Here is a 72,089-nt window from a genome sequence, read left to right on the forward strand (position 1 = left end):
GTGTATGGCAGTTTCAATACGCCTCCTCCCATGCGGCATTAAATGCGAGATGACTGTTCAGATGGAATCTGACACCACCCGGAGATGCTTTGTTGCCATCTTGCTCTCCAGGAGCACACGAGACTTACATGCCTTCTCCGGGAGGCATGTCTAAGGTAATCCTTTGCTTTAAGAAGACTTAGCTGTTTTATTTAAATGCTAACCCCTTTCCATCCACGTGTCATCATCCAATTGGTCCACGTATTTTGGGCAAAATCAGGGGCAACACTTCATTAATATTTATAATATTTTTGTTAAATCTATTACGAAAAAGACTCATTATTAGTTAACGAAAATCAGCGTTAACAAATATTTTATTTAAAAAATAAAAAAAAATGAGAGAATATATATTTTTAGGTATATTAAGGGAAGAATAGATAGATGTATTTTGGAGTGATTTTTTTTTTGTTAATACTTTATATATAAAAAAAAAATGAGAGAATTAAGAACAGAACAAATAATATTAATTAGAGAGATCTTAAAGTGTTATGCAGGGCCGGTCCTAGGCATAGGCATGCTAGGCCCGTGCTTAGGGCCCACCCATTTTAGGGGCCCAAATAAAAAAATACATTTTAAAAAATATAGATATTTTTTTTTAATAATTTTTAAAAATACCATTTATCTTTATAGTAAGGGTCCAAAAGATTTCTTTTTGCCTATAACCCATTTCAACTCAGGGTCGGTCCTTGTGTTATGTCACCGTCTCATATCTCTCTTTAGATATATAGATAGATATATAAAAATATTTTGTTTGTCATCATACTTATTAATTTAAAATGTATATAAATATTTTTATACGTAAATTCTAAAGTTTTTTTTTACTTATTATTGTTAGGTATATTTTATCTAATTCTAAGTTTTTTTTTCTACTTATATTATTGTTAGATATATTTTATAATTTATTTCTCTTACTTTTTATATATATATATTTTTTTTTTTTGTAAATGAATTTATAGATAATTATAAGTCAAAATAATAAACGAATGATTGAATGGACAGTTGTATAAATGATTTGATATAATATATTTACAAACAATTGAAGAAGTATCTAAAAAATATTTTGCTAATATAATATTTTGTGAAATATTCAAAATTAATTTATGTCAAATAAAAAAAAAAAAAGAAACAATATATAATGAAGAAAAGAAGTGTAATGCCAAAATAATATGTTAGGAGAAATAAATATATATTTTTATTTAATTTTGATCTATTAGTCAAAAAAAAATATTTTTCTCATCCTCATCGGTATGCAATACTAATTTTGCTCCTACACTTTATTGGCGCTATATTTTAAAATTTGATTTTTTTTTTCAAAGTTTTAAATTCTAAAAAAAAATACAACAACTAAGAAAAAAAATTCTATTGTAATAGAGAAAAAAAAATATTGAATTCAACTATATAGGAAAATTCTTAGGTGAGAGCACCACTTTTGCTCTCACTCATGAGAATATTTTTTTTTTTTTTAATTTTGTTTGGTTGGATAATTAAGATGTATAAGATTATAATGAGTTGTTGGGATATGTTATTAATTTTTTTAATATTATTTTATTTTAATTTTTTATAACTTTAATAAAAAAAGTTAATTAATGGGATTTTATTTTTCTAGGTCAAAAATATAAAATGATTTTCTCAATCGTTTTTTTTTTCTCTTTTCTAGAGAACTCTGAATATGATTAAATCTAAATTTAATGAATACCATACAACATTTACGCTAGCATCTTTTAATCTTGTTGTTTCAATTTCTCCATCTAATGCTCTTAACCAGTATTTTTCTACATTCAGAAAAAAAAAAAAAAAATTAACATTGAAATATCCCTTGCATTTTCTCTCTGGTATATTCTTGTATTTCAGTCTAAATTTTCTAGCCTTTGAAATTATTTCATTTTTTTTCTCCCATAAAACATTTAAGTATTCATATAATTAAAAAATTTCACTATCAGAATCAAAACATAATATGCATATGGTGAGGAAGTTTTCTACAACAGCATTGTACATAACAATTTAAAATTAAAAGACATGATGAATAATGCTTGTGGCTAATAGAAACAGGAGGAAGATGAAAAATAAAATACTTATGGAATTGATGAAGAAGATTCTTTTCTATTATCATGAGAGGTGAGAGGGTGAAATTGAAAAAGAAAATAACTATATTCTCAAATGATTAATTAATGGGTAGATACGTGGATTTAAAAATTAAATCTAATAATTTTTTTTAAATAATTTATTAATCGTATATGTGATACTCTATCGTAAGGAAAAATGTTCTTACCGTGAGATTAAAAATCAAAGGTTGTGAAAATGCCCTCACTTATGAGAGTAAAAGTAGTGCTCTCACCTAAGAAGTACCCCAAATATATAAAGAGTAAATACCATTTTGGACCCTGTGTTTTGCAAAAGTTACAGATTGGACCCTGTGTTTTGTTAAATGACAAAATGGACCCTGTATTTTCTAAAATAGTAAAAATAGGATCCTGAGCTTAATTTTTGACAACTTTTTTTTTAATACAACCAACTTGAAGACAACGCTTAATACGAATAGATACAAAAAAATGTAAACAGTTTTGTCATAGCACTTTTAGATCGGTTTATAATTAAACTTTATTTTGACAAAAAAATCAATTCAGGGTCCTATTTGTACTATTTTAGAAAATACAGGGTCCATTTTGTCATTTAACAAAACACAGGGTCTAATTGGTAACTTTTACAAAACAGAGGGTCCAAAATGGTATTTACCCATATATAAACCTATTTACTAATCTATTTATCTAAGCTCAACCCATAAATGAAAAAATGATAGATTTTTTTAATTAAATAGAAAAATTAAGCATAAAAACTCAATATTACCCATTCATGGGTAATACCCATTAAGAGTGCACCCATATATATATAGAACACTTTTTAATGGGTAATACCAATTGATGGGTAAAAAATAAATTTAACTATAAATATTAATTTTAACAATATTAAGCCATTAGATTGTGATCCGATGACGAATAATAAAAGAGAAATTTGAATTTCTACGCTTAAATTAGCTTCTTAATTAAAAAAAAATATCAAAAAATACATCTTTTTATACTATATCAAAAATAAGTTTATATGAAAAATATTTAAGTGAAATTCAATATTTTTTCATCATTTTTTTTTCAACCGATGAAACAAGCTCAACCCATATAATGAAAAAATGAGAGATTTTTCTAATTAAATAGAAAAATTAAGCATAAAAACTCAATATTACTCATTCATGGGTAATATCCATTAAGAGTGCACCCATATATATATATATCTATTCTATATAAAGTGTGCGTATATAACTAAATTCTTAGTTTATGAGAAATTCATAGGTGTGACTTTTTATTTATATTTAATAAAATAATAAAATATTATTTATATATAATAAAATAATAAAATAAAAATAAAACAAATCCCATTTAAATTGATATTTGATATTTGAACTGATATTATTTATATATATATATACAATATTATATATTGTTCTCATGTGATACTATTTAAACCATAAATTTATTATCTTATTTTGAATTTAATTAAAACCAACAATATATATATACCTAATCTTGTACGTTCCCATTTTTTCTAATTTTTTTTTATTAAAGTTCATTATTTTAAATAAATAATAATTCATAATAAAAATCTAATTTCTAAATTTTCTCTATTACTATACTATTTTGAATTTAATTAACAACAATAAAATATATGTACCTATATTTTTCATTTTTTTAATATAAATTTTCTATATACATATATATTTATACAAAAAAAAAAATAGAGATAAAAAATAGTAGTGAAGAGATCCAAAAAAATTCACATAAGCTTCAAACACACTCTAAAAAAAGTATCATTTATAATTCTATGTGTAACTAATTTATTTGTTTATTTAGATGATTTTAGTCTATATATCTCAAATTATACTTTTTAATTTTTATAATTCGGTTATAGCAAGTAAGAATATTTAGGTTGATGTAATCATAACAGTATATATATAGCTTTAGTTGAGCATGAATTGTCCATTTGATTTTATTTTAAGTTTAGATTTTACAATTGTACTTGAATACTTAGCTATATATATGTGGATCTTGAGTTTATCGGGTTAATTTGTTGAAAATATATGTTTACTGATTTGCTCAAAACAAATATACATAAACACATATATTTTGTTGAATCCAAATATACATAAACACATATATTTTGTTGAATCTATCATGGAGTGCTATGAGATTGATGAGAGGCTTCAAGAGAAGAATGATATTAAGATAAATTTGGAGAGCATTGCTTTGTTATAATATTATTTGGAAGCTATCATATTTCTTGTTTTTTATATTCTTTCTTTCATATGTCCAGTTATATGCCTGCTACCCTTATTCTTTATAATTTTATTATTACCGGCTCGAGTTAAGTGTCCATAGTAAGTGTGTAGCATTATTATTTTTTAAATATATTTCAAGCTAATCTCCATTCTCCTCTTCTCTTTCTGCAAATTTTAAATTTGACTTTTCACTATTGATTTTCAAATAACCCCACACACTAATTAAAATTAGTTTTTAAATCATTTTAAATTATATGATTATTTATTGAATCTTTCTCAATTAAATTATAGAATACTTAACATAAAACTAAATATACGTGCCTTGCACGTAACTTTCTTCTAGTATATATATAGATATATACATAAATGAGAAGTATAAGATAGTGATGTGACGTTCTAAAATGGCTTAAAACCTATTTATCTATTTTCTCATTTTTTCTAATTAATTAAAATCTATTTATCTATTTTCTAATTAATTTCTAATTATTTAAAACCTATTTATTTATTTTTTTAATTATCTAAAATGGCTTAAAACCTATTTATTTATTTTCTCATTTTTTCTAATTAATTAAAATCTATTTATCTATTTTCTAATTAATTTCTAATTATTTAAAACCTATTTATTTATTTTTTAATTTTTTTTTTGTATTTTTATACTTTTTTATATAAAAAACACTCAACATAGTCTTATCTAATTTTCTCAATTAAAATTAATAAAAAAATATTTAAGGTACCAAATATTTTGTTAGTTGATTAATTAATTAATTAATATTTATTAATTTAATAAAAAATTGAAAAATGAGATAAGATGGGCTTTTATTGGACCACATTCAATGTTTTTAGGTCTATTTAGATCCGATCAAATTATATATTGTATGTTAGATTTTACTATTCGATCTAATTAATTTTAGTCATCCAATCGATCTAATATCCAATGTTGAATTGGATTGGTTCTATCCATTGGATATATTTCATATATATTTATTAGTTTAATTTGGGTTTACCTAATATTTTAGACCTAGTATTTAGGTCCAGTATGTATTAGATTGAACTGAATCCATACAATCTAAGAAAAATAGTAAAATTTTAATATTAGTTTTTATATATACATATAGATTTTACGTATAATTAGTTTGATTAGAAGTTGGATGAATTGAATTTTTGGACACCCCATTCACCATTCGATCTGATCCGATCCAATTGGATATTTAAAAATAACATCTAATCGAATCTGATCAAAATTAAATATTTAATGTTTGGCGGTCAATCGTAATTAAATCGGTCGATTCTTATTAAATTAGATCGATTTATGCATACTCCAAAAAAGAAAAGATAGAAGTGATTAGAGAAATTTTAGAGTATGTCACCGCCTATTTTTTTATATAGATAAAGTAGAACCTCTATCCAAAAATACACATGGGACCAAGAAAATAATATTTTAATTGAGTTACACTTGAAAAAAAAAATCAAAATATCAAAAAATATCCATGCAACAAAAATACCAATAAACAATTCTTAATACTATATTATATTAAAATTATTTTCGAATACATATAATATTTATACATGTACTATAATTTGAAATAACATTATTAATTCTACATAAGTAAATTTATAAAATATATGTTTTTTTTTTAAGATGTAATTATTCTTATGTAGATGTATATTTTATTAATACGGAACTTAAAAAATGTATAACTAATTACAACATAGAGGTTATTCTTATTTATAATTGGTCCAAATTGAGACTTTATTTTTTTATAATAAATTAGAGGTTATTTTTAAATAGAGTATTCTTAAGGTTCTAGTGTAATTATCTTTTTTACCCCCTGTACTTATGATACTATACTATTATGCCCCTTAATCTATTCAGCTTGTTATAAATAGTCCTTGTATAATTTTATATGCATACATTTAGTCCTTCTGTTTATTTTGTTTAAAAATACTGTTTGTATTGATGATGTGGTATTATAACAAAGGATAGAGTAGTAATTTCATCTCTTTTTAGAGGGAAAATTGACTATGAGGTGGCATAATAACGGACAATGAAAGATGATTAAAAAATGATTTCATAACCTTTTAAAAAAATTTAATAAAAATAATTTTATTAAAATAATTCCAATCGTTTTTTAGCAGTTCAAATTAGAAAAAGGTGTAAAATTAGGATTCTACAATATTTGAAGAGATGGATATCACTAGAAAGAACATGGGATTTTTGGAAAATTAAGGTAATGATATTCTATTTTTTGGGATGTTATTTTTCATTTTTTTTTTCTTGTGTATGTAATTTTTATGACTTGTAATTTATTTTCCTAATGGTATATAATTTTTCAACTACTATCTATGTATAATGCCACATTATTAATTTAACAGTCAACTTTAGTCAATTTTAACAAAATTAGATAGAAGGATTATACTATTCCAACTGATATATTTTAGGGGTATTTTTAACTACACTTATAAATTAAGGGGCATCATAGTATAGTGTCATAAGTACAGGGACTAAAAAAACTAATTATTCTATCTAGATATGTAGATTGTATTGTACATAATATGTAAATTATATACTTATTTAACTATTAGATTTATATATTAATTATTAATTAAATGCCCATAAGGTGAAAATGGACAAGACTTTACTTAAGTCTGTTCAAAAAATTCATGAGGCCAATACAAACAGATATTGGAGATGTAATTACAATAAATTTTATTGTTTTGGCATTGGAATCTCTTTTTTTGTCAACAGTTGGGAATTCTATCATATTGAGGACTAACTGTGCTAAGTAATTGACATTGAATCAAAGGCTAGATTTTATTGTTGATAGTGTAAAAAATAGTGTAGAGTTTTTTGTAATATGTGAAATATGTAAGTATTAGAGTTTTTTTTTTTTCTTTTGTAATAAAATAGATGATTTCTATGCTTTTTATTTCAGAAAAAATTAAATGCCCATCACGCCTGACCCATGTGGTTCTAAATTGTATCCTTAATCTTCCTCACTATTAAATTAAAACGTAGAAAAAAGAACTCGCGAGGCAGCCATTTTATACCAGACTTTCAATCTCAACCCTCAAAATTCAACTTGCTAAAACTGGATTCGAAGTAATCTCAACCGTTGGATCGCACCCACAATTAAATTAAACTAAATGCAAGATAGCGACTTATTATTATCTATTTCTATACCAAAATTTCACATTATTATTAATATTATAATTTTTATAAATAAAAATAAAAAAAATTGGAGCATAAATCACCGCCAATGAAAAACAATCAGAACCATCCAATTTAGTCCGTACAGTAAATCCCTCTCCTGTAAACTTGTTCGATCTTTATTCCAGAACTGTATATAAAGAGTACTGAAAGTGCGCCTCTTCCCATTTTCGGCTTCAATTCTTTTCCAATACTTGTTCTTCATCCACACCATTTTTTTGGAAATTATTTATTTTTATATATATATATATATATAAACAGAAATAAGTACTGGTATACTGTGCTTTGTGATAATCTATCTCACCTAAAACTTTCAACCAAAGGTTTGAGAGCCTTTTTGGAATGTATTGGCTCTGAAACTCTCTCAGCTGATTGGGTGAGTTGTTTTTCTTATACTTTTCTGATTTGTATATTGCTGAATTATTATTCTGGGTGATGAAAACTATGTTGAATTATTTGCTGGGTTTGTCCTATTTTCCCCATATTTAATCAAGATTTTAATGGGTTGGTAAGGATTTTTATTGGTTGATAGCAGTCCACTTATTACTCGTAGAATTGGGATTTTCTTCCTTGAGATCGATCGACTGAGTATATATGAGTATTCATAATCAATTATATCGGCATAGAGAATGGATTAAGTTTTCTTAGCTTCTGCAGTGTTTTTCTTGTTCTAGTGGTATGTATTGCTTTTTCTTCAATATATATATATATATATATATATATATATATATATATATAAATAATTTGATAAAAGTAAAACTGGACTAGTTTGGACCTGTTTTATTGAGGACATGTTAGTTTTAAAGTTGGGGAGGAACACCCTATCATTTGATGTTAATATTGAATTTTAATTTGCCGTATCCTTAGGCGCCTTTTAGGCAGAGTATATAAATATATTTGTTTATTTATTTTGTAAAGTTTCTTAATGATGGAAACCGATTTAAAGGAGCTTAATAATTTTGATTTTGTTTATGAAAAGGATCTTTATCAGGAATTAGGTATTCTTTATTTGTATTTCTGGTCAAGCTTTTCAAGCTTTCATCAGCTATAGTAGACCTTTATTTATTTGTAATGCAAATAAATTATTTTTCTATTGCAATTGTTGAACACAGAAAAGTTTTAATGCATATAAGTAGAAAAACAGGTTTTGAGTTCAACCTTAGAATTTTTGTGTATATTAAATTTCTAAATTGAATTGGTTTGGAACAATTTACGTTCACTGCATGCTTTAAAAAATTATAAATGTTTTGTTAATAAAATTTCGGTCGAAATCTCCACTTCGTAATTCATGGTACAAAGTACTCTTCTTTAAGTCAAACTGCTTATTAAATATTCTTAAGGTCCCATTTAATATTTGTTAATTTGTTAGCTCAATAACAAACATTTACAGTCTGTTCTTTTACTGCTTACTATGACATAAGTCTTCAAGTTTCTTTTGATTTATGACATTTGAGAACTTTTTGAAACAGCTGGTGTTTTTGAAAATAATATCGAACAAAAGATGGCCATCCACGAGCAATCGGATTTTTTACAGTCTTGTTATCGGCTATTTAGTTATGATGAAGATCTAGCAAAAAATTATGCCTACTACCATGACGGCATGGTACAAAATCATTCTGATCACATCTACAACAGACATTATTTTGATACAGAGTCTAACAATATAGAAAATGACGAAATCATTGCACATACACTTCAAGAAGAATTTTCACGGCTAGATATGGAAGAATCTTCTGTATACTCACATGTAGGAGAAGATCAGCAGCTAGCCCCCGTGCAGACTTGGCAAAGTCCACCAAGGAATTATTCTTCAGGTATTAGTATTACAAATGTTTCAATGCATTCTGTAATGCAATTGTTGTTATCAGCTTGTCTATGGTTGTAAACTTGATAATATCTATTTCATTTTGCAGACATTGATTGTGGGCAGGAACAAGCCAATAGTTTGGTGCCTTCTACTTCTTCTAGCCCAAATGGTCAGGAAGAGTATGTGCACTCTTCTGAGCTAGATGAATATTCACTTGATGATGGGGTCAGCTGGAATTTGGATCAGATCATTGTTCCTGTAAGTGTAATTCGTGTAAAGCTTTCTGCATTTCATAGGTCTTGATCTTTACAGCCACTAAAAGAGTAGATTTTAAGGTTCATTGATGTCCTATCTTTGAGGTATTTTCTTCCATTTTGGGAAGGTTTAAATGATTTCATTTTGATTGTATTTTTTATTTTATCGAATCGACTGTTTCGGACTCTGGGCATGACCTTGTTTTTTTTTTTCTTCGAATAAGCGTAGGAATGTTATGGGTGATTCCTATGAAATGCATTGTCAAATCAATTTTACTGTTACGAATTTTACTGTCAATTGCAATATATCTGTTACCTTGGTTGTGTGAATTTTATGCACGCTAAATTTAAAGGTTCTTCTTCATCTAGTTTGCACAGCATGTTCCTAGGATTAATGGTGAAATTCCATCAATTGATGAAGCAACTTCAGACCATCAAAGACTCCTGGACAGGTAGTATCCATTTTTTCATCTCCCGAGTGCAAGTTCAAGTTATATGTGTATGTGATAGTAAGATTTATATTTCCTATGAATAATCAAATTGATATTCTGAACCATGTATATTGTAAATATGTAATATGAAAACACAATTGCTGTATTTTCTGTCTTCATTACTGTTTCATATGGATTTTAACTAGGAGATTCTTAATTATGTTTCTAGATTTAGTTTGATGTGTAACTAAAATTGTGAAGTAATTGTTTTACATGTTTATAGATTGCAATCATTTGGATTTATTGAGCATAAAGTTCAAGGAGATGGCAACTGTCAGGTTAGCCTTCTCTCTTTTGCATCTATGATTTTCAATATAATATCCATTTGCATTGACTTAACATTTTCCAATTCACAATTCAATTTACATTATTTCCTTCCAGTTTCGTGCTCTGTCAGATCAGTTATATGACACGCCTGATAATCACAAGAATGTGAGACGTCAAGTTGTAAATCAGGTTCAAACCTAAGAAGTAACTTTTTATTTTACCCAAATCAATGCATCTCTTTATTGTTTTTTTCGGTTCTCATCCAAATGTTATTTTATGTTTGTTTCTAATCAGCTCAAGTCCCATTCAGAGATTTATGAGGGATATGTTCCTATGGCATACGACGACTATTTGGAGAAGATGTCCAAGTATCAACTGACCTTCATTTCTCTTGGTTATTTTATTTATTATTAATAATAATGTTAGCTGTCTACGGTCTCTCTCTTTCTCTCTTTTTTCTACTAACTAGCTGTCATTCTGTATGAAACCAGGAGTGGTGAGTGGGGTGATCATGTCACATTGCAAGCGGCTGCTGATGCGGTATGAATGCTGTCATCTTCTTGCTTAAAGAGTTAGTAATTTGTGTTTCATTAATGACTAATTCATGTCAATACACTCTTGCAGTATGGCGTGAAAATTATTGTCATGGCATCTTTCAAAGATACTAAATTCATAGAGATTCTTCCCAAATTTCAGACTCCAAAACGTGGTATACATTCTTAAATTTTGACTTTTTGTTCAAGTGGAGTGTGTAATTAGACTGAAATACTATTTATGCTTCTGGTCAATGAGTGTTTCGCAAAGCTGATTATCAGCAATATAATATTTTTTTTCTTGGATATAATTGAGTATCAAATTTTGGGATCAAAGCATGATTACCCATGATCAAATAGATTATATGTAAAGCAATGTGTCTCACATTTGCAGTGATATATTTGAGCTTTTGGGCGGAGGTACATTACAACTCAATTTATCCTCAACAAGGTAATTGGTTGGTTTTATCTTTTACATGAATGTTTCTATCTATATAAATATATTTGTATGGATATACTTTACTTGAATATTGAGTTGTTTGTTTGCGAATTTCTGTGCTTTGATTGTCTCCAGATACTCCCTCAGACGAGTTTAAAAAGAAAAGAAAGTGGTGGAAAAATTGGCAATAAAAATGAGTAGAATTGGCTGAGGGAGCTTCCCTGAATGGAATACTTACTACCATTTGCTATATTTCTCATGTTTGTCAATAGTTGTTATCTTCTTCCCGTTGTAAAATTAAAGAACACATTAGCATTAAGTAGTTTTATGTTTCGCCCTTGTCTTCCTCTTCTTGAATTTTTCTGTTTTGCTATTGAACAGACGATTATAATATCATGTTTCAGTACTCATTTTGGAAAATGAAAAGGAATAGTTTTCAAATATTGAGTTTATTTGGCATTGATATTTAATAATTGTTTTGTCTCATATTGTTGCTGGATTTATAGGATTTTGGTGAATGGATGTACGTTTTATGTGATTGAAATCTATAAAAAAAAAAAAGTAATTCTCAAAATTAAAAAAAAAAAATAAGAATTTTCACAATAGGTATTTTACACTTTTTTTTTAAAAAAAAATAATTAAAAAAAACTATATACAATGGTTTATTGAGAAAATTATAATGGATTATTACATTATAAAAAAATCTTTGAAATTAAAAATGCTCTCATTCTCATATTAATGTTCTACATTTATAAATACTATCTATTTGTCATTACTGTACATATTACGTAACCCATGACATTACACTTTTAATAACCTTATTATAATAACAAGTTGTAGAAGGTATATTTAAAAGTTTTCTATTTTAAGAATCAAAATCAAAATCAAGTAAAACAAAATCAAAATGAAAATATACTATTTTTTAAATAATGAACTTATCATTCAAATTATAGTTAGACTTTGAAGATAATGGAAAAAAATACATCAAATCAAGCTTTTTATAATCCGTAATATGTTATAGAATAGGATACTTTAGAAAAATTGGTAAATAAACTTGTAAAATCATACAATAATCGTACATCGGTGTAAAGCATACAGAAAGTAAAATTCAATGTCAAATTACAATCAATCTTAAAGTGAAACTATAAACCAAATAGAAGTAGCTACTCTAAACTCGCATCTATAAAATCTGCTTGAATGATTGTAAGAGTCCTTACAAAACTATTATAGTACAAATAAGAGTCCAACAAACTAAAATATACACTATAAATTAACAAGTAAAAATTGATTTTATAAAGAGGAATAGAAAAACGTATCTCATCAACAGGATCTCTAAATCTTCATTAGAATTTTTCGGATAAGCAACAAATTTTTAACATTATCACAACATCAATTTTTTTTTTATAACTAACAAAATTTAATTTTAACAAAACGCAACCGAAGAATAACAATATATATATAATTACTTTTAATCATACAAATATAGAATAATATATGAATGATTATGATACATTTAATAAAAAAAATATTTATGTAAAAATATAGAAAAATTACCCCATATATTATTTTTTAACTTTTTTTTTTTCAAATTTACGGCTTGAATTTCTCCGGTAGTATTTATGTGGGTTGTTATACAGATTTTGGTTGCGATTTAGGTTGCTCCGTTAGTTGCTATAGAAAATTTTATGTGAAATTCCGTAAAAATATATATAAAAAAAATTATTTTAAAGTGTAAAAATAAAAAAGTTCCAAAAATATATTATTAATCAAATGAATTAATAAAATGTTATAAGACAATATAATTAATAGTAAATAAAATTATAAATGAGATTAAAAATAATCAATACAATTAATATGATTCTATAAAATGGTAATAAATACGATTTTTAAAATGTAATTTATATGACTTTAGATTTAAATTAAAAAATAATATAAATAATTAATAAATAAAAATAATTTAGTATAAAATATCCGGCAATAATTTAAATAATAAAATAATACGATATTAATTATAAAATAAATAACAATTAAAAAAATTGTATATATGGTAAAAAGTTATTTAATATTAATATTTGTAATAAACTAAAAAATATATGTTAAGCCGAGATTTCCTCTAAATCTAAGGCTAAAAATATGCGTTAAAAATTACTCACCATTTGGCAACCGCTAATGCATGTCGATAAGGCAACAACTACCGCAAGCCATAATTGTCGATAAAATGTTTAAACGCATAATAACAACACCATTATTTATTATTTTTTTAGGGTAGAAAGGCAACTCTACAAGAACGAAAACACTGAAGAAATAGAGCAGGCCTCGTCACATCTAGCAGGTTTCTTCTTCTAGCCAAAGTGCCTTCTTAGCCAGATCATGGGTAGTTGTATTTCCTGACCGACTAATGTGACGAAATTTTACATTTGGAAGGAGTGAAAGAAGTGTCCTCTGCTGGAAAATAAGATCTCCAAACACACGGCAACACTCATTTGTGTTACTCAAAGCATCAGTAATTGCTTTGCAATCTGTTTCAATAAAATAGATAGGGAAGTCTTCGTTGCAAAACCATTAAAGGTGATGATTGCACATTTGTACACTCATTCCTAGTCAATTATTAATTAAATTAGTATTTATTTCTTATGTTTTGTATAAATTTGATGTGCTTTCTATAGTGTGCAATATTATGCATAAAGTGATGAAATTATGATAAATTAGAAGTAAACTATACATATTTGAGCAAAGTGCCGAAATCAAGGAGCAACCAAGTCGAGAAACAAGATGAATCAGGAAAAATTGGTGCCATGCGTCCAGGGCGTAGGCGCTATAGCGCAGGTCTAGAGAAAAATATTGCAAGGAAAAAAAAAATAATTTCAGCACGTGGTTATTTCAGGATTTTTTCTCTCAGGCGCTATAGCGCATGGTGTAGGCGTTATAGCACAACACCTACCTTTTTTTAAAAAAATAAATCCTAATTCTAAGGAGATTTATCTATCTTTACTGGCCTATATAAAGAAAGATGTATATCGAATCGAAGGACGACTGGAGAGAGAGAGAGAAACAAGCAACTTTGAAATTAAAAAACACATTGAAGAGCAAAAGAGAAGAGATTTGAAGCAATCATCATCAACTTTTCATCATTAGAGTTCTTTTCTTCTTAATCTTCTTCTTCTTCTTTATTCTTTTGTTTAGTTATTTAATTATGAACGTGATTATTGTGGTTATTATGTTTGTGATTATGAACTAAACACTCATTCTAGATTGTTGGTGGAACTATTTTAGATTATGAATTTAAGTTTTTAGATTATTCCCATATTTATTCTTGTTATTTGTTTATACAATTTTGTGCTAATTATCATCTTCTTAATGCTTGATCACCATTAATTAGTATAGAGATTTTAGGTTCTACACTTGAGAGAGGTATCTAAAATCGAACTTAGAATTGCATGACACAGGAAAAGTGTGAGATTGAGAGATTTCACTAATTCTATGAGTTTCATTTAAAGAGAATCATATTGCTTTATGAGTGCTTAATTGATTAACATTACATAGAGATATCTTGTTAGTTAATTTAAGTTAAATCTATCATCACTCGAGAGAGGTTAATAGATTACATTAGGATTCTTGAAAGTTGAAACTACAAATTATAGGATAAATTGGGATAATCGGTAAATTGAGATTCATAGTTTGAAATAGGGAAATCAATGCTCTAGGTTTTTTACTTTCTAATTAAAAATCGTTGTTTTATTTTATTATTTGATTCTTAATTATAATTTACTTTGTGTTATCTAATTTAAGTATAAAATTAAAAAGTATAATAATTAGTAAAATTTAATAATCAATCCCTATGGTTCGACAACCTTTTTAGTATTAAAACTTTGCTATAACAACGTTGTACTCTTGTAGTAAAAAATTGTGTATCAAGTTTTTGGCACCGTTGTCAAGGACGAAAAAGTCTTAAATTATTGCTAATATTATTACTAAAAGTTTTTGCTTTAAATTAGATTTTATTTTGATCCTTATTTTGTTTGTTGCTTTGTAGTTCAGTTTATGCGAAGAAATCAAAGTGCCACACCACTCACACCGCTGAATCCTGAGATTGAAAGAACTTTAAAGCAGTTGAAAGCTAAAAAAAAAGTTAGACTTCACCATGTAGCCATTAGCAATAATAACAACAATGGCCTTAATAACAATCAACCAACACCTGCTGCAACTGATGTACAACTACGGGTTGTTCGTGATTATTGCTTATCTCTGGTGAATGAAAATCTGACTGGTATTGCTAATTCAATCATTGCTGCTAATAATTTTGAATTGAAGCCTGCTTTAATCAATATGGTGCAACATAATCAGTTTGGTGGGTTGGCTACTGAAGATCCTAATATCCACCTAGTCATATTTATTGAGGTATGTGCTACTGTGAAGATGAATGGTGTTACTGATGACGCCATAAGACTACGACTCTTTCCTTTCTCTTTAAGGCATAGAGCAAGAAGTTGGTTGCAATCTCTGCAGTTAGGTTCTATAACTACATGGGATGAAATTGCTAGAAAGTTCATGGTGAAATTCTTCCCTCCATCGAAGTCTGCATAGTTGAGGAGAGAGATTGTGCAATTCAGACAGTTTGATTCGTAGCAACTTTATGAAGCATGGGAGCGATTCAAAGACTTATTACATCGCTGCCCACAACATGGCTATGAGAGCTGGATGAAAGTTTCAATTTTCTACAATGGCTTGAATGGTCCAACTGTTGGGTTTTGTGCCTTAAGAAAACTCATTTCAATATAATCAGATTTACTTATTAATAAAGATCAGAAATAACATTTTATGTTGCATGGTTCACATGATTTATTTCATGATTATATATATATATATAATGTATGAATTCTATTTAAGTCCAGAACATATGAATTTGTTAATGATTATAGTGTTGTCAGCACAGTGGAATATAATCTTAATTATATGTTCGAAAGTTTATTCCCTAATTTGTCAGTTCACTGGATTTAGACTGACATGATGATCAGCGATGGTATTCTTACACCTTGGATAAGTGTTATGTCCTTTCCAGGACATTGGCAAAGTTTACCAGTATCGGATGTATGGAGTATACATCGGAAGGGATCGATATTGAACTTTGATTAGATATATTAAAATTTACCGTAATATCTATTCAATTCAATATCACCCGTTGATCCTAGATCAAATGATCTTAATCCCGATATGATTAGGTTCAATCTCAAGAGTACTATACATGTTCTTTGATTTGTTAGTTAAGCCTACTTTTGGGTCAGGGTGATACGTACATTTTGGGAACATGATAGTATAATTGAGTGGGAGCGCTAACATAAATATGGAATCTATAACTTCTATAGGAATTTCGAAGTGAAACGATGATATCCTTCGAGCTTGGCTAAACAGAGATAAATGGTGGAGATCTCATTTCACTTCGCTGAAATATCATTTATACGGAGCTAAGTGTTTTAAGGATAAAATACATTGAAGGTGTAACGGTAACTTAGTGCCTATTCAATGTAGATCATCTATTAGAGGGTCATTGATCACATTAGGATTAGAACAATGGATAACTAATGACGTATCTATATCGTGGAACATATAGAGCGTTCTATATGACTGAGAGTGCAATTCCAAGTTCTAAGTGTGGATTCAATAAGGAATAAATAAGTTAGGGAATTTACTTGGTACATTCGGTTCGACTTATTGGAAACTCGGTTAATATAGGCCCATGGTCCCCATACTAGTTGAGACCATACTGCTTGTAAGACTCAGTTAATTGATTTTAATCAATCAATTATAATTCTAAAGTTAGACTATGTCTACTTTATGAATTTTCACTAAGCAATGACGAAATTGTAAAGAAAAGAGATTCTAGGTTTATTTATTAATTAAGATATTTTATATGTCTAAATTAATAAATATATTAAATGACAATATTATTTAATGATTGATTTTTAGTTATTAAATAATTAGAATTGGCATTTAAATGGTTAAATTGGAAAATTGGCATTTTTGAGAAAATAGGAATGAAAAATAACAAAATGAGAAAGTTGCAAAGTGAGGCCCAATTTCCTTAAATGGCCGCCCACTATGCAAAACCTTTTACCATTTTATTTTTCCATTATTTTAATGTCATACAATTCTAACCTAAACTTAGAAGGCATTCTATAAATAGAATGTATTGGCTTCAGGAAACTCATGACTTGCACATTGTTTCTTTCAGAGAAAGCCATAGCCACTTTCCTCTCTCTTTTCTTCTCTTCAAATTTCGAAATCCTTGAGTGATAGAGTAGTGCCCACACACATCAAGTGGTATCTCAATCATAGTGTGTAAGACTGTAGGAGAATCCAAACAATAAGAAGGAGAATCAGCATCAAAGGAAGGAGAGAAAGAGACCCAGATTCAAATCTTGATTATGCTCTGCTACAGAAAGGAATCAAGGGCTAGAGATCTGAATGGAAGGAGTCATTATATTCCGCTGTACCCAATGTAAGGTTTCTTGAACTTTATATGTGTTTATTTCATTGTTTTGGAATTCATATTAGGATGTTAATGAAACATACTTGGTAGTAAATCTAGATCCTGGTAAAATATTTCCAACACCAACTAGGACTTTTATTGATGCTGCTGCCGGATGAGCGTTATTGTCTAAACATATAGCTGAAGCTATTAATTTACTGGAGGAGATGGCCACTAATAGCTATATCTGGCCTAATGAAAGAAATACTCCAAGAAAGGTGGTTGGGTTACATGAAGTGGATCCTATGACAAATTTAGCAGCTTAAATTTATGCTTTATCTAATCAAGTAGCTACCTTAGCTGATCAGAAGAATACATTAACTATAAAAAATATTGTTGTTACATCTACATCACAAAGTGTTTGAGATGAGTATAGAACAAGCACATTATATGGCCAATAAACCTTATAATAACAACTATCTGGAAAATCCAACGCCTAACTATTACCATCTGGGGTTGAGAAACCATGAGAATCTTTCTTATGGTAACACTAAAAATGTGTTACAACCACCTCCTGGGTTTAATGCACAACAACAAGAAGAGAAGAAGTCCTTAGAAGAAATTCTAGGTACTTTCATGATAGAGACCAACAAGAGATTTAACAAGAACGAAACAAGGTTGGATAACATGGAGACTCACTTGTCTAATATTACTGCTTCCATGAAGAACATAGAGGTGCAAGTGGGACAACTGGCCAATGTTGTGAGTGCTTTGCAGAAAAATAGTAGTTTCCCTGGTGATAAAATTGTCAATTTGATAGAATAATGTAATGCCACCTCACTGAGGAGTGGTAAAGTACTTGATGGGGGTCTAGAAGACAAGTCAAATGGTCCTGAGGTTGAAGATACAATAGAAGCCAAAGAAGAGACTCCTGAAGAGAAGCCTACTGACAAGTTTATGAAGAAAGAAGATCTTCCATTGTATAAATTGTCAATTCCTTATTCTCAAAAATTTATGAAGAAGAAATTTGATGAGGACTTTGCTAAGTTCTTGGAAATTTTCAGAAATATCAACATCAACATTTATTTTATTGATGCATTAGAGCAGATGCCTAATTATGTTAAGTTTATGAAGGAGGTATTGGCAAAGAAAAAGAAATTTGGAGATTATGAAACTGTGAGCTTAGCTGAGGAATGTAGTGCCATAATTCAGAAGAAGCTGCTTCAAAAGCTTAAAGATCCAGGTAGTTTTTTAATTCCTTGTGAGATTGGTGGGTTGAGATTTGAAAAGTCTTTATGTGATCTTGGGGCTAGTATAAATTTAATGTCACTTTCGGTATTCAAAAAGTTGGGTATTTGTGAATTTAAGCCGACAAAAATTTCATTACAATTGGCGGATCGATCATTCACTTATCCAAGGAGAATAATAGAAGATGTGCTAATTAAAGTGGGTAAGTTAGTATTTCCAACTGAATTGGTAGTACTAGACATGGAAGAAGACAAGGACATACCATTGATCCTTAAGCGCCCTTTCTTAGCAACTGGTGGTGTGTTTATAGATGTTCAAAGAGGTCACCTAACCTTGAGTGCTAATGATGAAGAAATCAAGTTTGACATTTATAAGTCTTTTAATCAATCCAATACCGAGAATACATGCAATATGATTGAGTCTTGTAACTCCAATGAAGTTAATCGAGAGACTAAAGAAGCCTCGAGATAAAAAGAAATCAAATGAGGAGTTTTCAATAGGGAAACGAGTGTTGGTCATTCATTCAAAATTCAAATCCTTGAAAAATAACGTTATTTCGAGGTGGAAAAATTCTTTTAAAGTCAAAGAGTTACTTCCTTGTGGCCTTGTAATTTATTTTTGCTTGTCAAAGGAAAATTATCATTGGGGTGATGTTGTAAAAATGTAAAGAGTGGGAAAGATATTTGTTGCGTTTGAAATGTAATTACTAGTATAAGCATGGTAATCTTGACACCTCATTATTAAGTCATCAACAACAAGATTGAAGCACAGACCACACATACAAGTCTCTACCGTATAGCCATACTGGTATAAACTTGAGGGCAAATATTTACCTAAATTTTGATAATGGTGATGTGGCAAGGATGATGACACGTGATCTGAGGATATCAAAATTGAGTTAATGAAGAACATGTAGTCACAACCGTGAGTCACAACTATGAGTCACAACCGTTAGGAGGGAAGTTTAACGGTCACCTCTCCCTTAGCATAAGCAAGGTGGCTACTCCCGGGGGAGGGTGGATGAGTACTCTCACAATGGGCTAAACAATCACCACACCCTAATGGAGTCAAATTAGTCTAGGGGGTATACACTACTACTCCTACCCAGAAGGTAACTTATCTACCCAAGATGATGGAAAAATCTAGGGGTATACCTCTTACCCCCTACACTCCTATGGGCCAAGTATCACACTCTACCTACATATGACATGGTTGATATAATACTTCACATTATCAAGGCTACATACTGCTAAGTATTATGTTAACTCAAACTTTTAGATCTCCTTGTTTTGATGATTAACAAATATTTGATTATTATTTGTTACTAATGATTTGTTGATTTTGTAGCAACATTAAAAGAAAAAATAAATCTTTCATGATAAATTGGTATTTTTACCAAACTTTTGAAAGCAACCCAAAATGGATTAGCATATCAAGAGTAAAAGATTCATCAGGGGATCAACAACTCAAGACCCTATTCAAAAGAGGTCTTCAAAAGCCCAAAGTCAAAAGTCAACCCGAAAGTCAAAGTCAAAGTCAACTCTTGGGAAAAGTCAACATGGGATCAAAAACATGCAAATCAAGTTAGGAGGCTCATCTACATCAAGACTACTCAAAATCAAATGGTATAAATTTACTTTAGTCTTGTTAAAGTGATTTGCATAGCACACTAAGTTTTATAAATTTAAATTTTGGCCCATTCACGAACTTGTGCAACAAGTTTTCTCACACGATAGTTCAATTTTTTTTATTGAATTTCTAAATCACATTTTGTTTAACTAAGAGAACAAAGTTGGAATTTCTAAAATCGGATAATCGAGTAAGGAGTTATGCACGTTTTAGTCCCGAAAAATGGCATTTCTGCCTCTGTTAGCCATTCGGAATTCCGGTTGTCATCAATCCGAAATTCCGATTCCCATTCGGAATTCCGGTTCACGACTGACTTCGTCTCGGGAAACGCGCTAACGACTATAAATAACTATTTTTATCTTAAACACTATATAAACTCGATTTTTCTTTCAAAAAGCAAGTTGGTTGAGCATTTATTTCAAATATCTAACCTATCTAAGTGAGATTAATGAGCTTCCAAGTTTGAAATCCAACAAACACTTTTCACACACCTTGAGCCAAAATTTGTGTTTATTCATCTTGAGTGTGCTTGCTTTTCACTCTAGGTTTCCATTGTATCATCATATTTCTAGAGTGATTACGCTTGTAATATCAAACACATTTTCATATTGTGATTGAGGTGAGGTTGGCACCGGTATTGTAAACAACTCGGTTATAGTGAGATTGGCACTTCAACAATCCGAGAAAGACGTTAATAGTCCTCGGGGTGTGAAACTATTGTAAGAGGTTTGGAAATACCTTGGTGAAAATTTCCCAGTTTTAAGGGTTAGTCAAGCTCGTTAACTTGGCTCGATATTGGAACTCAAAGCTAGGTCCATAGCTTTAAAGACCAAGGACGTAGGTGGCATAGCTCTAACGAACCTTGTAAAAATTGAGAGTTTGCATTTTCTAATCCTTAAACTCTTTACTTTACAAGTTTGATTATTTGTCATAATATATTGCTTGCCATATTACTTGCTTTTATTTGATTAAGTGACTAATTGCTTAATTTTGTGTTAAAAGTTTTAATTTCCAATTCACCCCCCCCCCCTATTGGAAACATATCTTGGGCTAACATATTAAACACAACATGAGAAGCAAAGGATAAGGGTCTCGTGGATACCACCCAGAGGTGAGTGCTACCTCCCTTAGAGGGTTAAACGGTTGTGTCATATCCCAAGAGGTACCCTCACCGTAATCACCTCATTCAACATTTAAATCTAGCAATAAGCTCAATGGTTGTTACAAACTCACGAAAATAGCGGGATATTACTACAAGAATCAGACTTCAACCACCTCCGAATATCAAGGAGACAATTGAGATATTTCTGCAGCGGTCGCGTCTCCTGAAGAAAGAAGCACTGACCCTTTTTTTATATAAGGGGCCATACATGACCTGGGAAGGGATCCAAAAATCAACACTTAGAGAGCAAAAACTCTGCCATTTTTATTCCTCATTCAAGAGCTTGTTCTTGACTTTGCAACTCCAATTAATAAAATACAAAGGGGTAGGCTATTACTGACATCTGGGGCCAAAGCTCTTTAAATTTTGGTGTCCTTTATTATCATTTATTACGATTTTGGTTAATCTCTCAATCGTTACGACTTTGTGTCAGTTTTTAAAAGTCAAATAAACATCATTATATTTCGTTACCATTAATGTAAGTGATCCTAAACTTTAAGGGCGCGTTTGGAACGTCGTATTAGGTCGTATTGTATTGTATTGTATTGTATTGTATTATATTAAATTGGATTATATATCATATTTTTATATAATACTATGTTAAACTTTAATTTATACTAAAATATTATATATTTAAGTGTCCATAAAAGTTAATACCACATATAGTTTTACATAAAAATATTGCATAAAATACAATTCAATATAATACAATACAATACAATACGACCTAATACGACGTTCTAAACGAGCCCTAAGGTGTTTATTTATGGTGTTAAGTATTTTATATTTTAGGATGTTAGATTATATATTGTATAATCAAACATACATGTTAGTAAATTAAGATCTTGATAAAATAAGTTCTAACAATTTTCATTGCTATTGATTATCCTTTATGTTCCTTGGGACTTGAATCATTACTTCATGATATTTGGGGGTGCAACAACCTTACTTTGGTTCGTGACACTATTGCCAATCACTTACAAGTTCCTATTTTTCCTTGTGGCGATATTTATGAATTCTTTTGTTTTTTTTTTAGATAATATGTCAATTTTTTATTTGAAAAGCTCATTGTTTGTCTTTGGAGTAGGGGTATTCGCGGTGCGGGTGGTGTAGTTTTTGACCATTTTTTCAAACTAATCCACTCATGCGATTTTTCCAATTTCCCAAGCCACACCCGCATCGCGAAACTAAAAAACCACAGAAACTGCACCGCAAAAAATGGTGCAGTGCAGTGTGGTTTTTGCGGTTCGGACTATCACCGAATAATTAAACTATCACAAATACAAGAAAGCTTGAGCAACACTTGTCAAAAATACCATAAGGCTTAAAAATAAATATAAAAAACTTTTACGTTTCAACAACACAATAATTAGTGGGCTTTGAGCTGGACATTCACATATTAGAACTAAATAAATATAAAAATGAGATAATTACATAAGACACAATTTTTTGTAAAAAAATTATATTTTTACGTTTAAAGATTTTTTTTTACATCTTTACGGTTTTTTAGAAAAACAACAAGAAAATAACAAGAAAACTACATAAAAATAACATCTAAATAATATCAAAACAACAACAAAAAATAACATACAGATAACAACAAATTAACATGAGTACAATATAAAAAGACCGTATTTTTTGTAAATAAAATAAAAAATATCGTAAAAATATTTAAAATTTTGTGAAACTGTATTTTTGTAATTATTTTTTGTTGTTTTTGTGTATTTGTGAAATAATCCCTATAAAAATTGATATTTTTATAATATGCAGTGCAGTTTGAATCGCATATCAACAATTCAAAACTGCAAACCGCACCGCATTACGCGATTTAAGAAAAATTCAAACTGCGACTGCATCGCAAAGAACTTCAAACTATATTTTCTTTTGCAATGTGGTGCGGTACGGGCGGTTTGAATGGTTTGATGATCACTCCTATTTTAGAGACTCCGGTATAGATGAAACAAATGGATGAATGACAAAGTATGTTTTAGATAATAGCCACCTACTGGAGCATGGATTATTTAGAGCGTTTCCATTCGACTAATTGTCACTCTATTACTCCTGATAAAAACATTGGAGACAAGCTAGCTTTTAGATGGTCTAAATCATCTTCTAAGGTGGTTAAAATCAATTATCACGTGGGTTTATGTAATAATTTGGCTAAATTGGTGTTGGGGTGATTATTCGTGATGCCCCGGGTCCGGTTCTTTCTTCTTGTACTTGGACATGAATTAGTTGTTTATCTCTATTGTTGCTGAAACATTGAGAGCTTGTTTGGTTGTGTTTTCAGTTTTTAAAATTGTATTTTTAAAAGTGAAAATAGAAAACAGTTTTTGTCATTTTAAAAATTTGATGGTGTTTGGCATAAATTTTTAAAATTATTTTTAATTTTTTTCTTACTAAAAAAATCAATATTTTAACACCATATAATAATATGAACCCATTTGGCTCCGAGTCTAGAATCCGAGTATGTGAGTAAAAATATAAAATATAATATCTTAGACAAAAAAAATATTTTTGAAAATTGAGAACTAACATTTTCTTAGAATTAGTTGGGATTATGTTAGTTAAACTTTGGATTAAGTTAGTTAAGGGTTGTTTTGTCTTTTACAAAGATTGTATCACAGTTGTACAATTATGTTACAGCTGTTCTTGTTTTTGTCATGAGCTATATAAAGCTCTCTCCCTCTTTGTAAAAATTAGATCGAAGAATAATAAAATCAAAGGCTTATTCTCTCTGCCTATTCCCTATTCTTTCTCATATGGTATCAGAAGAACAAAGGCCCTCAGCTTCCATGGCTCGGCCAACCACGCGATCCCAAGATGGCTCTGCACCATTAACGATCGACAACAACACAGCAGAAGTCAATTCTGACTCCATGCCTGTTCCTCCTTCCTCAGCAATCCCTCGTCGAGTCCCTACTGTTCGAGCCCCATCTCAGAATGCAGAACAAGGGTTTCTTGACAACTCCACCATTGCTGCAGATAACTCCAATCAGAATCTTCAATCTCGATCGGTAGCTGATGATCATTCCAGCCCGTTCTACCTTAGCACCGACGACCACCCTGACTTGGTTCTTGTGACCACCGTCCTCAACGGATCCAACTATCAACCATGGAAACGAGGCATCACAATGGCATTGATGGCCAAGAACAAGATCGCGTTCATCAACGGATCTATCCCTCGTCCCGAACCTGGTAACTCCAATCTAAACTCTTGGTTAAGGTGCAATAATATGGTTATGTCTTGGTTAGTTAATTCCGTTTCCCCTGAAATTGCACAAAGTATAATGTACTTTGATTTAGCCACTGAAATGTGGAGTGATCTTGCTGAGCGATTCAACGAAGGCAATGGCCCTCGAATTTTTCAATTACAAACACAGCTCACTCGGCTTCAGCAGGGTGATAGCTCTATTTCTACCTATTTTACAAAACTGAAATCTCTTTGGGATGAGTTGAAAGAATTTCAACCCATCACCACTTGCACTTGTGGTGCAATGAAAGTTTTCTTGGATTCTTACAACCAAAATCAAGTGCTTCAATTCTTGACTGGTTTAAATGAATCCTATGCTTCGGTTCGGGCTCAAATCTTGCTTAACGACCCTATACCAAATTTGTCAAGAGTTTTTGCAATGGTTGTTCAAGAAGAACGCCAAAGAACACTTGGAAACTCTGATTCAATTTCTTTGGCTGCTGCATCTAGTTCTACAAATCCTCCAAGAACCAAGAAGCCTAGACCATCTTGCTCAAATTGTGGGAAACCCGATCATCTTTTTGACAAGTGTTATTTCCTACATGGATTTCCTCCTTGTTATGGGGACAAAAGAAAGCAAGATAAAGGCAAGGCTAAGGCCAATATTGCTACTGCAAACACACAAAAAACTGACCCTGAAACCAACTCTGGCCACGTTGATATCTCCTCTCAATGCCAGCAACTAATCTCCCTATTGAGCCAACAACTCACCAACACGACAAGTGCAGAACCGACTGCAACTACCCCTGCTGCATCAAACATGGCAGGTACAACACTAAACTCAATTTCTTGGATTATGGACAGTGGTGCAACCCACCACATGTGCTGCAACATCAAGTGTTTTTCATCCTTTTCTAATATACCATTCCCTAAATTCGTGTCTTTACCTAATGGACTATCTCTAACTGTGCACAACATTGGTACTGTCCAAATTAACTCAAAAATTACACTGCAGAATGTACTCTTTGTACCACAATTTCAGCTTAATCTATTTTCTATAACAGATTACATGCTCACTACTCATAACTCAGTGTTATTTTGTAACAATTGTTGTGTTATTCAGGATCGTTCTCTGAATTTGGTGATTGGGACAGCTGAAAAATGTGGCAAATTGTTCTTGCTTCATCAAGAAATACAACAAACAACAACTTCTTCTATCACTGCTGCTACTACAGCAGCTACTACTGCTACTATTTTTTCATCTCCATTGAATAAAAACAATGTAAATCAATGGCATAATCGCCTTGGACATCCATCGATGTGTATTTCAAGTTTTTTCAATAAAGAACATAATATTTCACATCCTAATTCCTCTTTACATTGTCACATTTGTCATTTAGCAAAGCAAAAACGATTGCCATTTATTTCCAATAATAATTTTTCTAAAAATATATTTGACTTGGTTCACATGGACATTTGGGGTCCCTTTCACATAACAACTATAGAAGGTTATAAATATTTCCTCACTATAGTTGATGACAAGTCAAGGTTCACTTGGACCTATATGCTTAAGAACAAATCGGATGTTCAACATATAATTCCCAATTTTTTCACTATGATTTGTGCTCAATTCTCATTGTCTATTAAAGCATTTCGCTCAGACAATGCAAAAGAATTGAACTTACAATCTTTTTTTGCCTCAAAGGGCATTATTCATTACCACTCTTGTGTGGAAAGACCACAACAAAATTCAGTTGTGGAACGGAAACATCAACACATACTCAACATAGCCCGAGCACTAGGATTCCAATCCAACTTACCCTTGGTTTATTGGTCTTACCTAGTCCAAACGGCTACATACCTCATGAATAGAACACCCTCCGAATTATTTAAAGGGTTAACATCATACCAAGTTCTTAACAACAAACCTCCTAACTATGATCACTTAAGAAGCTTTGGGTGCTTAGCCTATGGCTCCACTCTCCCTTCCAAAAGACACAAATTCACACCTAGGAGTAAGGCCTCTATTTTTATTGGTTACCCTCATGGCATGAAAGCCTATGTTCTATTGGATATTGAAACCAAACAAATTTATATTTCACGGGATGTTGTCTTCTATGAAACCATTTTTCCTTTGGTTTCACCAACATCCACATCTGAAATAAACCATTTATTTGCTGATGTTGTCCTTCCCACCTCTCAACCAATTCACCAAGAGGTCAATCCAACTAAAGCATATCATTTTTCTGGTTTCACACCAGCAAATGAATTTTCCCATCCATCTGGTGTCACACCAGAACTTACTGCTGTCAATATACAGCCTACACCTCCAAAACATGGCATTGATCATCCGGTTCTCACACCAGAAAATCACCCAGCCATCACCTCACCTGCTGGTAACATTCAACCACCTAAATGTGGTTCTAACCCCCTGGTTTCACAACCAGATCCATCACAACAGCAATTGTCGATCCTGGCAGCAATCATGCACCAGTTTCTACCATAAATACCATGCCAATTGGCAGTATACCAGTCCCAATAACTCGAACTTCCACATTTGAAGCTATTACAACTGGTTCTAATCAACAAGCTGTCCCAACAGCTGCTCAAACACCCCTAAAAACCACCAAAACTGGTAGAATTGTGCACAAACCTCAGCACCTCAAAGACTTTGTTTGTCATGCTTCCTCTACCTCACATCCGATTGAACCTTTTCTATCTTACATCAAGTTAAATCCTCAATTTCGAGCAGCTATACTTGCAGCATACTCTGAAATTGAGCCCAAAAACTATGCTGAAGCAGCTCAATTTCGACATTGGCTACTTGCCATGGACAAAGAAACAACTGCCCTTGAAAACAACAATACTTGGGTCATTACCAAGCTACCACCCGGACATAAAGCTGTTGGTTGCAAATGGGTATATAAAGTTAAATATAACGAAAGTGGGGCTGTTGAAAGGTTTAAAGCCCGTCTAGTAGCCAAAGGCTACACTCAAAGGCACGGCATTGACTATTCCCAAACCTATGCCCCCGTCGCTAAATTTAACACCCTTAAAATTTGTTTGGCACTAGCAGCCATACACAATTGGAATGTCCATCAACTAGACATCAATAATGCATTCCTTCATGGAGATCTCCATGAAGAAGTTTACATGAAAATCCCTCCGGGATACAAAGCACCTCCCAACACTGTGTGCAAACTTAACAAAAGCATTTATGGCCTCAAACAAGCCTCGCGACAATGGTTTAGCAAACTCAGTCAAACTATGATTTCAGATGGCTTCATTCAGTCTCTTTCAGACAATTCTTTGTTCATTAAAAGAACAAACAATATTTTTTTGGCCATTCTCATCTATGTAGATGACATAGTTGTTGCTAGCAACAACGACAATGCCATCTCACACTTCAAAACTTATCTCCATGATAAGTTTAAACTTAAAGACCTTGGCACCATTTGTTTTTTTCTTGGTCTTGAGGTTGGTCGCACAAAGAAAGGCATTTCCGTCTCTCAAAGGCCTTTCATCAATTACTACAAGACACAGGCTATATGGGCTCCAAACCTGTGTCTACTCTCATGGAAACAAATCTAAAATTAAGTAAAGATCAAGGAAAGTCTCTTCCCGACCCTACAGTCTATAGGAGTCTCATAGGCAAACTCATATACTTGACTATTACAAGGCCCGACATCTCCTATGCCGTAAACCATTTAAGTCAATTTTTAACTTGCCCACGGGTTCCACATCTCCATGCTGCACATAGAATCTTGCAGTATTTGAAATCAACCCCAGGCGAAGGACTCTTCTTCCCATCAAACACTACAGCCACCATTTCAACATATGCCGAAACAAGTCTTTCTCCATCCAATGTTCAAGTATCCTTTTTTTCGGATGCTGATTGGGGGGCTTGTCAAGACACAAGACGATCCATTTCTGGTTATTGTCTCTTCCTTGGCAACTCACTAGTGTCATGGAAATCAAAAAAACAACAAACCGTTTCTCGCTCTTCTGCTGAAGCAGAATATAGAGCAATGGCTAATGCCACATCTGAACTCACATGGATCGTTGCTCTCCTCAAAGATTTTGGCGTCAACCCTACCACTCCCGCACTGCTCTATATTGACAACACTGCCGCCATTCACATTAGTGAAAATCCTGTCTACCATGAGCGCACAAAGCATGTGGAGATTGACTGCCACTTCATTCGAGAAAAGGTCCAACAAGGCTTGATCAAGCTACTACATATCTCTTCCCAAAACAACCTCGCTGACATCTTCACCAAAGCACTATTACCAACTCACTTCTCCAACATTGTATCCAAGATGGGCTTAATCAACATCTACAATCCATCTTGAGGGGGGCTCTTAGAATTAGTTGGGATTATGTTAGTTAAACTTTGGATTAAGTTAGTTAAGGGTTGTTTTGTCTTTTACAAAGATTGTATCACAGCTGTACAATTCTGTTACAGCTGTTCTTGTTTTTGTCATGAGCTATATAAAGCTCTCTCCCTCTTTGTAAAAATCAGATCGAAAAATAATAAAATCAAAGGCTTATTCTCTCTGCCTTTTCCTTATTCTTTCTCATACATTTTGATGTTTCTGTTTTTTAATTTTTTAAAACTCAAGTTTTAAAAAACTGTTTTTAAAAAATTTTGCCAAACAACCCCTATTAGTTTTTAAAAATTGTTTCTATTTTTAAAAATTAAAAACAATTTGTAAGTTATGAAGCCAAACAGTCCCTAAGTCCTTCTTTTTGGATTCCTGGTTGCCACTCGGCTTGGTTATATGAAGGTTGAGTTGGAATTTTATTGTCTATGTAATTCTTATTAATGCACTTAATAATAGGGTATTGTTATTAGACACCAGTAGTGCTTAACATTTTCTCGATATATCGCGTTACGATTGACTAATAATTATATGGAACCCGATACTAGTTAGATCAATAACGATACTGACACATAAAAGGGTCCTCACTTAGCATTTTTCTAAGATTGATCAGTCCTAATTATGTTGTTGTAGTGTTAGAGATATTCTTGCTTATTTCTTTTCAATACTGCCATAAGACTGTTGGTAGTGTTGCACATTTTTTAGCAAAATTAACTCTCACCTCGACTGATTTGATTTGGCCTGGTCACCCTGATGTATCACTGATATTCTACCAGCAGACTCTTTGTTTGACATTTTTTTTTTAGATTTTTCTGTTTACTCTTAAATTTTTCAATGAGAATTTTTTCTAAAAACAAAAGTAAAAAAAAAAAAAAACCTATTAAGTAATTAATTAAGTATAATTAAAAATATAAAGTCGAACCCATAGAAAGAGGGAAAAAGAAAATTGTGGCGACTCGTCGGAGCGGGGACCATCGTAGGCTTTGGGTTTTGGCGATAGAGAAACGAAGCCAATCCAGAGCCTCACAACTATGGTGGTTTGACCCCATTCCCAATTCCCAATTTCCACCCATAATATCTCACCCACCTTCCACCCTTGCACGGCACTACCCTCCTCCATCTCTAACCCTATCTCGGACCGATTCGATTCAAATCGACGACGAAGACGAAAACCGAGAATTGAGTTAATTGCTCTCTACTTCTCGTCCAAATCCTTCTGGCCATGCGACGCTGGTTGGCTGCTTGGATCTTCCTCTCCAAAGAGGGTTTCTTTGAGTTCTTCGCCCAAAACTCGGACTGTTCTTTGCGTATTCGTTCACAATTCGACCATGGCTGCAGACGCTCATACTCTTACTCCTAAGAGTGTTCTGTGCAATGCCGGGGCTGGTGCCGCTGCTGGTACGTTGTTTTGTTTTCGTTAATTTATTGTTTGAATGGCGAGAAAATCGAGGATTGGAAGAAAATTAGCAACTTTGTTTAGTATTGATTTACCCTGTATTTAGTGCTATATCGAACTTATTAATTCAATTTAATTGTTTGATATTTGACGAAGTTAATTTTGAATTTTGTGTTGTATGACTGTCGATTAAAAGCATACAATTGATTGGATTTGGCAATTGGGTGCAGGGGTTATTGCCGCAACGTTTGTGTGCCCCTTAGATGTTATCAAGACTAGGCTTCAAGTTCATGGGTTGCAGACCATCGGTAACGGAAATGGAAATATTAAAGGTATGCCCTTTTGCTTTTTCACTTTGTATTTTTTAGTTGGTAAACTGTCATGAAGCTGCGAGTTTATTTTTTTTCTTTTCAAATATTGAAAGACTGTTGTCGTTGAAGATCTCATAAAAGACCCAATCTTGATTCAAGCTCTTGATCTTTGTGGAATTGCAATTTGAAGCTAGAGTTAGTAATCGAATTAAGTCGTGGCATATCTCTACTGTAGCTCCTACCTCTTGAGTATTTATCTACTTTTTCTTTTAAATTCGTGATGGGAAAATAATTTAATCGATTATAATGTTTTCCTATTACATATAAGTTTTCATTCAATTATTAGAAGGAAACTTTACTATTTATTACTAAAAAAATGTTCTTTTCTTACAAAATAAAAAGAAAATCGTTATAATTTGAAATATATATATATTTATGTAAGAGATACATAGTCCTGCAACAGAGGAATCAATGTGTGTAATTTTTGGGTGCATATTTTAGGTACAAATTTCATTACACTTAACATATTGTCCACTCCATTCATTATTGTTTTTTTTTTTTTTATATATGAATAGGTGGTCTTATAGTTGGAAGTTTGGAGCAAATTTTTCAAAAGGAGGGGTTACGTGGCATGTATCGTGGTCTTTCTCCAACTGTGCTGGCATTACTTCCTAACTGGGCTGTGAGTTTTGTTACTTCTTTGCTGTAGCATAGTTTACCATGATTGTTTGTTATCAAAGTGGTGGTGGTTTCTAAATTCATTCGCTTGTAAAAGAACTAAGGTAGCGTTTGGTTAGAAGGAATAAAACATAAGAATGAGAATGAGAATAAGAATAGGAATAGAATAGAATCAAATTTAAAATATATAAAAATGTTGATAAAAATTTTGTTAAATTTTTTCTTTTCTTGTATTGGAATGACTTTTTTTTTTCATTTCAAAATGGAATGGTCATTCCATTGGAAGGACATTTCAATACTTTAAAATGCAATCAAACAAAAGAATGAAATGAAATTTGATTTCATTCCATTCCATGCTGTAGCATAGTATACCATAAAGGTTTATAACCTTGAGAAAGATCGTACTTTAAGAAGTTGGCACTGCTTCATGAATGCTAATGACAAATGCTGTTCTTTTCACTCCCATGTTTCAGGTATATTTTACAATATATGAGCAGTTTAAAAGCGTACTCTGCTCTCAGGGTGAGTTCCTAAGTATTACTGTCAATGATGGAGAAGTCTATATATTAGTCCCGCTAATACCTGTTTTCTGAAATAGTTGAGTTCCAGTTTTATTTACCTCTTCATATCTTTTCTTGTGTGTAATATTTGTCTGGACCATGCTGTATAGACGGTCATCATCAACTTTCTGTTGGTGCTAATGTATTAGCTGCTTCTGGTGCTGGAGCTGCAACAACTATTTTTACAAATCCTCTCTGGGTTGTGAAGACAAGACTTCAGGTGTGTATTTGAACTTTTGCATTTTTTTTTGGGCGGATCTGTGTGTGCATGTATTATGACCCCAGTATAAATGATCTTTAATAGCAAGAACTATATGCTTATGTAAGGACTAAAGATTGAAGTCACTGTTTAGGAGTTTTTTTAACCTAAAACCATTATCTTACATTATTTCTATGGGATTTATCCTCTTAGAAGCTCATTTAGATTCGATTTTGTTTAGCATGGCTGTGTCCTTTTTGATGTTATCATATTCATATATGATAGAATATAGATAGGTTGTTTAGAAGCTTTGGGCATTCATTTTCTCTTTTCTTCTGTAGACTCAAGGAATGAGACCGGGTGTGGTACCATACCGGAGCACCTTTTCTGCTCTGAGGAGAATAGCTCACGAGGAAGGCATCCGTGGGTTGTACAGGTTTTTATCCTATCTTTGGACCATATTAGTATTCTTTGTTTGTTCGTATTGCAATTTTGGTTTCATTGTGGCCTTAATTTTTTGTGATCACCAGTGGTTTAGTTCCTGCTTTGGCTGGTATTAGTCATGTTGCCATCCAATTTCCAGCATATGAAAGAATAAAACTCTATTTGGCTGAACGAGGTAATTGTCTTGCTGTTGTGTAGCTTCTATAGAACTCCTCGGAAAAGTTTCTAATTTGTGTGATGTGGTTTTAACAGAGAACACTACCATGGACAAACTTGGTGCACGTGATGTTGCCATAGCCTCGTCCATTTCCAAAATATTTGCTTCCACTTTGACATATCCACATGAGGTAAGCATTAATACCTGGAACACAATTACTTTGATTTGTTAAAATAGTTTGTTCTGAAAATTCACACTTTTAAAAAATATACTTTGATCTCAATTATTTATTTGTCATGCTCAGGTAGTGCGCTCAAGGCTTCAAGAACAAGGTCATCACTCTGAGAAGCGATATTCTGGTGTAATCGATTGCGTGAAAAAAGTATTTCATCAAGATGGCATCCCTGGATTTTACAGAGGATGCGCAACCAATCTTGTGAGAACTACTCCAGCTGCTGTAATTACATTCACTAGCTTTGAAATGATTCATCGATTCCTTGTCACATTATTCCCTCCAGAACCTCACACATTGTGAGAATGGAAGAAGAACATGCTGACATGATGAGATACTAGCTTGTAAAGCAACTAGGAACTGCATTCGAGTCAGTTGGGCCAGCCAAGAATCGCCCAGTTGATTCTTGTTACATGGTAGCTTTTACAAAAAAAATTAGGTTATGTTAGACTTATATATTGGATAGCCTCACCTCAAGAGTGTTTCAGAGGAAAAATCATGACCGTATACTACTACATAGCGATGATGACGATCAAGAGGGTTAAGAATTAAGATACAATGAATTATAGGGGAAAGACAATTTTCAGGATTGTTTGAACAATTTATATTTGTGAATTGTGGCAATCTCTGTAAACATTCTTTATTACGCCTTCATATTTTTAACATGGTCCAGTCCCACAATTGTGTTAATTGAATGTTGCACCTTTTTATTGTATTATTGCAGTCTTTTGTTTCATTCCCATCGTCCTTTTCATTCCCTGCTGATTATACTTGTGGTGTCCCTAACATGGATTCGGCCCATGTTGGCCCATATAAGACTTTGTTGCCTGTACAAACGTGGTTCAGGCTCCATCTAAAATACGATAAGCCCCTCTTGGCCCACTTTTAACTGGCCCATCTGTAACATATCATACGAAAGTGAAGTGGGCCTTTCCTGATAGTGTGGATGATCACGATTTTTAAGTTTTTGCCTGTTCAGTTGTTATAATGCAAATCCATTTAAGGGTAAACTATGAGTCTAATCACTTGAAAATCATTATGTCTATATTAACATTGAGAGCAAAATTATGAAATTGAAAAATCATAATTCCCTTAAATAATAGCATATACCCTACACTTAGGTTTGGTTTAAAGCTTTAAGACTATAAGCATTGGACTTGCTTATGGATATTAATAAAAGCACTCTCTCTCTCTCTCTCTCTCTCTCTCTCTCTCTCTCTCTCTCTCTCTCTCTCTCCAACCTCAACCCATAATCTAAATATGTTTGTAAAGGTGGTAGTGATGATAAACAAATCGACAACTCATATGTTATGAAAAAAGGTTTCTTTGAACTTTATCTTCACATTGGAAGATTAGCTTAACTCAACAAGCCAGCCACAAAATCAAATAAATAGTATTCACTTTTTCGGTTGGACAACTAGATATGATGGTCTCTCTTGTGTGTATCAAAACCATTGCTTTAGATTCTTTATTTAGTTGTGATCCAAGGTTCATTACATCGTTCGGACAAAAGGGATTGAATTGAATTAAGAAAAAGAATATAGTTTAGGTATTAGATATATTCTGATTATATTATGGTAATCATATTTAAGTTTCTTTTTCATCTTACTTTCTTTTGTTTCACCACCCAACAATTGTGTCTTATTTAACTCACATTGTTAACTTTCTAGAAATGAAGTACATATGTGAAAGTGAAAGAAACTATGGGAATAGCCTTTAGACCTCGTGAACTTTAATCAAAACATACAATTTTGTTTTTCTTTATTTTAACAAACTAGATAAAAATTGTATGGTTCTTTTTTTTATTTATGAAAAAAATTAAATAATAATTCGTTACAAAGTCAATCTTATAGTACAACGCAATACCCTCTCATATCGAACACCCTATAAGAAAAGATTGCACAAGAGTCGTGAAAAGAAAAATCTATCTTATTTAATTAAACTTTTTTTTTTCTCTGTCTTGTTCAAAATCTAAATATGTTAGATTCTAATAAACATTACAACTCAATAACAAAAGAGAGAGAGAGAGAGAGAAAAGAAAACGTTGATCGATTATAATTTTCTAAAATTAGTGTATTGAGTGTGTAATAGGCTAGTGGGGATAGAAACATCAATACAAAAATGATGTATGTAGTACATGAAGAATAATTAGGGGAAATGGGTGAGAGAAGGAAGGGAATAAGATAGCAAAAGAAAGGCCCCTCTTTTTCACTCCCCTCATCATGGTCTGGTCGGTTCAAAAGTGTAAAACCTCCAAAAGATACACAGGAGTGCACTAATTTCATGATTTTATTGGAAAATGCTTGTTTGTCCCCACCAACAATAAAATTATCAAAACATACCCACCTTCTTTTTTTATTTTTTTTTATTTTTCCCCTTCTATTCATTACTTGCTTTTTTTTATTACCCTTTTTCTAAATTTGAAGTTATTTGTGGATTATCAAATTAAACTATCTAACCAAAGCCATTTGCAAACCTATGTACCAACTAGCTAATAAGTTTGGTATCTTAACAAACTAAACTTATGGTTTCTTGGAAGACAAGGCTTGAAGGTTGAGCTGAGTACTTTATTGGAATTTATTTGTGTTGTGTACAGCCTATTAAAGATTTCATTTTTGGTATTTTATTTAGGAATGTATTTGTTTAAAAACAGATTAGCTTTTGTGGTGGACTATATATGATGAACATTTTCCAGCCAAAAAATTATACCAATAATCATTATGGCAGGCTGCTTTATTTAACTTTCTCAATTCAACTACATGTCCCTAAATATTCTTCTAACTATGCTACCATCTTTTGTAATTTGAATGCCTAAAGTTACCCTTTAATTAAAAACACACATATATAATATATTATATATAAATAAGTACTCTCTAAAAATGGGGGATGGGGGTCATACTGTTCTTATTAGTTCCACTATTCTTGTAACTGGCATTGTCTTTTTCTTAGATGAAATTGAAGACATATATCACTTAATTCTCTAGCATTCTTGACTGCAAGTTTATTCTTCATAGATTAAATTAATAAAATACAAAAAAGAGCAAGAAAAGAGAAAGGCAAAAGGTATAAATGAATGAACAATTGCTTTATATATATTTATATATATGTGGACAGAGCTTTCTAGTTTATATACATCAGTAGTAATATGATTGCTTAGACGACACTGATCCTAAGAAATAAATAAAATACTTTTACTCGATTTTGTCCTTTAGTGGTAAATTGAGAAAATACTTTTATTGTTCGTTAGATTTTTGGTAACTTTTAAATATTGTATTAAAAAAATTAATTATGAGTTGAGAAGAATATTTCTACGTCATTCAAATGTTAATTAATCGTAGTAGTCACCTACAGTATTATTCCTTGGGAATCGTGTTGAACACTTAGGCAGTTCTCGGACGCTATATGATCCGGAAGGCTTGTGTCTTCCTGAAGGACAAAGTTTGACTTTGACTTCAATGTTCTTTTGGGAACTAGTCGTGCACTCTCGGACGCCCCTCACGTCTTGAGAAGAATTCTAAAAATTTATTATGTTAATATTGACCAGCTACATGCTTACGTGGATCATGTAGACATGTGGCCTATTCTCCACTTGCCATGTATATTGGTAAGAAATATGGATAACATTTGCCTCCAAGTCCCAACTCACAATTTTGTGAGTTTGGACTTGCGATGATTCCGACTCTTTCATTACCTCTAGAGGGTTTGTAATGTGATGTCATGCCTGTGCAGAGCACGCCTATTTGTATGGACATGCGACACGCCCTATAGTGAACGACTTGCACGTCAGCTTGCTTTTTGCTCCTGTTTTGATGATGCCGATTCACTTTCTTAAAATTAAATTCCCAGATAAGCCATAAATATAGGGTGTCAGTCGGATACTCGAGTATTCCAAACGTCCCCTCATGAATGTGTTTATTTACACTTTCCCATAACCGTGAGATTATTGTGTGTTTCTTGGAATTTGAAGGGAACCGTAGGTTCATCAAAAAGCCATGATTGTGAGTTAATGGCTCTAAATATTGCTTGCTTTATCATCTCTCACACTTTACTTTTTATCCCTTCTCTTCAAAGCCCCAAATTGGAAAATTTCTTAAGGAAACCAGACTTCCTCATACTTTTCCTTTGACGTTGTCAAGCACAATACTACCGTCGCTGCCTGACAGTGGCATCCACCTCACTTCGACCTCGAATTCGTAAGTATTCACATTCTTCTGTGATTGTCTGTTGGTTGTTTAATATTTCTTTTGTGAAATTTTTTGGCTCTGTGAATGAATTTGAAGGCGAAAGGATTTCCCTTCATATTCCAGGCTTTGAGCATCTTTTCCTCTTTTTTTAGACATTCCATTATTTTGTTCCGAATGCGGTGCATTTGGCGCCCGATAGTCGGCCCATAAATTTTCCAATGATTGGTATACGGAGAGGGCCTCTTATCAGCAGATAAGGGACCCCCATTCCTACTCGAGGATCTAATTCATCTTCTTCACACAGTTGGTCCTCATTTCCATCTCTATTGACCACTAAGACTGGGTGCTTGATAGAGACATTATAAAATTTCTTGGCCTCTTTTTGATCTCCTCAGATGATTCCCACCCTCGTGAAGTGAATAGAGAATTCGAGGCATAGGTGCTGAATCGAAGTTATGGCCCCAAAATTCATCAATGTTGGTCGTCCTAACATAGAATTATAAGTTGTGGGGTAGTCTACAACAACAAAGGCATAGTACTTGAAAGTACTTTGGGGAGTGTTTCCCATGGGAATGAGAGAATCCCCATTGAATCCAATGAGTTGTGAGCCACTAGGGGCTAAATCCTTGTCTGTGAGGCCAATTGTAAGGAATACATTTTTGAACAAAGTGTTCACCGAGCTCCCGTTATCAACTAGGTTACAGGCCACCACCTTGTTAGCTATGAGTATCTCAATGACCAAGGGATTATGGTGGGGGAAATGCACTATTTTAGTATGTTTTTTTAGAAGATATTATGGGTTGATCTATGAGCCTGGGCCTATAACCAGGAAACTGACTTACTTCCCTTATTTCATCATCATGATCTAACGCTTGAGTGTAACATTTTAGCTCATTGCTAGTTGTTCCTCCTATGTGCCCCCCTAAAAAAATAATGGCTACTCTCCCGTTGGCTTTAGGAGGATGTTTGGAAGGTCTGTCTAGCTACACAAGATTTTGCACCATAGGAGGTACTTAAGCTCTGGGTGCTTGTGCTACCCCTTCGGATGGCACTTGAACTCTAATTCGACAACCAGTTCCTAACCCATTCATAGAGATGACCCAATTGTACCGAATTTACAAACTCATCCCTTAAGGATTTACATACATTGGTTTTATGCTCGATATCATTGGGGTACTCACACTTCTTGTTAGGATCCTTTTTAGATCGGTCACAAAATATAGGTGGAGGTTACGATAATGAACATTCTGGTGGGTTGCCAGATACACCTATTCTTGAGTGTCCACCAGCTCAGTATACTGGGTATACTACTTCTCATAACTGAATGCTTTCTTCCTTTTTTTTTTTGTTTTCAGTCTTGGTACTTCCTTTAGCTGACCTTTTACTTTACATTATCTGATGAGTTCGTGTTGCGCTTGCAGCGGGGCATGTTGTGGGAGCAGAGTGTTGGACAAAGGTACCAGGAGCTTTGCTGCCAATCATTGGTACTCTGTATTTCAAGTAGGCCAGAGCCACAACGAGATCTTGCAAGTAAACTGGAGGTATTTGAAACTGTATGCTAGGAGCGGGAACTCCTCATGCTTGTTACGATGGCAGCGGGAGTGCTTCTGCCATAAACTGTACTCTACAAGTGTAGTTTGGACCTCCGGCTGGGTAGTATCCTCTAAATGCAGTGATTTGGGCCTCTTCAAGGTTGATGTATTTTTGGGCTTGCTTCTAGAAGTCTTTCAAAATTTATGCACCTTCTTGCTAAAGCTCATTCCAAAAGTGGGTACCCGTCTGAGTCCCTACTTGTAATATAGCCAACTACTGCCCATCATCTACCTTTATCATTTTGGAGGCCTCTTCCCTAAACCTTTTGATGAACGTTTTTAAAGTTTTTATGGGAATTTTTTTGATGTTATATAGGGCGTTAACTTCAAGATTTATCATTCTCACTATGACAAACTGTCTATGAAAGTTGGTTTGTAGCTTGTTCTAACGGCTCACAGAGTTTGGCTCTAGCTTTTTAACCCACGCTTCAGTGAATCCCCCTAAGGTTAGTGGGAAGCACAAGCATTTAGCGTCATTGCTAACTCTTAATACTGTCATGACCTTGTTAAATCATGATACATGGTCACTTGGGTCAGTATCTCCAGTGAACTGGATCATTTTTGGCATCTTAAATTTTTTTAGAAGTTCGGCTTCTAAGACATTCTTTGCACATGGCTCCCAAACCTCATGGTCGGATTCATATTCGTCACCCTTTTATCTTTGAGATACCTTTAATATGTCTTTTTAGGGGATAGCAAGTTCAGCTAAATATCTTTTCTCAAAATATCTTTGGGGTACGGGATCATCTTTTCGAGAGTTAATGTGAGTCCTGACATCCCCTTGCTTTGCATTGATTTTCTCCCTTAAGTCCACTGGGGAGTCCTCCTAGTTGAGCCACGTCGTTCCTCCCATCCTTGGTGTAGTGATACACTTTGGCATTCCCCACTATCCTGGGGTTTGTGTTTCCTTCGAGAAAATTTATCCCCTTACGGGTGTTTCCCTTATGGGAGATCAAAACGCACCTTTTGAGGGTTGCGATTTTTTCTGATCCCCATAGGTATTACTGTACAGTTATCCTTTGAGAGAGGAGGATCTTTCAAAGGGTACCTGATAGGACTAGGTACTTTTTCTTTCTGCCTTTGGTTTTCTTGAGGGCGTGAGGGACCTTCTCTTGCATCGCTAAATGTGGGTGGCACAACTACGGGATCTACATTGAGGCCTGTCATGGCCATGTCTTGCTTCATGGAAGCTAAGGCTTCTTGCATCCACCTATTCATTTCTTTTTATTCATCTAACTCAACATCATGCTTAGTAGCTTGTTGCCTTAGTGACACAAGCTTAGTGTATTCATCCTCCTCGTAGCGTTTAGGGTCGTCTTCAGCCCTTGAGTACTCAGGATCATTGGTGTCACCTTCTTCGCCCTCTAATCGAGAGGCTACTTCTTCCTTTGGGCGCTCTTGATAATCAGGTGTCTAGGGAGGTCATTGGTTGTTTCTTGTCAATACCATTGTGACACAAGGTTTATTTTTGATGAAAGATTCCTACAACTCTCAATGAAAGTACCAAAATATTGATTGAGATTTTCGACAACTTTTAAATCTTGTATTAAAAAAATTAACTATGAGTTGAAAAGAGTATTTTTATGCGGTTTAGTTGTTAATTAACTATAGTCCATGAGTCACTTTTATTGATGAGTAATATTTGTATTACTTGAGGGTACATTCTCTCTTACAATTTCAGAGTTCTATCTTTTTTTCTCTGTTTTTCAAATCCTCATTTCCTCTTACATTCTCTTTGTATTTATAGGCCAAGAGTTGGGATATTCTTAGGCGACGTGTACATCCTCCCTTTACCTCTAGGCTCTACATGGCCTTTCTAATAGGTGTAAGAAATGATGTTGTTGCATTTAAATGTGCTAAGCTTTGAAGTAGGAGTTTGGTGAGACATGACTTGTCTTTTACGTGGCTGATGGGACAGCACAAGGATTAGCTGTCAATTAGCATTCATAGGAAGACGTAATGTCAGAATAGTATGGACTAAATCCTAATGATATATTGGTTTCGAGGGTAGGTTTACTTTACCGCATGCACTGAAATAGTCACCTACAGTGTTTTGCCTTGGGAATCGTGTTAAACAGAGGCAGTTCTCAGACGCTATATGATCCAAGAGGCTTGTGTCTTCTCGGAGGACAGAGTTTGACTTTAATTTCAATATTATTTTGGGAACTATTCGTGCACTCTCAGACGTCCCTCATTCGTTGAGGAGAATACTAGAAACTTATTACGTTAATATTGATCATCCACGTGCTTACGTGGATTTTGTAGACATGTGGCCTATTCTTCACTTGCCACATATTTTGATAAAAAATATGGATAATAATTTTGAAGCAGGAGAATTTATAAAAATGTTAGGATAATTTTATAATATACTTTTTAAAATATTGGGATAATTCTCGTATAGTTTTATCTATTTTGTTATTTAGGATTGTTTTTTAGTCTAGTTTGTTTTTATGATCATGTATATTGTCATTTATTGGATAACTTAATAGTTTATCTTTACAAAATAAGGTTCAAATATTTTTTTTGCACGATGTAATTATTCATGGTAAGTAACTATTTGAGCTTTACTTTTAGAAATTTTTTTGGGTATATACTAAAAATGTAAAAATATTATATAATTACATTAGGTCGGCCCTATAAACTTTTATACATCCCAACAACAAAAAATTATAAGAATACCTCTTGCTTTAACCATTCAGCCGCACAAACCACCATCTTCAACAACGGTAACTTCGAACGATCAAACTAGCACGCCAATCGAAAAGAAATCCAGCCAGATGGAGAATCGCCATAAAGACTATAATCAATCCAACCACATACAATTTTGGATTTATACAAAAGTCGTACAGAAAAACTGGTTTGAAACTTATATTCAACCTTGAATTACGATTTAAATTGTAGAAAACTAATTCTCCTAATTTTATTTTTTAGATTCATAAAAAGTAGATTTATCTTAAATAGATCTAGAGTTCCGAATCAATCCATATCAGGTATAAATTGAAAAAAAATGTATCAATACACTAGCTAATGTTTCTCCCATTGTATTAACATTATTTTTCAAATTTTTAATGGTGAATTTACTCATATCAAATCACAAATAACAAGAGAAAATTCGAATTCATCTAGAGTCATGTACATAGAAACATTGCTCTGGTATTTAATTTCCTGCACGGTTGCATTGCAATTGCATTAACATTTTACTAAAGCTCTGAAACTTGACATATCAATGATTACAAACTAATAACGATACAATGGTTTTTATAATATTTGCAGGTGTTTCATATTGACAATCCAACACAAAACTCTTTAAAAAAATTTGGTTAATTTTATTAATATATTCATTTGGTTGTTATAAAATTAGTCTACAGAATGCTAACAGTTGTTTCTCCACATAATATTATTAAGTAACAATAGATTGTTTATCAGTGACAAAATAATAATGACAAATTTTTTCATGATGATGCTCATTCAAATTTTCTAGTTGTAATTAAGTTGTATATTAGTTTAATAATAGTTGTGTTACTATAATATTATTATATTAAAAGAAGGCTCAAAATTAGCAATACACGACTCGTACAAAGAAAACTCAATTATGGTAAGTTTTGTTTGATTACATATTATTAGTTGTTTTAAGGTTTAATATTAGTTTTCTCATAGCAAATATAACTGTTGCATTACAGTTTTATGACAGTTATCCCATAAATGACTTACAATGCTTAAATTTTCAAACTCACAGGAAAAAGACGTAATTTTATTTCTCATATTTTACAATAGATAATTTGATCAAGCAATGAATTTTGTAAATTATGAAGCTACGGCTCAATACATTTTCATATATTGCTAATATGAAGAGCTAGTACACAAGCTGAAACAGGTGCTGGAATGCAACCAAGAACACACATAAATGCAACTAAAACACCAAGTGAAAGAATGATACCAACCATTGAGGATAAATGACGACTAAAATTGAAAGAACCTTACTTCACAAGGTATCCATTGTGTGTGAACATGGTCAACAGCATAATAACAGCCAACACCTCCTTCTTTGTGATGAGCAGCTCATTAGACGCCTAACAATTATTTTCAAGTTGTATGTCATATTTAAAATATTAATAGAAACATAAATAAGTATCAATATCATATTTGACACATTAATGTGAAGTTTCAAAACTTTTTTTTTATTACATTGACTATTCTGTTGAATCTTCAAAAGTTGCTCAACTGTTGATTGATCGTTGTAAAAAAGGTGTTATACATAACCCAATAATTTAAAGATTTAAATAATTTTTGCAATTATATTCCCTAGTTTACAAATTAGATAGGTTGCATAAAAGTTATTTCATCGTTGAATAAAATATTATATATATCAATATAATTCAGAAACATGTACAAAAAATATAAGCATGAAAATAAAATACAATACCATACAATTCAAATCCATAATCAAGGTGAACTCTTCAACACTAAAATAAACGCAACGACCAGCAATGTTTGTTCAAAATTCCTTTGAATTGGACTGTTACATCTCTTAAGAGAATACCATGAACAACTAAAATGAAATAACATAAATAAAATTCACTTATTTTCCTGACCAAGTAGACTAGCAATCTCCACTACTCTTAATGGAGCTTTAACATCAGAATCCAGATCTGGAACAATGGTCCTCTTATTCTAAAAACTAAGAATACCAAAGAAAATTTGAAGTAAAATAGAATAAGCCTTTATGGTATTCTTGTCTGCCACATTCATCTTTGCATTCCTCAATGCATTATAGAGAAAGATAAGGCCCTCATTCACATCCAGACAACCAAAAACTCAGTGAATAACTTTTTCAAAATTCCTCTGGATTGCCTTGTTAAACCTCCCTCAACAAAAGGCTGTGAACAACTTGGGGATGAAATTTGTACTCAAGGACATCCAAGAAATGACCTAATTGAGTATCACGAAATATTTTCATCACATTCCTTGAATTTTTTTTCTTGATGTTCTTAATAACACCACAAGTACAATAATTGACACATTTAGACCTGTAATAATCAAAAGGATGGAATTTGAATTCCCAATCCTACATAGATATATAGAAACACAAAAATAGAAAATTAAATTTTATAACATACAAAGTTTCAAAATTGTATTAAAACTATAAATAAACTTAAGAAAAGAATGGAACAACTGAAAAATATCAAGAAAGCCAGAATACATAGTACATTGGAACAATCTATAAATATCATCACGAATATCAACCAAAACAATAATGAATCACAAACGAAACCTAAAAAAATTATAAAGAAAAAAAAATCACACTACAATAAGCATTTAACCTACATAAATTTAAAACTATAAAAATCAAAATCGGCAAGTACCATAAACTATTAGAAAGAGAAACATGGTTCGAAGTGGAGAAGCAGAAATGAAACCTAAACCCAACTAATACGAAATAGAAATAAAACTCAAATGAACTAAGCAACATAATAAACCTAAAATAACCTAAGAAATAATATTTTTCAAAACCTGGAACCATACGTAAAAGCAATAAACCCTAAAATATGTCAAAATTAAAAAAAAAAAAAAAACGCAATAGAAATCTCAATCAAATTAGGAGCATGATTCTTCCCCTTTTAACCAACATCTATAGGACTGCTCTCGATTTTCTCTCCTTTAACAATTTCAAATTTCTTCTTAGCAGAAGCCTTTATCTGTTTTAGTATGGTCAACAAAATCATCATCTAACTTTGTTTACCCTTTCCCTTTTTTGGAGACAGGTTTCAACCTCATTTTTGAAGCTTTAGGGCCTATAATTAAAACTTTTTTCGCAGAAGGAGATGGAAAAGATAAAAAATGAGTTATAGCCATTCATATAGAAAATTGTAGAGAAAAAGAGAGTAAAAAACGTGGGTTGATTCTTCAATAGCCGTTAAAGATCGTGAGGTTTTAATTTTTTTGAAGATACTTCTTTCAATTATGTAGGAAAGTTTATATGTGTAGCTACAAATAAAAAAAATAAAAAAAAATAAAAAAAAAAGAAGAAATTGAAATAATATACGGAAACTGCATAGAAAAGATAAGCTGATTGAGTGTGATGGAAGAACAATGACATCAACATTAAGAGAATTATGTAAATAAAATAAAAGAATTGGTATAAAATTCATCCTACTCTTGAGAAGGTAAGAATGTAATAAAAGTTGGGTTTTGTATTTTTCATGTAAACATTTTTTATTTTATTTTTTTTATATAAAATATTTATAATTTTTTAAAAATTTTCAAATTATTTTTAATAAATACAATTATAAAAAAGAAAAATAAATTAGATTGAAAATTTTCCTTCAATGCCCAAATAGATTGTATGTACTATAATTTTCTAAATTGTTTGGAGTAATAGGTTTTGATAGGATGATGACACGTGCCTTAGCCTTACTCTATGAAAAAAATAAAAAGAAGAAGAATAGCAGAATGAGAAAGTGATGGGGAACCTACACAACAATGGAATTCATGAATTCTAATGATGTAAATGGCTGGGCAGCTAGCTAGCTGGGTCACTTAACATGTGAAAATAATAATAAGATAAAATATAACACTCATTCATTCACCCATATGGACTTTATTTTTAATTATACCTTTATTAACTATGTCGCACACATAATTATTCTCAAATTAGCTTTGCAATTATAATCAAACTATTGATTCCCTTTTTTCCCATGTAAGAATAAGAAATAACCAACTACTACTTTCTTAAGGATATTACTAACTTCATTTTTTATTATATACTGAAAATTGCTCTATACTTTCCCTTACCACATAACTAAGTATATGTCTAAGTCTAAATACCTTACATAAAAAGTAGCATATAGTGTATGTCTAAATATAAAATTTTCAATCCTAAATATATGTTGTAACGCTTAAAACTTATTTAATGTTTACGCTATGATCTTAGGACTCACTTTCCAATATATTATGTATTAAAAAAAGAAAAATAAAATTGTCACACATTAGTTAAACTCACAATTCTATAACACAAACAATAATATGTAAATTCATTTTAGAAAAATACAATAATATGTAAATTTATATCTTATCCTTATTTATCATGTTTGGTTAATTGCAAGTTTTGCTACATAATGAAACCAAAAGGGAAATTTGAAATTCCATGCTTACAATACTCTAAATTTTTTTTCCTAATTTTTTTTTCCCTAAATGCATAGTTATTAAAATTGATCATATATTATTACTAATATCCCACAAAGACCCCTCCCATTTCAAAAATTAAAATCAAAAACTCAAAACTACTCTCTCTCCCTCTCGCTGAACGACGCCACAGCCTACACCCACATCCCACGACGCCACAGCCTTCACCTACGACGACCACCGACCCACCACCACCGATGGCACCGCACAACCACCAGCACCGGTATCGACCCCCACCAGCACCGGTATCGACCACCAGCACCCATCGTACCCCATACCCGAGACACTATCGGGCCTGCCTTTTGTAACCCATCGGACCCCACAAAATTCCATCGGACCCCATTTCTCAAACACTATCGGACCCCCTGCCATTAGTAACCATCAGACCCCTGCCTTTTGTAACCCATCGGACCCCACAAAAATCGCATCGGACCCCACAAATACCATCGGACCGTGCCTTTTGTAACCATCAGACCCATCAGGCTGTGCCTTTTGTAACCCATCGGACGGCATCGGGCCAATAGGAGGCCCGATGTCTTCAACCTTAGATTTGAAAAAACCTAAAAACCAACCGATAAAAGTGAGGAAAAACTAACCTTGGACATATTCTCCACTGTGGGTGGTCGATATCGGTGCTGGTGATGGTCGATACTGGTGCTGGTGGTCGTGCGGTGCCATCGGTGGTGGTGGGTCGGTGGTCGTCGGAGGTGAAGGCTGTGGCGTCGTGGGATGTGGGTGTAGGCTGTGGCGTTGTTCAGCGAGAGGGAGAGAGAGAAGTTTTGAATTTTTGATTTTAGTTTTTGAAATGGGAGGGGTATTTGTGGAATATTAGTAATGTGGTCATATATGACCAATTTTAATAACTATGCATTTAGGAAAAAAAAATTAGGATATTGTAAGCATGTAATTTCAAATTTCCCAAAAGAATGTGTTGATGGTTTTGATACGAAACACGGGATATATCTAAGATCTTGGGACGTTTCAAGAGCATAAGTTAATTCATTCAATTAATTACACAATAATTTTTTTTGGTAAAGAATTATAGAATAATTTATAATTCTTAGATTTCAATATAAATATTTTATTTATTTATATATCTTAAACTTAATATACATTTTTTATCATAACTAATAAAGTGATTACCAACATAAATATTATATTAGATAATATAAAATCTTAATTATATTATAAATAGTCAGTGTAGCTATAATAATAATAATAATAATAATAATATAATCATAAATTTGTCTATATTTTAAATTAGTTTCTTTTTCTTAAATATAAAATTAATATATATATTGACACAAAAATTTAACCAACGGATAAAAGTTATAAGTAACTATATGTAAAGTAAAAAGCACACACACAAAATATTAGTGCGGAAGAAGAAGAAGAAGAGAGAGAAAACAGTATCTCTTTTATTGGCGATAATGAGAAATTACAAAGATGAAGCTATATATATATATAGCTCAAGAATAGTAAGATAATCTAACTGAATTCTAATAGAATAATAGAAAAGAAACTAACTAATCTTAACCAACTCTAACTAACCAAGACTCTAACTCAGAACAGGGCCTAATTCTAATACAAGAATTTATAATAGTTCACCCTCTGTATCGCAACAATAATGGAACTACGTCTACTTCAAATTTTTATTCTCACGAGATTGATTACAAAAAAAACTGCTACGTCTGCAGAGAAAGAAACTAGAGAGAGATGTTATGACCTTATGAGTACTTTTTTAAATGTGAAAAATGAGCTAGAGGAGCTCTTCTTTTATAGGGAAGGATGCCAAATGAAAATAATAATAAAATATTCTAAAAAACGTGAAAAAATAAATTTAGGCTATTTTTAACTGTTGATGATGATATAAAGGTGAAATTGATTCTGGAGGTGGGTCGTTAAATTTTGGAGCTTGAGTCGCGTCCGCGGGATTAGGGGTGTTTACGGATTGGTTTGGTCCGAATTTTCATAGTTTTTGAACCAAACCAGTGTAGTGGTTTTTTGAATATTAGAAACCAAACCAAAAAATCTCTCAAACCAAACCATTAAGAACGGTTTGGTTTGGTTCAAAACTACGGTTTAAGTGGAATTTATAATTATTAAGTTTTTAATTTTATTTTTCAAAATATATATTTAACATGATAAGTAATAGATTTATAACATATAAATAATGATATAAAAACATTCACAAAAGTCAAACATAACATAAAAATTTAAAATTCATACAATAAAAAACTTGACACACAAAAAAGTTCTAAATTATACATATAGTCATATATAAAATATATATATAAATTAATTATTTATTATAAACAGTCCGGTTCGGTTTAATCGTTAATTATTAATTTCGAACTGCAACCGAACCATTACGCCGTAAACGGTCCGAATTGACCAAACCATCAAAAACGGTTTTCCCGGTTACGGTTTACAATGGTTCATATTGTAGTGGTCCGGATTTAAACCGCGGTCTTTTGATTTATATGAACAGTCCTACGAGGGATCCACTTCAGGTAAGTTGTGGCTTAAATTCATAACTCTCCTGATGACGAAACTCGGAGTTGATAAATTCATAATTCCAATTGGCGTGTGAGACATGACTTCATAGAGCATTGAAATAGCTTCGAAATGCAAGTTGAATCGTGTCACTCAGAACAATATTGATGGAGTTGTGGCCGTTTTACTCAAGGTTGTTCAGCACCTTACGACCATGTTGACATCCAGCGACCAGGTTGACATTTTGACGTCAACTGGATTGCCGGGTGAGTGCCAAAACGTCCCAAACTTGTATCTTTTAATTCCTAAGTGGTATTTTGACATCACTTAGCTAGTTGTCATGTTCTGGTGAAGTTGTTCTCCAGTTCTCGGAGATGTTACTATTTCACAGAATCGGGAGACTCAAAACTACCCAATTACGAGTAAGGCACTTTGCCAAAAAAAATAAAAATATAAAGTTGTGAATTTGACTTGTCTGACTTCATAGCTCTCTATTACTATAAAAAACTAGACGAACGCTTGAGACAAACTCAAATTCAGATAAGAAGAACCCAATGCACCAAGCTACATGTCAACCTAGGCATTGGGTGGTCATTCTGGAGCTTTTGGGATGTCGTTTGATACTTCCAAGATTCTTGAAAATGAGGACGAGGTCTTCTACCCCATTTTTTTTTTACCATTTTGGAGAATATTCTTGGAATAGAATTCACATTTGAGTGAAAAACAAGCGCACCAGGTTGATTATCAACTTGGGCGCTGGGCTCAGTTTTCGTGCCCCTAGAATTCTTATTTTCCCCCTAAGTTTACTTGTATCTTTGGTTATTTCTCATGATGGAAAAAATGTTCAGAATACTTTTTAAGAAACATGATTGGAAACAGCCAAGGTTGATAAATTGTCAACCTGGGCGCTGGGTCTAGCTTTAGGCTGCCAGATGGTTCTGTTTGATTCCCCAAAACACTTGTATCTTAATCTTTGACAAAAATAGAGAATATTCCTGGAAGAATTCTTGAAGAAACTACTTGGAATCGGCCTAGGTTGATAAAATGTTAACTTGGTCCCTAGGCCCTCTTCTTGGCCCCTAGGTTAGTCTGTTTTTCCCCGAAAGTACTTATTTTCTCATTTTTGATGAAGACGAAGAAAATCCTCTGGATAGATTTTCAATTTGATGCTTAGAAGTGCCCCAGGTTGACAAAATGTCAACTTGTGGGTTGGGTGCCTGGGTGTAACACCCTGATACTTAGGCGTGCTACGGTAATTTTCTAATTATTGTGCCACCTTTGCTACTCAACGGGTTTTCCTTGAAAATTGTGCCAGATTAAATTTTTGATAAAACTCTAAACTTTATAATCATATATATACAATCCGGATCCTGTATTTAAACTTTTATAATTACTTTCAAAATAATTTATTACAAACATGTCGCACAGCAACTACAAAATATATAGTCCAAGTTTTCCCTAGATCGAACACTTCAGATCGCAATGTCTGACATGTACAATCATCCCCCAAGCTCGGAACTCACTCCTCTTGAGTCTTTGCCTTTTCTTTACCTACACACGAAAGTAATATCTGTTAGTCAATAGACTCAGTAAGAAAAGCACATAATATACATTATTTTACCGACTTGTATATAGGTGCCCATACACCTATCCCCAAGGCTTATCAGATAAGTAAGAACATTCATTACTAAGGTACGACTACTATACCACATGCACTACGTACCGGTATTGTACGAGTGTTGGTAGGGTTTGCTCCGTACCTCAAGTACCCTTAAGTGTTGTACCATATACACTTCGTACCTATCCATACTAGTATTGGTAACACCGTATTGTACTCTTTAAATATCATACGTTGTACCAATATACTCAGTACCGCTACCATACTAGTGCTGGTAGTGCACGAATCACAAATAACATGTATATATCACACATACACATATTCATATACAAATATGGTCTATGCTAGTCTTATCTTATTTCTGAATTCAAGTATGCTAGTTGACCTGAATAGAAAATAACGTGCTGGATTGATGTCTTATGTTACATTTACGTAAATGGGTAAATAACACTCTAAAACCTGAACCGTGAACCTAAACTGCAAGTTTCACTATCGATAATTAACATGACAATATCCTAATTATCGAGGAAACAACAAACTAAGGCTCTAAAAATAACACGAATTGACAAAACAAATTTTTTGGGGATCCTGCCTATGATTCGGTTAACCAGTTCTATAGGACTTTTAAAACCAGTTAACCGGTATGCACCAAATAACCCAAAAAAATCCAAAACTTGCCCAATTCGTTCCCAAACTTCATCAAACATTCCAAAAAAGTTATACTAACTTCCAACAACAGAATTCAAGTAGTAACAACAACAAACAAATACAGAAACCAAATCTACCATTAATGAGTCAAGTTTGAGTTCTTAAACTCAAACTTGCTCAATCTCTTCTCAAACCAACTCAACCAGCTAAAAACAACCAAATTATATTCAAAATAACTTGAGAGATCATACTAGAGAAAAACCTACCCTAAACAACCACCGATTCTCAAAATTGCAATATCAGACCAATTTTAAAGCTTAAACAACATGAAGGTGAGAGCTCTAGGGTTTACCTTGATTGAATTCTTCCAAAAACTGGTGAGCAACACTCAGAAATCAGCAAGAATTATTTAGTGCAAAGAAGAAGAACCCTAGGTCCTTGGTTTGTCCTTCTTGGTTCGAAAAGAGAGAGAGAAACTGAGAATTTTATTTTCTTGATTTTTCCTAATTTAATATTTCTAAATATTCAATAAACTAAGGCTAAATAACTAAGTGGCTAGCTGTCAAACTTAAAACTAGCCACCTCACTCTAATGAAAATTCCCAAAATACTCTTACTTACACTTCAAGCAACCTATAAGCTTACGGGTAAAAAGTCCAAAACCATAACTCCACCTAAATCGGCATTCTAAATACCTCAAATGTTTTATCCCGCTAAGAATTAGGTTCTAAACTTACCCATGTGACTCTAACGACCATCCTTCACATTTTTCATCGTCGCGGAGCAAAAAAAAATCATAAAAATTTCATAATTTATATTTAGCATAAACAATACTCTTAGAGTTTAATAAAATCTTTAGAATTGAGAAATTATAACTCTAATGCCCATTTCTAAAAATGGGGCCCACAACAAATAAAAAATCATATGTAATTATAAAACATCAATAATTAATGCTAATTGCCTTTACTAATCCATAATCTAACATGTAATCATTACAATTATCCCCCTATTAAAAGGATTTTGTCCTCGATATCTAACCTAAATAACTTTGGATACTGAGCCCTCATGCCGGACTCTAATTCCCAGGTGGCTTCTTTCACCTTACTATTTTTCCAAAGTACCTTCACCAAAGCTATGGTCTTGTTTTGAAGAACCTTTTCTTTCCTATCGAGAATTTGAACTGGTTGTTCCTCATAGGATAAGTCCGACTGTAGCTCTAGGGCTTCGTAACTCAAGACATGAGTCGGGTTTGAAATATATTTCCTCAACATTAAAATATGAAATACATTATGAACAGCTGATAACACTGGTGGTAAGGCTAGTCATTACGATACTTGCCCAACCTTCTCGAGTATTTCAAATGGCCCTATAAACCTAGGGCTTAGCTTGTCCCTCTTTCCGAAGCACCTGATACCCCTCATTGGAGAAACTCTCAAGAAACATGTTCTCCTGCTTGAAATGCAACATCTCTGCACTTTGGATCAACATAACTTTTCTGCTTGCTTTTCGAAGTAAGCATCCGAGCCTTGATCTTGTCTATCGCTTCATTGGTCCTTTGAACTAACTCAAGACCCAAATACTTTATTTCCCCCATTTCATAGGAAGCCATCCCTATTGTACTTGATAGCTATTGTTGTAGGAAAATTCTATCAAAGGTAAGTATTTACTCCATGAACCGTCAAAGTCCATGACACATGCTTGTAATAAGTCTTCTAATATCTATATTGTTCTCTCTGATTGCCCATCAGTCAAGGGGTGAAAAGCTATATTGAATTACAGCCTCGTCCCCATAGCTCTCTAAAGACTTACCCATAATTTTGATGTAAACTTTGGATCCCTATCTAAAATAATAGATTTTGGAGCTCCATGGAGACGAACTATCTTCTTCACATATAGCTTTGCATACTGATCCACTGTATAAGTTGTTTTTATCAGCAGAAAATGTGCTGACTTCATGAAACGGTCCACTATGACCCATACTAAATCATACATTCTTGTGGTTTTGGACAAACCAACCACGAAGTCCATTGTAATATCCTCTCCCTTCCACTCGAGAAGTGCTATGGTTGTAGTAACCCTACCTATCTCTGGTGTTTAGCTTTGATTTGCTGACATGTTAGACATTTAGACATGTAATCCACTGCATCTCTTTTCATTCCACACCACCAATAATAGGGTTTCAAGTCCTGATACATTTTGGTGGTTCCTAGGTGCAACGAATAAGGTGTAGTATGAGCCTCATCAAGTATCTCCTTTTTCAGCTCATCACTGCTTGGAACACAAACCTGAGCTTTATAAACTAGCATTCCATTATTCAAGATCAAGAAGTCCTTAGGCTGACCAACCAATACATCATCCCAAATTTTAACTAGCACAGCGTCTTTCAATTGTGTCTTTCTGATCATTTCCAACAAATCTTACTGAAGTGTCAGGTTATGTAACTTCCCAACCACAAATTTAATTTCAGCTTTAACCATTTCTGAGGCTAACTGGGGAACTAACATTATAGTATTAAAGACCTACCTGGGATATTTTCTACTCAAAGCGTCTGCCACTACAGTAGCTTTCCTGGGATGGTACAAGATCTCATAATCATAATCCTTGGCTATTTTCAACCACCATCCCTGCCTCATATTTAAATCCTTCTGAGTGAAGAAATACTTAAGGCTATTGTGGTCTGTGTAGATCTCACATTCCTCTCCATACAGGTAGTGTTGCCATATCTTTTGAGCAAATACAACAGCATCAAGCTCTAAATCATGTGTTGGATAACGTTGTTCATATTCCTTCAACTGTTGAGAAGCATATGCTATAACCATGTCAGCTTGCATTAGAACACATTCTAGACCCTATCTGTATGCATCATAGTAGACGATAAACTTTTCTTGGTCTGATGGCAAAGCTAATACCGGTGTTGTGATTAGCCGCTACTTCAACTCTTAAAAACTTGTTTCACACTTGTCGGACCATACAAACCGTTAGTTTTTCTTAGTTAACTTTGTTAATGGCATTAAAATCTTAGAAAAAAATTCGAAAAAATGCCAATAATACCTTGTCAACCTGAGAAAACTTCGTACTTCAATAACCGTTTTTGGCATCGGCTAACTTTTAACTGACTCGATTTTTCACAGATCGACCATAATTCCATCTTTTATGACAATATTCCCTAGAAAGGACACTTCTGACAATCAGAATTCACATTTTTCAAACTTTTCATATAGCTTGTGATCCCTAAGTCGTTGAAAAACCATTCAGAGATGTTGTTCATGATCCTCTTCTGTCTGAGAGTACACAAGGATGTCGTCGATGAACACTATGATATAGTTATCGAGGAAGTCCTTGAACACTCTGTTCATAAGATCCATAAAGGTCACTAGAGCATTTTTCAACCTGAATGATATCACCAAAAACTCATAATGACCATATCTGGTCCAAAATGCAGTTTTTGGAATATCTTCCTCTCGAATTCTCAGCTGATGATAACAAGAATGTAAGTCAATCTTTGAGATTACAGTCTTGCCCTGGAGCTAATCAAATAAATCATCAATTGTGGGTAATGGATACTTGTTCTTGATTGTAAGTTTGTTTAATTCTTGGTAATCAATGCATATTCGGAGGGATATATCCTTCTTTTTCACAAACAAAATTAGAGCTCCCTAGGGCGATACACTGGGTCGAGTAAACCCTAAATCTGGCATCCCCTAAAGTTGTATTTTTGGCTCTTTAAGTTCTCCTAGAGCCATTCTGTATGGTGCCTTCGAAATAGGTTTTACCCCAAGTTTCAGATCAATTACAAAATCTATCTTCCGCTGTGGTAGCAATCCTGGTAACTCTTTAGGAAATACATTAAGAAATTCTTTTATAACTCTAACCTCCTCAAGCCCAAATGTTTCAGGTTTGCTAAAATCAATTACAACCGCTAAAAGTCCTACACATCCACTGTGCAATAAATCTTTGGCCTTTAAAACTGGAATAATCGGGATTTGAGAACCTTGGACAAATCCTACATAAATAAATGGATCTTCACCCTCAGGTTAAAAAGTTACCATTTTCTGCTTGGAGTCAATACTGGCTGAATACTTCGACAGAAAATCCATCCCAAGTATGATATAAAACTCTGTTAGTTCCAGCTCTACTAAGTCAACACTCAACTCCTTATTTTCCACCCTAACTGGCATAGACCTAATTCGCCTTTTGGAGATAACCAATTCCCCGCTAGGCAGTAGGCTTCTAAACCCTATTTCAATGAAATCACAAAGCCTACCCAATTGATTAGTTACTCTTGACGCCACAAATGAGTGTGTAGCCCCAGAGTCAAATAGTACAGTAAATTAGGAGTTGTTGACAAGAAGCTGACCTGTCACCACAGAAGGGCTGGCTACAACATCAACTTGAGTGATAGCAAACACCCGAGCAGATGTGGGTTTTGCCTCTATGTTCTACTCTTCTTTCTTTGTTTGAGGGCGGTCTTTTTTAAAATACCCAACCATGCCACACTGAAATCATATCTTCTAATTGCAATCTCTGAGATGGTGTTTCTTACAATATGGGCACTCAGGGTAAGAATAACCCTGGCGTCCACCTCTGCCTTGGTTCCCTCAGAATCTTTTGTTCTGTCCTGAACCACTAGATGTTGGGGTAGTCTTTCTTTTTTAATCAGCAGTGGAATCACCACCATCCCTACCATATCAAGAAGTAGGAAAAGTGGTAGTCCCACCTACACTTGGAGTCATTCAGGGCTCCAAAAGGAATTTCACTGCTCCCTCAGCTCAAAGAGCTTTTTCCACCATCTTATCATAAGTCATTGTATCATTCGTAATAATTACCAGATCATGTTTAATTTTTGCATTTAAACTCGCTAGATACTTTTCTTTCTTATTGAAGTCCGTAGGTACTATACCCAAAGCCAACTTGGTTGAACAGTCAAACTTCATTGTATATTTTTTTACTGACATGCCTTCTCCCTAAACCAAATTAGTGAATTCTTTCTGCTTAGCACTACGGACTGTCTCGTTATAATACTTAGCATTGAACAATTCCCAAAACTCTTCCTAGGTCATGGTAATGACGTCTTGGGTGAGGGACACTAACTCCCACCACACGAGCGCATCTTCCTGGAACTGGAAAGTGGTGCAAGTCACTCAATCATTTTCGATGACTCCCATGAAATTTAAGATTCTTTCTATAACAGTGAGCCACTGCTCTGCTTTCATAACATCTGGGCCTCCCAAAAAGGCTGGATCTACTTGTTTGCAAAATCTCTCATATAGTGGTTCCATACGGTTGCTAGCAATAGGTTGTTCTGCTGGCACCACTGGAACCATAGCGGTCAGCGCTTGTTGCGGAGGCACTGTAGGAGGATCTTGCTGTCTCAGCGTCTAAATTTCTTCGTCTTGTTGGAAGATTCAGGCTTGAATTTCTGCAAACTTTTGTTCCTAATCCGGAGGAGCTTTAGGTGGATTTTCATGTCTACCACCCTCAAACCTTCTGTGGCCTTTGTCGCGTCCACGTGGATTTAGGGGATTTTGACCTCCCCGACCGCCTTCGTTATCAACCATGTTACCCTAACTCCTTGTATTTTGTGGGGCATCCATTTAATAGGACTTAGCCTACGAACTTATAAGTAAGGTAGGTCAGACAACGATCACATATACTCTATGTACTGCACTTTATGGATTTTAAGGCAATGGATTTAAATAATTATAAACTATTATGCTCCCTAACATACTTTTTTTAATCACATAAATTACTAAACAAGTAAAGGCTTACTCAATCGTGAATTGAGCTTTTCTCTAATGATAATTGTACATGTCTTGACGATCTTCAACAGACAAACCTGGCGGCTTTGATAAGAAAATTATAATGCCCTGATACTTAGGCGCGCTACAGTGATTTTCTAATTATTGTGCCACCTTTCCTAATTAAGGGTTTTCCTTGAAAATCGTGCTAAAATAAATTTTTGATAAAACTTAAAATTTTATATACATATTGATATACAACCAGAATCCCATATTTAAACTTTTACAATCACTTTCAAAATAATTTATTACAAACATGTCGCACAACGACAAAAAAATACCGCTCAAGTTGTGTCGAGACCGAACACTCTAGGTCGCACTGTCTCAACATGTACAATCATCCCCCAAGCTCAGAACGTACTCCTGTTCTGCCTTCGCCTTTTCTTTACCTACACACGAAAGTAATATCTGTGAGTCAACAGACTCAGTAAGAAAAGAACATAACATACATTATTTTACCAACTTTTTCTAGGCGCCCATACACCTGTCCATAAGACTTATCAGATAAGTATGAACGTTCTTTATTAAGGTACAATCACTGTACCACATGCATTACGTACCGCTACTATACGATTGTTGGTAGGGTTTTCTCCGTACCTTGAGTACCCTTATGTGTTGTACCACATACACTCTTTACCTATCTGTACTAGTGTTGGTAACACTGTATTGTACTCTTTAAACACTATATGTTGTACCAATACACTTAGTACTGCTACCTACTAGTGATGGTAGTGCACGAATCACAAATAACATGTATATATCACACATACACATATTTATATATAAATACGTTCTATGCTAGTCTTACCATGTTTCTGAATTCAAGTGTGATGGCTGACCTAAACAAAAAACCACATGCAGGATGGATTTTATGTCACATTTACGTAAATGGGTAAATAACATGCCAAAACCCGAACCAGGAACCTAAACTCACCACTACAAGTTTCACTATCGATAATTAACATGAAAATATCCTAATTATCGAAGAAATAACAAATTAAGGCTCTAAAAATAACACAAATTGACAACAAATTTTTTGGGGATCCTGCCTATGATCCGGTAAACTGGTTTGCACCAGATAACCCAAAAAAATCCAAAACTTGCCTAATTTGTTCCCAAACTTCATCAAACCTTCCAAAAAACTTATACTAACTTCCAACAATAGAATTCAAGTAGAATCAACAACAAACAAACACAAAAACCAAGTCTACCATTAATGAGTGAAGTTTGAACTAACACAACCAACACCCTAAACTCAAACTTGCTCAATCTCCTCTCAAACCAACAAAACCAACTAAAAACAACCAAATTCTATTCAAAATAACTTTAGAGATCATACTAGAGCAAAACCTACCCTAAACAGCCACCAAATCTCAAAATGGCAATATCAAACCAAATTTAAAGCTTAAACAACATGAAAGTGAGAGCTCTAGGATTTACCTTGATGAAATTCTTCCACAAACTGGTGACTAACACTCAGAAATCAATAAGAGTTATTCAGTGCAAAGAAGAAGAACCCTATGTCCTTGGTTTGTTCTTCTTGGTTTGAAAAATAGAGAGAGAAAGTGATGAGAATTCTATTCTCTTGATTTTTCCTAATTGAGTGTTTCCAAATATTCAATAAACTAAGATTGAATAACTAAGTGGCCAGCTGCCAAGCTTAAAACAAGCCACCTCACTCTAATAAAAATTCCCAAAATACCCTTACTTACACTTCAAGCAACCATAGGCTTAGAGGTAAAATAGTCCAAAACCATAACCCCGCCTAAACTCGGCGTTGTAAATACCTCAAATTTTTTATCCCGCTAAGAATTAGGTTCTAAACTTACCTATGTGACTCTAACGGCCATCTATCATATTTTCTATCGTCGCCGAGCAAAAAAATTTATATAAATTCCATAATTCATATTTAGCATAAATAATACTCTTAGAGTTTAATAAAATCTTCAGAATTGAGAAATTGTAACTCTAATGCCCATTTCTAAAAATCAGGCCCACAAAAAATATAAAATCATATGTAATTATAAAATGTCAATAATTAATGTTAATTGCCTTTACTAATCCATAATCTAACATGTGGTCATTACACTAGGGTACTTTGTGCTTTGGGTGCTCAAAAACAAAAGTGCTTCGAATTTGATTCTGATGCCTCAAACATATTCGTGACATGTCTAATTCATTTCTCAGTACAAATTTGGACCCATTTGCAATAAGACAGTCTCAAAAACTGAAACCCTAGTTGGGCTGTCAACTTGGGCACTGGGTTAAACCCTAGGTGCCCAGGTTGATTTTTGTGGTGCTATTTCGTGTATTTTTGGTTTCGAGCCTTGGACTTGGATGCTTCATGTCTTCATGGTACATGATATTGAAAGATAGTGAGTTGGAAATAACTTGAAGGGATCCAAACACCCATTCTGGAGTTCCCAAAGTCAACCTGGGCACAGGGCTAAGGATCCCTGCCAAGTCACTGCTATGACTCTGGACTACTTAACTCTGAGATATTTTCTTTCTTGCCTCATGTCAAACATTGATTTCAACGTCACTATGGTATGACTCAGGAAACGTAATCTTTACCATATGAAGCGTGCAATTATTTAACCTAGGAAAAGCAATAATTTCTATGGATATAAGTTAATCTAGGTAACAAATCAATGAAGCATATAATTTATTTAACGTACGCTCTATTTTTCATCACAATCAATAATACCTTTGACATTACTATTAATTTCAAATCATCACTCTAATTAGAATCCTAAACTATTAAGTGAGAAGTAATTCTAAGATGATAATAGAAGAGTGCAAAATCTTAATTAGTTGTATACCTAATAAGAATTCACAATATACATTACATCCAAATAGAAAAATAGAAATAATTTGATATGACAGAAATTATAAACAACATTCATTATCACTAATCAAGAATTCACATTTTAGAATTTTGAAATAATCCTTAACTAAAAAGAAACTACTCCATAATAATTATCATAATCCAAATCGTAATTAAAAATGAAAGAGATAAGAGAAGAAAAGAACTAGATTGATGAATAACTGATGATGTAATCTTCCTCTTCCCCATTTTCTACGGGTTTCTCTATTAAAAATGCAATACAACCCCCTAAAATGATGTCTGAAAATCTTATTTATGTAACCCTAAAAATTCATTCAAATTTGACTAAAAACTTAATTTTTTGCAAACCGTACGAACGTCATACAACCTTCGGCAGCCCCATCGGTATTTAAGTGGCGTCAGGGTAGAATTGGCTGGGTAATTTATATCGCGTGCTCAGATCAATATTTCGGCCAAACATCTTCAATACAAGTCAAAATTGGAAGAATGAAGATATTCTAAAAAGTAGAGAATGAGATCTATAACTTTCATGTTGAGCTCCAAGTCCATTTCTACTTTTAAAGCTGTCAAAATTTGTAATTACGTTTTGTTTAGTCAAACCGAGCTCCCCCACTTCCACTATTTTTCACCAAAATGTGTTAAAAACCCTTCAAATGACTCTAAATGCATGATTAATCTTCAAAATATTCTAACAATTTAAAGTCACACTAATCAATAATTTAAAGAATTAATTTAAAAATATTAATAAATTGGTCATTTTATATAACAAATATGGACTGATCATATTCCCTCACACTTGACTCTTGCTCGTCCTCGAGTAAGATAAAATGAATGATGCTTAAATAAATTGGTCTATAGTTTCAAAAAATGTAATCTTCTTCTAATTCTAAGAAAAATTTAAATTCTTCAATCATTAGAATTTCAACTCAAGATGATTACTTTTTAAACTTAATTTTTGTGTGTGTACTCAATCAACTCATCATATTACTAACACTTAAATCAATTCAGGCATGCTGAAAATTAATTTTTATCTCAAAATAAATATGTATTTTAATGAAAACCCACTCCATAAGCTTAATTAACAAACCATTCTCTACTAATATAATTACACACAATATTTAGATCAATAGAATTTTATAGGCCTATAATATAAGGCTAAGGCGATAGGTAGATGAGAATGTTAATTTAGGCTCAAATCACACCAAAGCATACATATACAACATTATCTCAAACAATTCTAATTTGTATTTCCCAATAACTTCCATCAACAATTTAGAGCATGTTTGATATTGTTTTTTATTTTTTGTTTTCAAAAAATTGCTTTTAGAAATGAGAACAAAAAATAGTTTTTGAAGTTTTTAAAAATAAGTCATGTTTGGTTAGAGTTTTTTAAAAATAATATTGACTAAAAGTGAATTGGTTTTTAAAACAGAAAACAATATTTTGTTGTTTTCAAAATTCTTATTTTCAAGCTTTTCTCCAAGAGCAAAATATTCATTAGCAATGTCAGATAATTTTTCATAAAATTCAGTTAAAGTTTCATTATCAGACATTCTAAGCTCATCAAATTTAGTTTGAAGCATGATAAATCTAGATCTTTTCACATCAGAAGTTCCTTCAAACTGAGTTTGAAGGATCTCCCAAGCTTCCTTAGCAGAAACACAAGATGATATAAGTTTAATGTAACCCTCACCTACACCATTAAAGATAGCATGCAAGGCTTTGCTATTGTAGGCAGAAAGTTTATCATCTTCAATAGACCATTCCAGTTCAGATTTTATAGTAGTATTACCTGAAGAATCTGTCTCAACTGGAAGAGACCAACCTGAAAGAACCATTCTCCAAGCTTTCTCATCTTGAGATTTGATGAAGGCCCTCATTCTAACTTTCCAATAAGGATAGTTAGAGTCATTAAGCAACGGTGGTCTAGAAATAGAACTTCCTTCTGCAAAAAATGACATTTTAACACAAAAACGTTATAGGACCACACTAAGAGTTTAGTACCGTGTTTTTGCAAATGTCAGTTGTATATAAGAAAATATAAAAACTGTAATCGTTTGCAGCAGCAGAAAGTAATTCTCGCATAAAGAAATGAGCGTAATATAAAATATTTGCAGAAAAATAAATAACTTGACACAAGAGATTTATACGTGGTATCAGTGTTCTCCCGAACACTCCTAGTCCACGAGGCCACGCCCAGAGAATGAAATCAATTAATAAAGTATCAAAATTACAAAGACAATTGACTTAAACAAGTTTAGACTCCCTCTAAAGTATTGCCGCAATCCTTTGTAATCCACTTTATGAATCTGACTTCTTGAAACACCTTCAAGCCCGAACTCCCTTCGTCTTTGAAGTGTGAGTGCTTACTTCCTCCCGAAGTAAGGCTTCAACAAGTCTTCTCCCGAAGACTAAGTGCTTACTTCCTCCCGAAGTAAGGCTTTATCAAATCTTCTCCCGAAGACCAATCTCTTGTTCAGTCAAGTAGTTCTTCACAACCTCTAGGATAGAGTAAGAACAGAAATAGAACAACTAGAACCTAGATGAACAACTAGGCTCTCACAAAACAAAGAAAGACTCTCTTCTCTCAAAAGATAAATGTAGAAAATGAATAATGGAAGAGGTAATTCGAATGGTTGCTCTCTAGGCTCTATTTATAGAACATAGAAACCAAAGAGGCAACCATAAGTTCGAATTAGCAGCTGTACAAAAACTTTCCAAAAAAAACACGATCTGCAGCATCAGATTCGGATGCTGACGCAGCAGATCAAAACAGAAACGGGAAACTTGCTATAATCGGGTCCGATCCTCTATTAATGCTTGATTCCTGCCAAAAACAGATTAGATATTCTGATTGTATCAAGATACAATCGAAATCAATAAGGAAAAGGCAATAATCAAAGTTTCCCTAAAAAAGACAACATTCCAAAAGAGAATTGCTTCTCTTTTAAGAAGTTTCCAAATAAAAGAAAGTCCAGCTGAAAAGTGCAACTTTCCTAACAAGGAAAAGAGCAACTACAATCCGAATAAACAAGGTAAGAAATCGGTTTTGAATGCACAAGAATCTTACCATAAAAGAAAAAATATTTTGTCAACCAACTTGCCAAAAAAAAGACTTTACAATCTCCCCCTTTGGCACTTTAGATGAACAAAATATTTTTTAGCACAAAGTACCTGAAAATTAAAGTTAGCAAGAACAAATAACAACTCCCCCTGAGTAACACACTCGAAATTGTAAAACAACAAAACAACATGCTAACTTTTAATCCAAATAAGTTCACAAGTACCGAACACAACTCCCCCTGGAAAAAGGGTCTAGAGTTGATAAAAACAAATTGAATGCTCAATAAAATGCACATTAATTAAAAAATATTTTGACAACTAAATTGCCAAAAAAGGATCTAACAATCTCCCCCTTTGGCACTTTAGATAATCAAAATATTATTAATTAAAAAATACCTGCAAAACAAAGTTAGCGAAACAAACATAAAAACTCCCCATAAGAAGCACAACATTAAACCAAAATAAAAAACTAACTTTGACCAAAGACGAATACAAAACAAACACAAACACAAACCTCAACTCCCCCTAGACAGTTGAGTATACAATTAAAAACCCAATTACTCCCCCTTTTTGTTTATCTATAAGGGCCAAAGACAAAAAGAAATGAAAATATAGAAATATGTCCACAAAAACAAAAAGAAAGAAAACTTATGCCCCATAAAGCTTGATCAATGAGGACAGCTGCTGGAACATCTCTTGCTGAACCTCCTCCATGGCAGCAAATCGATTGGAGCAGCAAGAGGAGCATTTGAGGGGACTTGTTCGGATTCCACCAATTTTTTGAGATGTCGTAGGTTCTTTGTTCTCACCATTTTGATCTGAAAAGGAAGATGAACAGAAACACACAAGAAACAGGAAAGAGGGTTCGGGTAGGTGGTGAGTTAAATGACAAAGATTGGTTTATATAAGCTTCTAAGCAAGACAAGAAAAGGAAACCAATTTTTAAAATTTAAATGGTAACCGTCAGCTAATGAACACATAAAAGGAAACAGCCCACTCCTCAACTCCTTTCCCTTTTTTTTAAAAAAAATAAAAGGAAACTAGAATTGCCAACAATATTTCCAAAAATAAATCAATCTTTCAAGAATAAAGGCACATTACCATATAAAGATTAAATTTTACTTGGAAAAATATCAAAATAAATCAAAGAAGAATGAATGTTGATACTTACCATTTAAGCACAAGATTTCCTTAACCCATGAAGCAAGTCACCCACCTCCCTCTTATTTTTTTTTTATTTATTTTTTTAAAAAAACCGAAAATAAAATACAATGTGTACAATAGATATATGTGATTCGAATCAAGCAAAGAAATCAAATATCATTGACAATTGACAAAATAAAATACATGTTATGCTTTTAAAGAAAATAACTAATCAGTATCTCAGGGACAAATCATACTTAATTGATGTTGAGGAAAAAGATATGCATGTTACTAAAAATTGTGAACCAGGATTATCAATTTAATTTTAATAGAGGAGACTTACAAATTTGAACACACTTGTCAGACATAAGTGTGTGCAGTGAAAATAGGATCATTGTCCTTGGCAAGATTTTTCATTTTTCGCCTTTTTCAATTTGATCCCGCAACTGGATGCTTTCACACCATACTGAAGGTAGCCCTTTTCTATGGTAGTGCATCCTCATCATAGTTGCTAATTACAATGTTCCAGCTTACTCAACAGATGGCTTTCACACCTCAGTATGGGTAGCTCTATTCCAGCAAGGGGCCTGACAAGACTGAAACAAAAATTGCTCAACTCTGTATAAGTACATTATTTAATCCTAGACACAAATAAAGAGTAACATGAACCTTTTAACACAACATCACAAAGTATGATAAGAATGAGATCCTAACTGATTATAATCCAAAAGCATAAACATGATTGTCAAAATACAATGATAGGAGATTAAAAGCTAGAGAAGAATCACATAACACTATTGTACAAAAATTATGAACATGATAAAATTAACAATGCAAACTCCCAAAGACTTTCTGAGGGAGTCAAAGCGACTTGCATCTAGGGCCTTTGTGAAAATATCAGCTAATTGTTTTTCAGTATCAACATATTCTAATTGCAATGATTTATTTTCAACAAGTTCCCTGATAAAGTGATGTCTTATATCAATGTGCTTTGTTCTAGAATGTTGAACAGGATTTTTGGAAATATTTATGGCACTAGTATTATCACAAAAAATAGTCAAAACACCTAATTCAAACCCATAATCAATCAACATTTGTTTCAACCACAATAGTTGAGTACAACAACTGCCAGCAGCTATGTACTCAGCTTCGGCAGTAGACAAGGAGATGGAATTCTGTTTCTTGCTATGCCAAGATACTAGACTATTCCCAAGAAAGAAACACCCTCCACTTGTGCTCTTTCGATCATCAGCATTTCCTGCCCAATCTGCATCACTAAAACAAGCAAGATTTGAATTAGTATCTTTCGAGTACCAAATTCCATAATCAGGAGTGCTATTAACATATCTAATAATCCTTTTTACAGCTGATACATGAGATTCCATAGGATTACTTTGATATCTAGCACACACTCCCACACTGTAATGTATATCGTGACGACTATCAGTTAAATACAAAAGACTTCCAATCATGCTACGATAGAGTGTAGTGTCTACCTTTACTCCATTCTCATCTTTTGTTAATTTCAGTGTGGTGCTCATTGGAGTACTTACCTGCTTAGCCGATTCAAGGCCGAATTTCTTGACAAGGTTCTTAGCATACTTACTTTGAGATACAAATGTACCTCCTTCCATTTGTCTCACTTGAAGACCTAGAAAGAAATTAAGCTCACCAACCATGCTCATTTCAAATTCACTTTTCATTTGATCAACAAATACCTGCACTTCATGGTTAGATGTAGAACCAAAAACTATATCATCAACATAAATTTGAGCAATGATAAAATCAGATTTTATATGCTTGATGAAAAGAGTTTTATCCACACTACCTCTGTGATAGTCATGAGAAAGTAAAAATTTAGTCAACCTTTCATACTAAGCTCGAGGAGCTTGTTTCAGACCATACAAAGCTTTTTCAAGCTTGTATACATGGTCTGGAAATTGAGGATCTTCGAATCCTTTTGGTTGCTCAACATAAACTTCCTCATTCAAAATACCATTTAGGAAGGCAGATTTCACATCCATTTGAAACAATTTAATATTCAAAATACAAGCAATACACAAAAGTAAACGAATTGATTCTAATCTTGCAACAGGAGCAAAAGTTTCATCAAAATCAATACCTTCTACCTGTGTGTACCCTTGTGCCACCAACCGAGCCTTGTTTCTCACAATTGTACCGAACTCATCACTTTTATTTTTAAATAACCAATTTGTTCCAATTACATTTATACCTTTTGGTCTTCGGACCAAAATCCATACCTTGTTGCGAACAAATTGGTTGAGTTCCTCTTGCATTGCATTGAGCCATTCCTCAAAGGTCATGGCTTCCTTCACATTTTTCGGTTCATATTGAGAAACAAAACAAAGAAAGCTGATTAAATTAACATACCTTCTGCGAGTTACCATGCTTTCTTCAGGATTTCCAAGAATGAGATCTTTTGGATGATTCAGTTTGACTCTGGTGCTTCGTTCTTTCTGAATAGAATCAGTGATGATGTTTGGATGAGTCAAGATAGACGGCTCTGGTTCTCCAGTTTCAGTTGCAGTAGCAGATTCGTCATTTGCAGCATCAGAAATGGGTTCTGTTGCATCAGGATCTGCTTTTGCTGCTTCTGGAGGAGCATCCATGAGACTATCTATCTTGGCTTCTGTGGAAAACTCTGAAAAAATCTCCAAAATCATCAACAACCACATTAGCTGATTCCAAAACAGTTTGAGTTCTCATGTTATAAACACGATAAGCTCTACTGTTTAAGGAATATCTAATAAACACACCAACATCACTTTTAGCATCAAATTTACCAATATGCTCACGATCTTTATAGACATAACACACACATCCAAAAACATGAAAATGACTTACATTGGGGCGCTTACCTTTCCAGATTTCATAAGATATTTTTGAGGTACCTGGACGAATAAACACTCTGTTTATTATGTAGCAAGCTGTGTTAATAGCTTCAGCCCATAAGCGCTTTGTCAACTTCTTGCTATTTAACATCACTCTTGCCATTTCCTGCAATGTTCGATTCTTCCTCTCAACAACTCCATTTTGTTGAGGAGTTTTGGGAGCTGAAAATTCATGAGTTATACCTGTAGACTTGCAAAAATCATCATACACAGAATTTTCAAACTCCTTACCATGATCACTTCGAATTCGAACAATTTTCCCAATATTACAACCTTTCTCAACTCTTAATCTCAGACAAAGAGTTTTAAAGGCATCAAAAGTGTCAAATTTTTCTCTTAAGAAATCTACCCAAGTAAAACGAGAGAAATCATCAACACACACAAAGATATATCGTTTACCATTCAAACTTTCAACTTGGATTGGACCCATAAGATCCATGTGCAGCAATTCCAATACTTTTGAGGTATTGATATCAGACACAGGCTTGTGAGTGATTTTTAATTGCTTCCCAAGTTGACACGGTTCACACTTACCAACACTTTCTTTACCAAGCTTGGGAAGTCCTCGGACAATACCTGCATTTGACAATTTTTTTAGGTTTTTAAAATTAATATGCCCAAGCTTGGCATGCCACAGATCTGTGGTGTTGTTGATAGCTGAATGACAAGTAAACACAGGGGTTAGAGTGTAACAGTTATCATTGGATCGAAATCCTTGCAAGATACATTCATTGTCATCATTCAGAACATAACAATGATCACTATCAAAAGAAACAGTAAACCCTTGATCACAAATTTGACTTATGCTAAGTAAATTAGCCCTCAGTCCTTCAACTAACATCACATTTTTCAGTCTAGGTAACCCTTCAAAATTTAGAGTTCCCATACCAACAACTTTTCCAGATAGGCCATTACCAAAAGTGACTTCTCCACATTGCATAGGCCGAATGTTAGTCAAAAAGTCCTTGTCACCTGTCATATGTCTAGAGCAACCACTGTCAAAATACCACATTTGAGATGCAACAGTTTTATCAGAAAAACCAGCTAGACAATTCTTTTTCACCCATATTTGTTTCAAACCTTTATGTTTCTTTTGAGATTTTTCCAAATTATCAAAATAATTTGTTTTAAACAGATTTTTCAACGTGAAACATTTAGGTCTGATATGTCCTTTTCTACCACAAAAATGACAAGTGGGAACAAATCTTTTTACCTGAGATCTTACTCTTTTCGAAAATCCTGGAGATTTTGCGGCATCGAAATCGCTCTTGCCGCGACAGCCGTGAAACTGTTACAGCAGACTTTGTAGCCTCAGAGTGATTCGTTGGAACACTAGATTTTACAAACTTCGTGACTCCAGAACTTTCCATTCCATTTGAACAAAGGCCTGCGAAACCTCTTTGACCTGCATTCTGAGCTTTTTCAAAAATAGAAGATCCAGGGTTAAGCATTTGAACATTTTTCTTAAAATTTTCAAGTTCCTTCTTTAAGAGAGTGATTTTTTCATCTTTATCACAAGAACTTGTCTCATACTCTTTTATTTTCAATTCACACATTTCAATCTGATGAGACAATTTTTTATTCAATTTATTCAACTCTCTATTTTCAGAAGCAACCTGAATCCATTTTTCATACATGACTTTGTATGATTCAGCAAGAGACTCTTCACAGATTTCAGACTCATCTGAATCTGATTCCTCTTGTTCGGTGGTATTATTCAGACATACCAATCTAGCTTTCACCTGTGAATGACACAACACATTAGACATAACAGAGGTTAGGGCAACATTTTCAGAATTATCTTCATCACTTTCGGTTTCATCATCACTCCAAGTGACATTGAAACTTTTCTTATTCTTTTTCAAAGTGTTTGCACACTCAGCTTGAATATGCCCAAAACCTTCACATTCCCTGCACTGAATTCCCTTTTTGTTAGAAACAGATGGTTTAATAAAAGTATTACCTTTTGAACCTTTCGAAATATTCTTTTTATTTCCCATCTTTTTCATATATTTCGAAAATTCTTAGTTAATACAAAGAATCTCATCATCATATTCACTATCAGAATTTTCATTATCAGCCACTTTCAAAGCAATACTTTTACCTTTATCAGCAATGGATTTGGGTTTGTCCTTTTGTTTAATCTGTTGATTTAATTCAAAAGTACGTAAGGAACCCATCAATTCTTCCACCTTCATAGTGCTAAAATCTTTAGCTTCCTCCATTGCCAAAAGTTTAGTATCAAACCTTTCTGGAAGTACTCTAACAATTTTTCTTACAAGAACAGAATCATCAAGCTTTTCTCCAAGAGCAAAATATTCATTAGCAATGTCAGATAATTTTTCATAAAATTCAGTTAAAGTTTCATTATCAGACATTCTAAGCTCATCAAATTTAGTTTGAAGCATGATAAATCTAGATCTTTTCACATCAGAAGTTCCTTCAAACTGAGTTTGAAGGATCTCCCAAGCTTCCTTAGCAGAAACACAAGATGATATAAGTTTAATGTAACCCTCACCTACACCATTAAAGATAGCATGCAAGGCTTTGCTATTGTAGGCGGAAAGTTTATCATCTTCAATAGACCATTCCAGTTCAGATTTTATAGTAGTATTACCTGAAGAATCTGTCTCAACTGGAAGAGACCAACCTGAAAGAACCATTCTCCAAGCTTTCTCATCTTGAGATTTGATGAAGGCCCTCATTCTAACTTTCCAATAAGGATAGTTAGAGTCATTAAGCAACGGTGGTCTAGAAATAGAACTTCCTTCTGCAAAAAATGACATTTTAACACAAAAACGTTATAGGACCACACTAAGAGTTTAGTACCGTGTTTTTGCAAATGTCAGTTGTATATAAGAAAATATAAAAACTGTAATCGTTTGCAGCAGCAGAAAGTAATTCTGCTACGGAAACGTAACGAGCGAGAATATAAAATATTTGCGTAAAAATAAATAACTTGACACAAGAGATTTATACGTGGTATCAGTGTTCTCCCGAACACTCCTAGTCCACGGGGCCACGCCCAGAGAATGAAATCAATTAATAAAGTATCAAAATTACAAAGACAATTGACTTAAACAAGTTTAGACTCCCTCTAAAGTATTGCCGCAATCCTTTGTAATCCACTTTATGAATCTGACTTCTTGAAACACCTTCAAGCCCGAACTCCCTTCGTCTTTGAAGTGTGAGTGCTTACTTCCTCCCGAAGTAAGGCTTCAACAAGTCTTCTCCCGAAGACCAAGTGCTTACTTCCTCCCGAAGTAAGGCTTTATCAAATCTTCTCCCGAAGACCAATCTCTTGTTCAGTCAAGTAGTTCTTCACAACCTCTAGGATAGAGTAAGAACAGAAATAGAACAACTAGAACCTAGATGAACAACTAGGCTCTCACAAAACAAAGAAAGACTCTCTTCTCTCAAAAGATAAATGTAGAAAATGAATAATGGAAGAGGTAATTTGAATGGTTGCTCTCTAGGCTCTATTTATAGAACATAGAAACCAAAGAGGCAACCACAAGTTCGAATTAGCAGCTGTACAAAAACTTTCCAAAGAAAACACGATCTGCAACATCAGATTCGGATGCTGACGCAGCAGATCAGAACAGAAACGGGAAACTTGCTATAATCGGGTCCGATCCTCTATTAATGCTTGATTCCTACCAAAAACAGATTAGATATTTTGATTGTGTCAAGATACAATCGAAATCAATAAGGAAAAGGCAATAATCAAAGTTTCCCCAAAAAAGATAACTTTCCAAAAGAGAATTGCTTCTCTTTTAAGAAGTTTCCAAATAAAAGAAAGTCCAGCTGAAAAGTGCAACTTTCCTAACAAGGAAAAGAGCAACTACAATCCGAATAAACAAGGTAAGAAATCGGTTTTGAATGCACAAGAATCTTACCATAAAAGAAAAAATATTTTGTCAACTAACTTGCCAAAAAAAAGACTTTACAGACACAATAATTTTCCTCCCTCACACCTAATATAAATACTTTCCTCAAGGCTCAATAAAATAACACCAATGAAAAATAAAGAGAAAAACTCCTGTAAGTTTGCTTTACTTAACGTGTTAGCTCAACTACATGTTGTGCTCATATGGTCTTCACGTTGGGTCTTTTAACAAAGATTCATTCATTATGTACTTATCAATGGACTCTATTAACCTAGAAACTTACTCTAGTGATGTGGACATCAATATTTGATATGTGGCCAGAAAGAAATCATCTCAGAGTTAAATAGTCCTAGGTCATAGTAGTCGACCTAGGAGGGGTCCCTAGCCCTGCACCCAGGTTGACTTCAAGAACTCTGGAATGGGTGTTTAGATCACGCCAAGTTGTTTCTAACTCACTATCTTTCAGTATTCTGTACCATAAAGACATAAAGCATCCAAGTCCAAGGCTCGAGAACTGAAAGATACATGAAATAACACCTCAAAAATCAACCCGGGCGCCTAGGGTTTCACTAGTGCCCAAGTTAACAACCCAATTAGGATTTCAGTTTCCGAGACCATCTTAGTAAAAATATGTCAAAATTTTATACTGGAACATGAATTAGAAGTGTCACGAATATATTTGACGCATCAAAATCAGATTTGGAGTACTTTCATTTTAAAGCACTTGAAACACCAGGTTCCCCAGGCACCCAGCGCCCAGATTGACATTTTGTCAACCTGGGGCCCTTTTAAGCATCAAACCAAAGAACTATATCGTGTTTTTTCTTTGTCTTCATCAAAAACAAGGAATAAAGTACTTTTAAGGAAGAAACATACCAAGTTGGAGGCCAAAAAGGAGGCCCAGCGCCCAAGTTAATATTTTGTCAACTTTGGCTGATTCCAAGGAGTTTTTTCAAGAAGTCTTCTTGGCATATTCTTCGTTTTCATCAAAGATTAAGATACAAGTATTTTTGGGAATCAAACAGAACTGTTTGGTAGCATGAGATTGGACCCTGTCCTAGCAGATAACTCTTTTTTACATAGAATAATCCAAAAAAAAAAAAAAGAAAAAACCAAATTAACCTCTTCCTTTTCTCTATTTCTTTTGGCTGAAGCAAACCAGGGATATTCAACCATTTTGTTCATCAATTACTTCATCATCCAACAAAGATTTTAGCTATAGTTTGAGTAGGAATTGAGAGATTCATCAAGGTAATCCTAGTTCTCTTCCCTCTTTGAATTTTAAGGTTTAAGCTTG

At 33.2% G+C, this 72,089-nt stretch overlaps 3 protein-coding genes and 1 non-coding gene across 5 annotated transcripts; 3 read left to right on the forward strand and 1 right to left on the reverse strand.

Moving 5' to 3' along the window:
- Positions 1–7,564: 7,564 nt before the first annotated feature.
- On the forward strand, positions 7,565–11,803 carry LOC115710189 (OVARIAN TUMOR DOMAIN-containing deubiquitinating enzyme 12). 2 transcript variants are annotated; one of them, XM_030638532.2, is made up of 11 exons: positions 7,565–7,947; positions 9,041–9,385; positions 9,485–9,636; positions 10,002–10,084; positions 10,347–10,401; positions 10,505–10,579; positions 10,685–10,758; positions 10,882–10,930; positions 11,015–11,099; positions 11,318–11,374; positions 11,498–11,803. In XM_030638532.2, the coding sequence occupies exons 2-11, from the start codon at positions 9,073–9,075 to the stop codon at positions 11,551–11,553; spliced, it is 999 nt and encodes a 332-aa protein (XP_030494392.1). In that variant the 5' UTR covers positions 7,565–7,947; positions 9,041–9,072; the 3' UTR covers positions 11,554–11,803. The 2 variants fall into 2 exon arrangements, with proteins under 2 accessions (XP_030494392.1, XP_030494393.1); XM_030638533.2 differs by lacking the exon at positions 7,565–7,947 and adding an exon at positions 7,996–8,247.
- Positions 11,804–15,943: 4,140 nt separating this feature from the next.
- On the reverse strand, positions 15,944–16,050 carry LOC115711776 (small nucleolar RNA R71). Its single transcript, XR_004010652.2, has one exon. It is a non-coding gene; the product is annotated as a small nucleolar RNA R71 (small nucleolar RNA).
- Positions 16,051–18,278: 2,228 nt separating this feature from the next.
- LOC115710633 (uncharacterized) lies at positions 18,279–19,547 on the forward strand. The gene is made up of 2 exons (XM_061112429.1): positions 18,279–18,624; positions 18,685–19,547. The coding sequence occupies exons 1-2, from the start codon at positions 18,279–18,281 to the stop codon at positions 19,545–19,547; spliced, it is 1,209 nt and encodes a 402-aa protein (XP_060968412.1).
- Positions 19,548–30,184: 10,637 nt separating this feature from the next.
- Positions 30,185–34,155, forward strand: LOC115710007 (nicotinamide adenine dinucleotide transporter 1, chloroplastic). The gene is made up of 9 exons (XM_030638297.2): positions 30,185–30,840; positions 31,069–31,170; positions 31,725–31,831; positions 32,301–32,349; positions 32,498–32,607; positions 32,928–33,022; positions 33,117–33,205; positions 33,283–33,377; positions 33,492–34,155. The coding sequence occupies exons 1-9, from the start codon at positions 30,771–30,773 to the stop codon at positions 33,720–33,722; spliced, it is 948 nt and encodes a 315-aa protein (XP_030494157.2). The 5' UTR covers positions 30,185–30,770; the 3' UTR covers positions 33,723–34,155.
- Positions 34,156–72,089: the final 37,934 nt, after the last annotated feature.

The sequence above is a fragment of the Cannabis sativa genome, chromosome 3 (genome assembly GCF_029168945.1).
Source record: "Cannabis sativa cultivar Pink pepper isolate KNU-18-1 chromosome 3, ASM2916894v1, whole genome shotgun sequence".
In the NCBI taxonomy this organism is placed as follows: domain Eukaryota; kingdom Viridiplantae; phylum Streptophyta; class Magnoliopsida; order Rosales; family Cannabaceae; genus Cannabis; species Cannabis sativa.

Bases quoted from the DNA above. Each gene is read 5' to 3' on its own strand.
- LOC115710633 (XM_061112429.1), top strand. From the start codon at position 18,279: ATGGCCAATAAACCTTATAATAACAACTATCTGGAAAATCCAACGCCT. The intron at 18,625-18,684 runs GTGATAAAATTG...GGAGTGGTAAAG, and splicing joins GAAAAATAGTAGTTTCCCTG to TACTTGATGGGGGTCTAGAA.
- LOC115710007 (XM_030638297.2), top strand. From the start codon at position 30,771: ATGGCTGCAGACGCTCATACTCTTACTCCTAAGAGTGTTCTGTGCAAT. The intron at 32,350-32,497 runs GTGAGTTCCTAA...CATGCTGTATAG, and splicing joins AAGCGTACTCTGCTCTCAGG to ACGGTCATCATCAACTTTCT. The intron at 33,378-33,491 runs GTAAGCATTAAT...TGTCATGCTCAG, and splicing joins CTTTGACATATCCACATGAG to GTAGTGCGCTCAAGGCTTCA.
- LOC115710189 (XM_030638532.2), top strand. From the start codon at position 9,073: ATGGCCATCCACGAGCAATCGGATTTTTTACAGTCTTGTTATCGGCTA. The intron at 10,580-10,684 runs GTTCAAACCTAA...GTTTCTAATCAG, and splicing joins GACGTCAAGTTGTAAATCAG to CTCAAGTCCCATTCAGAGAT. The intron at 11,375-11,497 runs GTAATTGGTTGG...GATTGTCTCCAG, and splicing joins CTCAATTTATCCTCAACAAG to ATACTCCCTCAGACGAGTTT.